We start from the raw sequence: 72,089 nt of genomic DNA, 5'->3' as shown, positions 1-72,089 counted from the left end.
TGTATGAAGTAAGGTGTCAAGCATGCCATCCTCCTTCACATGTTTTATATTTGGTACCTTGAAATGCTCTATTGCTCAATGCTTTTCCCGCACATCTGTAAGCTGGTGAGCTGGTCATGTGACTTTTGAAACCCCTGCAGATACAGGACTAATGGAGAAGAGAAATATTTATCTGAATGGTTCAATGATAGATTTTTCAAAGACATAGACAAGGGAGCAACAAGACACGCAAGGATATAAACGGCGAGGAAAGGTTTGAAACACTAATCATTTATTATCCCTTTGTTTCCCAGCACTGGCTCTGACTTATAACACAGGACATTTGGTTGAAAGACAGCAGTTATACAGCTGCCTCCCTTCAATATATATATAAGAGGCTGTAAGAAGATTGTGATTTTTGGGATTTTTTTATCAAGAAGTTGCAACCACTGAGTATTAAAATTGCGGTTTCGGTGCGGTCATAAATATAAACAGTTTGCACGTATATATATATATATATATATATATATATATATATATATATATATATATATATATATATATATATATATTATACGTGCTTTCAAGATGGATTTTAGTCAAAATGTAACATTAAGTAAGTACAATACTTGCATCACGGCCCACAGTCTTCTTTCCCGTTGCTAACCATAGCAACGGGAAAGAAGATCACTGATTGGCTAGAGAGGATGACAAGGCATACCAATCCCCCACTAGCAAAAGACAATGTGAGAGTGACGCTTCCTTTTCTGTTTCAGTTTATTTTTCAGCATTATTTTGCAACAAAATTACATATAAATAATAGAAACAATGTAGTCATATGCAGCAACTATAAAAAGTTGTGGTCTGTGTTAAAAGTGGTTTCCGTAACAAATTCACGGCCCACTATTTTCTTACAGCCTTGTATATATATATATATATATATATATATATATATATATATATATATATATATATATACAATATTTGTACTGTATATTGAAAGAAAGCAGTCTCTATAGGATTTTAAATGGTTGGTCGCAAATGCATCTTTACATCATCAAAATGTACCCGTCATGATTTAAAAATGCCTTCTTATAAAGCAGTGGGAGTTCTTCACACATTTCACAGGTCTGCAGGGAGTCATGGCACGTGCTAGTGTAGAGTTCATCATAAAAATCACCAGCACTAATTGGCAATCCTTGTTCCTCATCGACAAGGACAGAGTGTGAAAAATGTAAGTCTGAAGTTATTTTAATGCACACGGATCACAGTGGAAGGTTATATGAGATATTTGAAAAGGAGAGTGACATTTATTTATTTATTTATTTGTCTTAGCTGACATTTTTCTGACCCTAGAGGAGCACACTCATCAAATAAATACGAGAAAAAAAGTACAAATAAAAGATCAAAATGTACATCCTTGCGTGGAAAACTGAAATGTCCTGCTCACTTCCACTTAATTTCTTAATAAAACATATTTAAAACTGTAACTGCATAACAAAAGTAATGTATGCAATAATGCATGCTAACACGTACACACTAAAACAATATGTATTTGATTTCCAAAAGGAAAGGCCACAAAACAACCTACCCTGGTCCCAAACATAAAGTAAGATACTGCTCAAAACATCTTCCTTCAAGATGAACAACATTGGCTTATGGGTGTCCTCTTGCTCTATCAATATGAAACTTTATGCATACAAAAATCAATTACTCTAACATGGCAGTAGTGAATCAACACTTTCCTCCTCTGGGATAGAACAGTGGTAGATACTTCCTGTTCTCTGACTAGGGCTTATCTTGCCCTTAACTGACCAGTACATGAGACCATGTCTTTTCTCTGCTTTGCAGGAAGAAAATCCATTCAGTGCCCTTGCAAAGAAAGCTCTTGACAAGCCCCAGCAGACTATCCAAAGAGTTCCTCCAAGCACAAAACTTGCCTGATCTGTCTGGCTTGCTTCTGTACATATCCTATAGTGCTACAACCTTCAGGTTCTTTACTTGTACCACTTGTTCTGCTTGCTGCTGTTGCATTAGTCTTGGAGAATATAGATTGATTGGAGTTAGTTGTATCATTACTTAAATTTCTTTTTCATAAGGGTTTGCACATGTTTGTGATGAGTGGTCTACACCAAAGGTTCTCTATTTAGAGGATAATTTCCAATGCCATCTCATAAACTTGTTGACCTATTCATAAATGCCTGACTAGCCTTATTTACCTTTAGAGGGAATACACACCAGGAACTTGCTTGTAACTAGTTTAGCTATGTCACAACAGCCTTTACAACAGCAAGATAACGAATGCATCAGGTTACGGGTGTATTTTTATTCACAACAATTTGTACCAGTTCTTTGATTTAGGTTGAGTTGTAAAAGCTGTGCTAAATATACATGCAAAACACCCCTGATGAAAAACAGGCATTTAATAGGTTTTTAATATCACCATGTCATGCATTAAAGATGTCACTTCTTTTGCATACATTATCATGTAATTTGCATGGAGAGATACATATCCTAACAAACCCGAATTGCTACAAAAGCATAATTTTACATAATTAGGATTTCTAATGTTCCATGTTATTTAATATATATATATATATATATATATATATATATATATATATATATATATATATATTATTTCACTAATTATTTGGTGTATAAAATTAACCATTTTAGAGGTGTGCTTATTTAGTTTGTTTTAGGGCAATTCTCACACAAAGTATGTGGCATATGCACTTAAGCAAATGCTTTTAGAATTAAAATAAATACATACATAAATATCTGTATTACTATTACTAAAATATACATAAGTGGTGGTGTGGAAGGATATAACTTCCAGCTCTGGTGATAAGATTTAAAGAGTTCCAGGGAGAGTGGACTGTTTTTTCAGTTTGTAAGTTTACGATCATTGACACATCCAGTCATTTTTTATAGTGAGTGTTGTGTCGTAAAGGTGTAATTATTAAGGTTTTAAAATGTATTTCTATACCATTAACAATCACTCTTTCACTATGGCTGCTTTTTTATTGTTTAGCTTTTATTTTTGTTTTTGTTTTACTATGATATTTTCTGTTAAGGTGCTTTTACATGGTATGCTTTACACCTTAAATACAGGCTAGATTGGCCAAAGTGACTTTATAGTTGTAATAGCCATCACCAGGTACCAAGGATCAATGGGTACCAGAGTATTTGCTTTAGAAAACATTGTAAAAATTGATTGTAAAAATATATTTAAAAAATGCAAACAAATGAAAATGTAAATTTAAATCTGCTTAGTGTTTGAACTGGACAATAAAGCATAGTGCAGTAGAGTGCTACTTTGTTCTATAATAAGCATCTCAAAGTGAAGGATTATACTAGAAATTAAAGAATGGCACGATTTTTTTTTTTCCCAGACATCCCCCTTATCCAGGGCAACTTACAATTATTGCAATATATCACATTATTTTTATATACAATTGCCCATTTATACAGCTGGGTTTTTACTGGAGCAATCTAGGTAAAGTACCTTGCTCAACGGTACAGCAGCAGTGTGTCCCCTACCTGGGATTGAACCCACAACCCTCTGGTCAAGAGTCCAGAGTCCTAACCACTACTCCACACTGCAATGTTAAAATTAAAGCTAGTCAAATGACTGATTATTACATTGTCTGCTCTTTGTCCTATATAGGTCAGTTATTGTGACTGTACAAATATTTACCTTTAACTGGTTTTCTAAGTTCCCTGCTAGAACAACAGTATACCAACATGATATGCCCAAAATAAAACATGTGGACACAATCACCCGAATCCAGGTAAGACCTTTTATTAACTCAGTATTTCTTTCCTTCTAGAATCAATTTTTTGTAGCCCTATTTATACAATACAGTATTTACCATTGCGACCCAGGGGCAGCAGAGACAAGGATGATCTTTATCCACCATGCTTAACTATGAGCACCCTTTGTATCAAGTGTGCTGTTTTGCTCCACACTATTTCATGTAAACTTATACAACCCTGTGCTGTGATGAGAAATGTGATATCAGCTTGTGACGCAGGATTTCTCAGGAATAGGAGCTGGGCTGAGGACCCTAACTCTTTTACTTTCTCCAGGAAGAGTAATCTAATTACAATAAATATCTGTAACAATGCCTATACAGTCTTGAACGTTTTAGAGACAATATTGGCATTCCTCCATGCTCCTCATCAAAATGGTTATAAACCTATATATACCTCCTTCAAATGAGATATATGTTGTCCAAATATATGTAGCTTTTATTGCTATTAAGACCAGGGCTTAAATTTCATTTTTGTGTGCTGGGGTATGCTGCAGCCAATGGGGCGGATTCCAAAATGTTGAAGTTTTTGCATGCAGCAGAAGAAAAAGGTGCTTTTCTTTTTAACCAGCACTCCATTTCTTTTTTTAACTCTTTACACTCAGCCCTATTTCCACCTGTTTTTCACTTGTTTTCATTTATGTATGTTTAACTACTGGATAGTTTGTACTGCATGCATGTAACATATCAAATGAAAGGCCACAAAATGTCCTTTCATATTATGTAAATTGCAACAGGATCAGGCATACTATATGTGGTAGAGATGAGAATATATGTAAAAAAAAAAAAAAAGCACACTTTTCCAAAAAAATCATGCTTGGTCACTGCTATATATATTGTAATCATAGATGGCTAAAAAAAAACACTGCACCGTTGAACCTCAATATCAAATGAACATGGGGGAGCTGAGCTTCTAAGCTTTCCAAAGATACTGTCCCTTTCATTATAGCTGCTACAATGACAGAGCAATAGACCAAAAACAAAACCAAAGCTGTGAACTCTGTCACACGATGAGAGGCTTAACTTCAGGCGATTGTAGTTCTGGCTAGGAGTATCGCGTACACACACTGATACATACATACGTCTTTGGAAAGAGTCTGTACTTTTAAACAAGTCACCGCTTGCAAAACAACACCTAGCTAGACTTAATATGTTTTTTTTTTCAAAACTGTTTACTTACTGCAGTGTACTGAGTTTCTATAATGCTTAAAGATAGCGGCCGAGAATCGCGTATGAGAGAATAAAGTCTCGCGGCACTTAAAATATCCAGCATTACTTTTATTTATTTATTTATTTCATAGTGGTTTCGTCACTGACACCCACTTCCTTAGAGATTGTTATAGCGTTTCAGGCATTCTAAAATACAGTAACTTGGAAAATGCGCGATTCCCGCGATCCTGTGCTGAAATTCAAGCCCTGATGCTGTACTTGTATTATGCATGTAGTGTATGGAAAAGGGTGAATGATTTATATGTTCAGATGATTTTAAACTGCGTCTACCTTTAATTTTAGTTTCTAAATACATACTTAAAAATGACAAGACTCGTCCAAAGCTAGATATAGTGAAAGTTCATGGTAACCATGTCGATTGAATACATTAATAGCTTAATCACAAAGACAAACTTCAACAAAACACTCACTCATGCGCATATCTCAAAGTAGTGAAAAATTCAGCATGGAGCAAAATTCGGCACGACAGTGGCAGAATAGTACTCTCCGGCTTAGGGAACAAGGGAAGCAAGCAAAGTGTTCTCTAAGATGGAGTTAGCCACCAGCCACAATATGAATCAATAAATGAATAAATAAATATGTATTACTTGTCATGATGCACATGCATCAACATATACAATTAACTGAAGTCAAAGCAAAACAATAGGTAAGTGTTAATAAACTATAATAATAAAGTAACAAGCAAACTAACGGTAATAAAATTAAAGCAAAACAACATGGTCAAAAAGCTTAAATTGCTATGTACTATGAAATTAGCTGGCGGGCGTGTTTCGGGCTGTCACAATGGCAGGGGCAAAAATAATGGGTGTTACTTAGGGTTAACTTAATATTAATAAGCTGTCAAACTAAATTAACACAGCGCCCTTACACATGTTACAAAATGCAGCAGCAATATACAAGACATGCACTTATTTAACAGAATGGTGAAGAAACCAGAACGGGAAACACCAAATTGCTCAGCGACTTATTTTCTTTCTTTTTCTTTCAAGAGCTTGAACAATTTCTAACTTTGTGTAGCAAGAGAAACAGCGGCACATTTTGCTGTTTGTTTACCTGTTATTTTGTAGCGATGAGGTGCGCTCGTGGAAATCAGAATAACAATTCAATGATATGACGGCAGTTCCTGAAAGATTTAATAAGCAAATTGTTGTCCCTCAAGACACTCTTGCAATGACAAGTTGCTTTTTTACTAAACAGTACTGTATCCGTTGTGAACGAATCGCTATTGGTGCCAAGAAGGTGTTCTTTTAAGTGAAGTTCCTGCTCCTTTAGCCAGAGAACTTACAATGGGAAAAATCAGTTTCACCACATGGATGTTCCCTTAGGCTAAGTGTTCTCTTAGGAGGCGTTCCTATACGTGGAGACCACTGTATTTGAATTGCAGATTACTTATTTTAGGGGAGCAGATGCGCTTCAATTTCAGAATTTTTATATCTGGTCCTTTTTTTCCCCCTGACAATCTACAAGAGGCAGGTTTCTTCGGCTTGAGAAAACAACACAACACAGCAAGAAACGTAAAATTGTTCATAATGAAAAAATAATGTATACACAACACTAGGGAGTTTTTATCACAATACTGATTTTATAATAAGATAGGATATACCCAGGTGAACAATAGGAAATCAAATGAGTTGGATGGAAAACATATCTAATGTCTACAGCTTTCAAAAGTAAGACTTAGATATTTTTCTGTAGCTATTTGATTAATATGGCTGTCATGTATGAACTGATTTTAGTATTAAAAATATGTTCCTATATGCCTTATTGGCAATTTTACAATAAGGACCCAAGGGGCTCCTGACAGCAAATCAGGCAGATGTCTACTAGTGGAGATCAGAGATTCTATAAGAGTCATATGACATTCCTTTGTTTGCGTACCTTCGCCCAGGTCATACTCAGTCAGGCTCTGTTCCAGCTGCATAAAATACATTTAAAGTTATTGCATTAAGCACCAAAGCTCTAACTTATCAATGATGTTTCAATGAAGAACTTGATGAAAAATTTTAAATTATCTTTGCAAAAGTTCAGTATTCAACATAGATATTTTTTCTTTTTACTATGCAGAGGCTTCTTAAAAAAAAAAAAAAAAAAAAAAAAAACATTACATTTACTGTAATTAACATATATGTAAATATGGATCATGGCAATGAATAACAATTTCCAAAGCTATTATAACTCAGAATAATAAGCGTTTTTTGCACAAAAAATGAAAAATAAATACGACTGACATCAATTGCTTGAATATCTGTGCTCAGTGACTCATGTTCTTGTAAATCAGTATTTGCAACAAAATGGTTACAGCACATGTGCGCATTTCCGTATTCAAAATATGAACACAAAATACTATAGGTACACTAAATCTGAAAGTATTTATGTGTGGAATGCAGATCATCTATTTCAAGTTGGCAACATGTTTAAGAATCAGAATGCCTTAGTACTGATGTGTATGCCTTTAGTTAGAGAGGAAGTGTGTTGCACAATTAAGAGTTAGTCCTTGTATTGTGTCCTTCATGTCTGTTCTTGATGTATTTTTTAATGTGGAAGATACTTTTTGTTTGTTAATTGATGGTATGAATACTGTCTTCACCAAGCCTCTGTTCTTATTTAAAAACCTTCATACTGGTGATACTAGTTGAGGAAATGCAGTTAATTATGTGCTGTATAGCAGTATATAAACAAAAACAAAACTAGAACACAACCTGTTAAGGCTTTATATTTCTTATGTCTTGCTTTCCCTAATGGTATGTGGTTTTGATCTATAAAAATTATATCAACTTATTTGATAGTATTTTATTTATTTTTTTTGCTTTGGATGAAAAAAATATAATACATTTTTGGACAGTTTGCCAAAATTGATTTTTTTTTTTTTGTGAATTGGAAATACACATTTTAAATGCTTTTCAAAGAGTTTACTCCCGTATTTTAATTAACTCCTATTTTTTTAAGAAAAGGATAAAAAAGCTGATGATTTTACAAAACTGGAACCAAGCAACTTAAGTACTGCTACACATGGCCCTTTAAGCTCTCTAAAGCTGCCTGGTTTTTAGTTTTGTATAATTTACATGGAATTTTCTTTTTTCAATACATAGGAGTTAATAAAGACTGTAGATGCCCTTCCTACTCTTGTGAAAACATTTTTAAAAGGTGTAGAAAATGTATACTATATCACAAATTACCATCAACCAGTTGTTTTGAAGCAAGAGGTCATTCAATATGTTTTAATTTTGTAATATATTCGAAATACTACTTCTATAAGTAGCCTAAATATGTGTTTAAAATACATTAAATTGTATATATGTGTATTTTGCAGGCACATTGTGATGCTTAATACATATATTTTCATTGGTACTCAAACTACAAGCAATAGTAGAATAAATACCTTCCTGTATCCCAACTAAATCTTACATCTAAATTTAGAAAATGATTCACATTCTGTACATTAAACCATTAAGTCAACTTCCCAAAGTCATATTAGCAACTTACGGTGTTAATATATATTTCTTTGCCCTACTGTATATAGAGATTGATGCATATTTTGCAGTACCTCAATTTTGAACCAAATATCCAAAAGACACATTGACACTAATGAACATTTTCTGTAGTGTTCTTCACCTTATCAACAGCTCCTGAAGTGATAAAGGCCTAAGCATAGAGTGCAGAAAGGTGCTGATAACACTAAGTCCTCAAACAAGAAGATCATCATTTTTTGTCATTACTGAGAGAGACAGCAGCTACTGTAAACCAGACAGGATTGCTAACAAATTACCATGCCAGTCTATATGCCCTGCAAAACAGACCGTTATGGCATGGGAATCGGAAGCTGCAGTACATAGGACAGAGTCTTGCTTGGGCAAAAAATGAACATTCAACTTTTGATATAAATTGCTCCTACCAGTACACCAAATCATCCAGTGAATCCTGCACAATGGACTTATGCAATTGACATAAACATGAACAGTTATTTTTAATATGTGGTTTGGTGGACACTGGTACTGAAAAGCCCTGGGCATCATCAGCTCAGCACAGCTTTAAAAAGAAACATAATAGGTGGGTTTGCTGGATACCTATAGCTAGCTGCTGTTTTCAATTAATGAAGATGTAATTGTGTCCTAAGTCCCAGGGGAAATTGATTAAATATGACTATAAGGCCCAACAAACTGCGAGTTTCCAAACAACAGTGTGGGCTCCATTTTTTATTCTAGGCATGTCTTTTTATTTTTTTTCCTCTCCTCAGAATGCATTACTTATGCAGTGATTTGTCAGCATGGAACATTATTAGCGCTCGATAGATAAAACTTTAAGTGTTGCTCCCAATTAGCACAACAGTGGCCATGTACTGTGTTCTCTGCCTAATGCCTGCTCCTGGAGAGGAGCTAGTTACGAAGGTCTGAGAGAGGAAAGGAAAAAAAGTGAAATGGCTTAAGCATTCATTTTGAGTGGAGAGACAGCTCCTATTAACATTTAACAGCATTTGTGCAACTTGGTGCGGAGGTTAGGATGCAAATGAGGAAGAATTAAAAGTGGCCAGGGGTTTGTCATTGATGGATTGCAGTCTGGCTGTATTCACACTTTTGCTGTGTCCATCAGGAGTGATTACTGTGTAATTAAACCTTATTTCTGGACTCTCCAGTGCATAATTACTTTGTGAATGTAACTATCATCTAAAAGCTACCAAAATGCTTTAGCATTTAGTCCAGCAGTCATTTCCTGGGCTTGTGTCAGATATAGCCATCATACAGTGCAAAGGAACTGTCACTTTTAATAAGTGGCAAAAAATTAAATGAAACAGTATGCTTATTACAGAAAAATTAGGCTTTCAAGTGGTGAAGTCCTTTCTGTTATTTGCATAATTTATTCTTTTTTTCTCCTGCCACAAGCTTTAGACAATTTTCCTCACATTTAAATAGATCGCACATTTAAGGCTACTTAAGGAAAATTATCACTTTGCATATTTTAATTGTTGTGAAGAAAGTGAATAGAAAAAGGTTCGTGGCTCAGACTCTCAAGCCGGTCAGACACACAACTGTCTGATTCTGCAGCTCATCGCTGCACCACTAGAGATAACCCCATAGTTCACAGCCATCCACTTGAATTTCATCAGAATGCAAATGGAGCTCCAAGCTCTGGAACAAGTGGATCTTTGATATTTACAAAATAGCCGCTAATAACTTGAATGTAATTTGTTTGACATAACTTTAGATTCCCTTATCTTACAGAAAACTTTCCATATAGCCTGGCTTACAAAAAAAGATCTACATTAAAACACATGCAGATGCATATGGATTATGTACATTTATGTGTGTGTATTGGATGTACTGTACTATTATTCAGCTGCATGACTTATTTATTTTTACTATTAAAGACTTTGCCTTTTCACTTTTTACATTTTTCAAATGAATGGTCGTTTGTGTTTGTTACTTTATTTACCTATATATTTATTGAATCGCTCAGGGTATATTCTTTTTTTTTTTTTTTTAAATAGACATAACTGGTGTGAATTGATGTTGTTTAAAACATAATTATAATGCGCTATGCTACTTCTTTCAGTTACAGGTAATGATATTGTTATCTACTTTGTTAGGTTGTATTTATTTATTTATTTATTTATTTATTTATTTATTTATTATTATTATTTTTTTTTTTTTTTACAGTAGAAAGACTACTTATTTACCAGAATCAAATACTCAAGGTAAAAATAGTCGATTAGTTGCTGCTTTAAAAAAAAAAAAAAATATCATATATTTCATAGTGTCTAGTTCTCTATTTGTGTACAGTTTTGTAACAATTTCTTGTTTTGTCATTTTATAATTAATGTCATTCAATGTCATTTATTTGTAAATGATTGAAACAGCAACTGCACATCCGTCTGAAAGTGCACAATTATGCTCCGTTTAATTCAAATCGCTGAATACAATTGAAATATCGACATTGCTGGTTCACTGCTAGCATACACTTGAACCACACAAACGCATTACGGTGTTGTTGTTGCTGCTTTGAAATGGAACTGTGCGATTAGTGGAGTCTCTGAGCTCGACTGTCACTTTTCCAGTCGACTCGTCAGTGCTACTCCTAACGGCAGCAACAAACATTCTACCTGATACATCTAAAGAAGACTCATTTAAAGAGCTGGCCTCCTGGAAGAAAATGAAGTCATTTTACTGTACCAGCACCAAAATGTTATGGTGCACATTGTGAAGGGGATGTTTCAAATAAAAGATGAGGATCTGCAGGATTTTGCAGGCTGTGAGCTCTGAGAGTCAGTGGAAAGGGACATGCAAATTTAAAAGATACCAGAGAAAGTAGCGAGGCACCTCCAGTTGCCCATATTAGAAGAGTGCGTGTCAGCAAAATTCTTTCTCTGTTGACATTAGAATATGTTGGTTCTGTGTTAAACGATATCTTGGCCAGTATTGCTGTACAATCATATATACAAGTTTACTTTTATACCATGAATGACAACCCAAGGTTGACTTTTTTTAGGCAATTGCAATTTTAATTAAACAGTAGAACTTGCTTTAAGGATGGTTGTAATACCTACTTATAAATACATGTTCATCAGTACTAAACACAAGTAGTTTTCCTAGTTTTGAATTAAATCACAAATCCAGGATTGTACTCAAATTCAGATTTGTTGTAAAAAGGGGGTGTTAGACTGCTGCACACAGTAGAAGACCACCTTGGCTGTATGGACTGCTACATTTATACAATTCATGGCGACTGGCAACCTTGGTTGGCACCTGTTACCAATATAGTGTGTTTTTGTATTTTGAAAATTATATTTTTTACATAAATAATACCCTGTTTTTTAATTAAAAACATTAAAGAGGATGTGTAACTGCAATTCTGTTTGTTTCCATGCATTCCTCATCAAATTTACAACATATAAATTGCAGGTGCCTTATTCAAAGAATGTAAAAAGTACTAGAAACACAGCTCTGACAGAATGACTTCTACTCCCTGACTTTAGCATGTATGTATATTATGTACTGTATGTCAAATTTAAACACCTGATTATACAGTAGTCTCTGTGTATAGGAACACTTGCTAAGAGAACATCCTTGTGGTGAAACTGATTTTCCCCACTGTAAAAGCTCCGGCTAAAGGAACAGGAACTTCACTTAAAAGAATACCACCTTGGCATGGATAGCTATTCGTTCACAACTGATACAGTATATACTACTGTATATACAATATGTCCTGTAGAATCAGTAAAGAGAGATTTGAATTGGGTGAATTACAGTTGTAATATTTCATCTTTAATCAGTCACATCTTCACAAAGTACTGTTGAAATCCTCTCAAATAATTCCACAATGTAAACAGATGAAGGGTAGATATTGATGGTATGTTTACAAATGGCCAATAGATGACAATAATAGTATGTTAAGTAATATTAGTAAGTAAATTATAAATAAATCAAGAATTGTACTGATTACATGCTTCCCCCCCCCCAAATCTCACCCCTGATACACTAAATGTGTTAATTGCAAAGACAAAATACATTTAACCATATGCATTATTTTGTGATTAGAGGCTGGAAAATGCATCAATAGGTGCAAGTGTCTGTGAAGAGTTTTGTGTTGGTGTAGCAACCATGACTCATGAAGGCTGACAAGTGAAGGAAAACTGCAGGCAACATCCCATCATTAATTAATTGCATTTTAATGAACCCTAAATCAGTCACTGCAAGAGCATTCAGAAGTTTATATGAAAAGGGAGTAATTGCCTGGTGTTAAATCAAACTGGTTTAAGCGCCATAAAGCTGAAAACACAGGATTACAAATTGACATCCTGCCTCACACCCATGTTTTAAAAAGCATGCAGCTATTAAAGCAAAACTATGCGTAGTCCTAAATGAAATACAATATATTGTAAACCATTACATGCATTGTATATTCTAGGAAAGCCATGACATTTTTGTTTTATTTCAGAATGTTTATTTGAGGTACGCTTGTTCTTTTTCTTCCTCCATGTTTAGTAGCATTGCCATATACAACAAATCTTAACACAGAAAACTTGTCATAAAAAATATCACCATTTATCCACATTTTGTTTTAATGGTTGCTGCTTAGACCAGGTATTATTTCTGATGATTCACTCAAATAAATTTCCCCATGGTAACAAGTAGTCAAGAAAAGAAAAAAAAAAAAATCTATGTTAACATATCATAATGTTTGCATGGATTTCTCTCTTTTTTTTTTTTTTTTTAAACATTACAGTGCCTACATCCAAGAAAATGAGATGCAACAAATTACAATTGAAACTGCATTGAGGACAAAATGCATTGCAACATGTTCAGATCTCCAAGTTAATTGTACAGCAGCTTCCTACGCACAGACGATCAACCATATAATGATACCATCAAAATAATGAAGAAAAAAAGCTAAGCAGAAATGTCTCATTTCCATTAATACTGTCCACAAATTATGTTAATTCATTATGCAAGTGATGGATAATTTAAGCTTTCATCATTTTACGTTTGTCTTTTTTCTGAGAGATATGGATTGTTACATTTTTAATAACAACACATTTAGTTTCAGCAAATGTAAAATAAATGTACAACAAAAATGAATTTGTAATTGCAAAATACACAGCCATATAAGATAAAGGAAATATGCATGTGCACTGTATAGGTCTTTTAGAAATAATTCTTAATAAATAGGTCTCGTTAACTTTTGTTTAGAATTAGTATGATCTTTAAAAACAATATCAAAATAGTCAATGATGTTAGACTGACAATTCCGTCTAGTAGTATTTGAGTGTTTCTTGCCTAGCCTTATCAAAAGAGTAAAGGGTTACATTTTGTATATGCACTCACAATGGGAATGATAGCTAAAGGAAAGATATTTATTGTGTGCTTTGTATAGAATAGACTATGTGTAGATACAAAATGAGTGCACAAAATGAAGGTTTTAAAAAAACAAAAACATCTTTAATTAATGTTTTGTATCTCAGTATACAAGCAAATACATTTAAATTGACTTGAAGAATAGCGCAATAGACACACACAACAATTCTCAAAGGATGAAGCCAACATGCATTATGAATTTGCATTAAGAAAGACCTTGGAAAAGACCTATACAGTCCACCATTGCACTGATGTAGTGAGTATAATTATGTCAGTCAATACCCCAAGTAATTGTGTGCATTATCTACACTGATCTCTGTTGTTAATACTGTTCAGTACTGAGGTAGACTGTTAGAGTTTTTTTTTTTTTTTTTTTTACAAATGCATGACATTCAAAAACAGACATAAAATAAATACTACATGTACAATATGTAGCAATGAGGTAGAATGGTTATAAAGAACAATGCTTGATTATAAAACATACATAATAATAATAATAATAATAATAATAATTATAATAATAACAACAACAACAACAATCCTTACTTTTATACAAAATGAAAACACAAATATTTTTAGGTTTGGAAATAAATTCAAGTGATTTTGAAGTGTCAACAAAATGAGAAGGAATGAATGTGCTTACAACCTTAGTGTACTATATATATTTTTTCTATAAATATTAACATTCTATAAGCTGAATTCTAGTCTCTCGCAGCTCTGCGGCAATGTTGACCCTGGGCTGTCCGTATTATCCATGTCTCAGAGACAACAAAGTGATCTTCTCCTTGGTCTATTTTCTCATCTGACATTTTCAGTATCTAGCTCTGTACTGTTTTATATTTAAAAATCTGGTGGGAGATATTGTCCAAGCAACTAACAATTGACCTAACGTAGGCTACATTCCTTGTTTGCCTGCATGGTTATTTGGCCTCAGTGCAGAGTGAAACATTCAACCCTATCACTTTACATTTGAGAGGACTGTGAACTGCCAAAATAGGTAAACAGTCTGTTTAAGAAGTACATCTCCTTTATGTAAACTGCCTTCACATTCCATTAAGCAGTCGAGTTCAGTTAGCTTTTCCATTAGTATAGTTAACGTTTTAAATATTTCAAATATTTGGCAGCAAAGCATTTAATGTGGATGAATAGTTTTTGTGTTAGCTTTAATTTAGAACACAAACTACTTGGGTTCATTTTGCATTCAGTAAAACAAGACAATTAGATGTGTATGTGCAATTCCACTTAATACTGGACCAGCAACATTGTAATAAATGTACAGATGGCCAAGAGGCTGATTGATATGAAAATTGAAATCAGATAAGCCAGGTTTTAGCTGGCATTCAGGAAATTGTTCATTAACAGATAACTTGCTGCAGGAGATTGTGTTATAGTAATGTGAAGGTGATCACGACAATACACATAAAGCTTAATGTGATGTGATTAAAACACACACACACATACACAAAGTATGCACTAAAAACAAAATATGCTTAGGGTGCACTTTGTTACATAAGAAGTTGTTCTGTAGTTTTAGTGGCTTTGTTTATCTGTGTAGTTTACACTTTTTTTTAATTAAGCACAGCATATAATGGCAGATGATGTTAATGGCTAAATAAACAGCAACTAATGGGCCAGCACATTGCAACAATAAAGTTATCAGACAACAGATTACACTTTAGATAATAGGGATGTCACAATTTTGATTATTTTGTTTACACCTTTGTTGAAACGTGTATTCATCTACTTCGAATAATATTGAATTGGTCGAGCCAATTGTTGCTAAATGCTACGGTAGTTTAATTCCAGTAATGTTTGCTTACAGAGACCAATAAAAATGAGACATGACATAAGTAAAGGAAAGAAAAAATAGCAATAAAGCAATACTATGACACCTCTATTAACTAGTTGGAAAGAAATATCTTGGAGGGATAAAAACAAACTCTTTCTCAATGCACATATTATGCTCTTTATATTTTTCAGAACACTCTCATACCACAATACTAGTGCTTAGGAACAGTTATGATACTGTTTTAAAAATAATAAAAACAACAAAAATACATTCAAAAGCAAGACTTTTCTTCTCATGCAGTTGCAGACTGTGACTGCTGTGGCATATAATGCCCCTGTTCAGAGACATTGCCAAACATCAATCAACTGTCATGAAAAGACCTGCACATTTTAAAAGATAAAAAGACTATGAGGGAGGTGAGGAAAATGCCACACATGCCAGCTAACGGCCTTTCCAGAAGGAAGACTCCACAGAATGTGTGTCAGTGAAATACAGTATAAGAGAGTGTGAGGGGCCTAAAACTTACTCCATGGTAAAATACAGTTTAAAAGAAAACAGTTCTGCAAGTTAGCATACCAAAGAGTATTTGATGTTTAGCAATCCTCAAATAATCTGCTTTCAGAGAGAACTGTAATAAACTGAGGTAGAAAAGAAAGCAGGGATCATATACCATCCTTCGGCATCATTATATTTATGACAAATGACAGCAGCAGAATGGAATCACATAGTTTAAAAACAGCAAGAGCATTTCTGTACCCTCTTCAAGAAGATACTGTACTTGTAACTGGCTACTGAAAGTGTCTGCCTTTGTTTTTATTCCCACGTTTGACCTCTAGACATCCCTCTTCACTTCCCTAAATCAAGTGACCTAGAAGCTACAACAGTAACCACCAACATTAAAATGATCAACAAGTACATTCTGTTTTAATGTGCCTTCATAGATTTTGTTTGGTCATTTTTTTCACTTCTCATAACTTGACCTAAATTATTTTTTACCCTCCATGTACTGTGGATAAAGGCAATCACAGAACATTGCTTTAAGTACTGTTACATAATGAAGAGAAAAAAAGGGCTTCGGAAATTGATTTACACACTATATTGATACATTTGTCAGTTAACACTAGCAAAAAACAAAACAAATATATAACTGACTCTGTCCCATCACTTCAGAATACATCTTCATACATTCATAGTCATCTCCTTGTCATTTTTCAGTTGTTGAGGTAAACATACATTTATAGAAAGTAAAACAGAAGCCTAGCTTAGCCTAGCCTAGAACTCTCAGCAGTACATAGTGCTTTCAACACATTCCTTTGAGGTACTGTACAAATCACAATCACTTTCCTGAGTTTTTGCAGACAGAACATTAAAATAAATGAACTATGGAAATTAAGGTCCAGATTACCAATACCCTATTTTTTCATTATCGTTATTTTTATTTATTTTATTTTTCTCAGCTGATACTGCAGAACAGGCATGATTGAGGAATACTGTTGCTCTCATAATGACAAAAATCCTGACTTACTGTCCCCTATTAAAACAGCTTACCTCTCTCATTTAGTCCCATAATGTTTGAAGTTAAAGCTCTTTATATTAGCACATGCCACCAATGTAGATTGTGAGGCAAACAAAAAATAAAGCACCACTTCAGGCACTTGATAGCAACTAAATCTCAAGAACAGCAGAATGATATAAACACACACAGGGTTTGTGTCCCCTTGAAGTCAACCCACTTGCACCTCTGTAAGCGATGCCTGGCTTCAACAGAATCAAGCATCAACATAAGCTTTCCAAACATGTTGCTTACAGATCAACAGCTCTTGTTTAATGCTTCTCCTTGCAGTCTATTCTGACACATTAAGGTGCCAGGGTCACCATTGTCCTTCCAGCCCCTTTCCAGCTGGAAAACCTCTGTGGCAGGTTTGTTTGGCCAGATTTGCTTGATCGCTTCATTGGCTACAACCAAACATTTTGTTCCACTCAATGTACATGTCAAGTTCTTTCTGTGATGTGCTAGGCTGAATCTTGCAAAAAACATTTTCAAAGTCTTGGTAAGTTACTGGCCTCAACTGGTTAGGCATAATGGCTGAAAGGTCAGTGCCCTGCATGGCATGGAGAGGGCCTACCACTGCATCGTGACACAACCGAGCAACATCAAGTCCAGAGAGGCCCTCTGTTCGCTGAACAAGCAGTGCAACCTCTTTGTCGTTGAGGCAATAGTTGTGCTGTGAGAGCAGCTGAATGATTATCTGGTGCCTTGCTGTGCTGTCTGGTAATGGGATGAGAAGTCGTTTCATGAAATATCTTCTCACCGATTCATCTATTTCCTCTGGTTTACTTGTGGAGCAGATGATCACAATTTGGTCCTCAGAAGAGGTCAAAACACGGTCTAACTGCATGAGGAACTCAGTTTTAATTCTGTTCACTGGGTTTTCCTCACTCAATTGTGACGAAAGCAGCATGTCAATTTCACTGATGAAAATCACAGAAGGCTGACGACATCGTGCTACAAGAAAAGAGGCATGAACAATCTTCTCACCTTCTCCTAACCATTTTGTTACCAGGGCTGAGCCACTGATTCGAAAAAAAGCAGCACCCAACTGACTGGCTATGCATCTGCCTAATAACGTTTTGCCCGTTCCCTGAGGTCCGAATAAAAGAATGCTCCGAGGTAAAGCACTAAAAACATCAGGCCCCAGCATAGGCCACAAAACCTCCTCCTTTACAATGGCCTTGGGCAGATCAAGTCCAGCAATGTCATTCCAGTCCACAGGAGGTCCCTGGTTGATGATCTCATTGGTCACAAGTTCAACGAGGTGTGGGTCGGTGTTCTTCAGTTGCTCGTCTGCAGAGCGGGTGGATGAGGTAGCTGTGCGGATTCCCGGTCCTTGCATTGGGTGGGAAAGATGTTGTCTGTGCTCATCGCTATGCTCACTCATTGATGCAAATTTTCCAAACTGCTCACTCGACCGTGACCCTCCCAAGGAGTTTTTCGCAGAACTATAGGATGGAGGGGTTAGGGCCCTACTAGACTGGCTGCTAAATTTCCGTTGCTGATCTGAGGACATCAGCTGCTTCGCAGGCTTAAATGCTAAAGATGACGTGTCAGCACTTCTGTCAAATCCATTCCCCCTGCTTGTGTTTGAAATGCTGTTGTCAGGCATTCTGTACAGAGGGCTTTGAGCTGAGCGTTGTTGGCTGTAGCTGAAGTTTCCATAACTGGAGTCCATTTCTCCTTGCGCTGTCATATAAAAAGCTTTTCTTTTCAGAGAATTGGCTGAACTGCTGTTTAGAGGTGTCGGTGCAATTGGCCCAAGGCTGTGGGTCTGATAGGTGTAACCTGGAACGGTGGGAGGAGGAAGGGGAGTTGGGGCAGGGATACCCGATGGCAGGTAAGCAGAAGGTGGAGGGGCCCCTCCAGGGCTATAACCAGGGCCAACAGAGGTCTGTGGAGGGTAGCCAGCAGAAGTGTAATTGTAGCTGGAGAGGTTAGGGGAGCCAGTATTGTAGCCTGGCACCAGGGTTGGAGGAGGGGGAGGAGGTGGTGGCTGCAAAAGTCCAGAGCTGTGCAAAGGTGATGGAAGTGTAGGTGCTGTCTGGCCACTGTAGCTTGAATGTAGGTAAGAGCCGTTATAACCTGCAGCATATTCCTGAGGCGGCAATCCAGAATGAAGACTGGCTACAGTGTGGCTTCCGCAGGTGCTGCTGGAATAGCTGGGCTCAGTCAGGTTGCTGGCTACCCCAGGAGAGCTGCCAATGCTGGCAGATACATCTGCTGGAGGCAGGGTGGTTGTCACTCCCGTTTTACTTGCAGTAATAACGTCAGGAACACAGTTCATAGAATAAACCCCTTCTGAGTTTAAAGGCGACTGCCAGGAGTCATTATCATTCTTCCTTCCATTTACAAGTCCTGGAGCTACCTCAGAATAAGTACTCAGTATGACCCTTTCATTCGGACCTTCTAAGATTCCAGAGTACTTCTCTGCATATTTTTTCAAAAGGTTTGAAGCAGTCAGTGCAGAAATGTCATCATTGGCCCAGGCATATTGATAGGTACGCTGTAAGTGGCCTCTATATCCCTCTGCTTTGTGTGCTGGAGAGCGGGTGGTTGAGGTGATGTCAAAGTGCTGTTCTGCCCACTGTGCATGCTCCTGGGTCCACTGCATCTTTAAGCCTGCAATTTCAGTGAAAAAAAGACAAAAATAATAATTACACTTTGTGGGAAAAAAATAAAATAAAAATAAATATATATTATTATATTATATATCTATATATCTATATACATTTGATAATACATATATACCCACACACATGTTTAAGAGCTAACATATCTGTAATAAACATTAACATTAATAACATTATATATAGGCAATAATATATATATATATATATATTACTGTCCATCACAAGACAGAGTAGTCCATGGCAGGATTACTAGGTTTATATATATATATTTTTTTAATTTTAAATTTTTTTTTTGTAACTAAAATATTTTTGTATAATCTCAACACATGTAAATTGAAACACAAACAAAACATAAAAATGTGCAGAAGATAAGAACATGGAAATGATTACTGTTTTTGTTATTTTTCTTAAGCCAAGACCTCTTAATTTCTACATGACAGTTTTACCCCACCCCATATATATAAAAATATGAGACACAGCTGACAGATCACATCTAGGATACCTCTCTGATTTGGAACCCAACACCTAGTTAGCACAGTATAATGCACCCTGCACAGAACAATATGACACAGACATTGCAGGTCACTCTATAATCCAACTCTCATCTAAAGCGGTCCGAGACAGTTTCAAATCTGCTTCGTGGAGTGCAGCAAAGCAATCTCCCAGGCAGCGCTCTGTCGCTTTCATCACAGAAAACCTACATCTCGGCATGAATTACAACAGGCTCCTTTTTGCCTGCTAGTCCTGTTGTTGAGGCTCTGAAAAACAAGCAGTATTTGTCTTTCAGACTTTTTTTTTTTGTAGTCTCCAGGGTACAAAAGGGACAATCCAGTTTAATCCCAAACTCTCTCTACAAATACTGGTAGCTACATATACTGTCATCTAAATCTCTTCACGTGATTATCAGAGTTACACTCCATCATAACGTGGTTGTGAACTAATGACAGACTGTTATTTTTCTTTAAGCCACAAACACACAATGAGAGACCATGTAAAGCTTAAGCTTTATCTTGCCACCTCATACCTGTACATGGCGCACACATTACTGCTGTTGGTGCAGCTGTATCAACAGTCCCACTTAATCTCTGTCATATTACCAAAAGTGATTTTTCACAAGCAGGCACAGGCTTTCTTCTGTATTACTGCTGCCCCTGCTGCCCCCCCCATTTTAGTATCTTACAACCCAGCCTGAAAATCAAGTGCGGCTGCCGTAATGCTTGCTAGGCTAAACAACGGCAACATACTGTTTGTTTGGTAACAGAGCGGCATGTCGATTCCCATCTGACACCCTCCCCACCGTTTGCAAAACTGCTGCACCAGACACTGGAAGCTAATTAGCAGGATGATGCTGTGCTAATTGTGTTAATTTACAAGGTTTTAGTCAAAGAAAATCATGCTAGGGCTGGCACTCCTGTCAAGCTTCCAAGTTAATGATTAAGAAATGCAGAACAGGAAAATGTCACTATAAATAATATGCCAGCCACATCACAAAAGCCAATCAATTAAGTTATAATACAACATAAGTTTTTGAAGACATATCACAGCATAAAATTAGCTGCAATAATGACAATTATCAAAAAAAAAAAAAAAAAAAATAATAATAATAATAATAATAATAATAATAATAATTGCATATCCTGATTTTTCAGATTTCTTGTTAGTCATTCAATAATTGAAACTCAAAGTTTTTTTGGTTTTTTTTGAGGGGGAAGCTGGTTAATTTTTTCATATGCAATATTTTGAACAATAAATCCTTGTAGACTAAATGCTGGTAATGGCAGTTATGCGGTTTAATAAAGAATTGAATTTTAAATGGGTATTCTAAAAATATAGCTATTTTGTGTTGGATACAATGGCAAGCATATTTCACAGACACAAGTAAATAGCCATTATTGGCACTAATATTTGGCACTTGGTTCGATAGAACTAGTTTTCATAAATATTTTCATAATAGACTTTTACTGTTATGTAGTTAATCAAATAATGACATTTCGATGAAACGGTTAAATAAAACAATTATCAAATCAAAGAGTAAATGTACTACTTCATTTACATAATATGGTAGGTATTAAGACAACATATGGTAGATTGAGAGAGTACACAACACATTGTTGAGAACAAATTGATGCATTGAAAACCTGTTCAATACAACCTTAAAATAACAACTTTAACTAATAATCCCATAGTCCCTTACGGAGGTTTTAGCTTTTTGACGGCCCCAGTTACAGAATGGTATTCAGCTTATGCAAACTGCATATGGTTTCGCCATAATATTATCAAAGACAAAAGGTGCAATTTATTTTCTTAAACTGGTATGGTATTTTTAAAAAGATTAAAAATAAAATCAGCATTGGTCTGGTTAAAGGTGACTCAGTCCTGGATACATCCTAATTATTTAATTTAAACACTGCCAAATGATTATTCCTTTTAAATCACACTTTCACATCTCGCATCTGCAAATTACAATACATTTGCAGCAAATGTCTATTTTTTATTCCATCTCATCTGCATAAAGTGCCACTTTGAACAATCACAGAGGCGCTTCTGGCTAAGTGTACTTTAACAGGTACAGTTCAGATCCCTGAACATGAAATGCTTAATGAAATGGAAACAAAAGAAAAAATTTAAATAAAGCACAAGTGAATCAAAATTATTCAGCTATGGAGAGAACTGTAGCTGAAGAGATCTGTCCCAAGATGGGACATTTCAAACAGAAAGATGGCAGATGAAGAGTGATACTTCTACAATATAATAGACTGATGGGTAGAAAAGGGCTTTCTGGGTATATCAAATGTTTATACAGTAGCAGTTTCAAATAATTTAAAAGATCGAGCTGATCTTAGAAAAAAAATAAAAAATAAAACAATAATAAAAAATGACCTATTAGTTTTGTTTGCATAAATTCTTTAAGGCACAACTTCCACTGCTTTAAAAATTATCTTCATGTAATATTTAGTTCATTACATTGGTGGACAAATGTACATGGATTTGTGTGAACTCTAAAAAATTATTTCTTCACTGTAAACCCCTGCAGCCCTGTGAAATGCAATGCATCATCTGCTGAAACAGAACTCCCTGCTTGTGTAAAAGAATCCACAAACTAACTCCTCATGTTGTGCTGGTCCTGCTCATGGGAGCAAAGTTCAGCTTTGAGCAGTGAGAGAGAGAGAGAGCGAGAGCGAGAGAGAGAGAGCACGAGAGAGAGCGAGAGAGAGAGAGAGAGAAGCAGGGATACAAGTGGGGGTTGGGGCAGCCGTGGAAAAAAAAAAAACGCATTCAGAGAAGCTGTCACCTCCCTCTATACCAGTCAGCAGCAAGTTTTTTTTTTTTTTTTTTTTTAAAGCCACAGTCCAAATGAACTAGGCTAAATCGCATCCTAGCAGGTCATGCCAAATAACACTACTATGACTAATAACAATAATTCTACTACTGCGACTACTACTAAAAAAGAGTGTTCAACATTACAATGCAATGCAATAAACCATTTTATGCACTTCTTTATTTATCTCAATTTCTTTTTAGCTGAGATTACTCCCATTCCCATCTGGAATGACTGAATGCCCCATTAGTTCAATATTTCCCCCCCATTTGGCTGCAGGGCATTAGCTCAAATTCCAGCGATTAGCACCTCAAAAGCCACAGAAAAGAAGCTGTTTGCGTAAAATTCAATGTTTGCCTGTCAAGCATATACACAATGCTTAAAACCTACAACAATTTACTTACCATTCTAGTATCTTTTGTCAATGTCAGTCCTTACCCACACAAGCTTTGACAATAAATGGTATTTGCTGCAATAAAATACAATAAAATAAAATAAAAAAGCTAAAATTGCCTCTTCCCATCATATAAAAATGGTAAACTATAATGCTTTTGGTTCAATGCAATAATATAAATGTTGGTTAGTTAATTTGTTCTTGTTTGTGTCATTTTTAACCACTGTCATAGATGACATGTTTAAACATAGGGTAGGTACAGCAATCAGTACTTCACAAGTAAAGCAAAATGAACATATTTAATTCAGCTGTCACAGATAATTATTTCCAGTTTAAAAGAACAAGATATTCTATTTCACTGCCACTGATGTACTTTTAGAAAACGTATTCTCACTATCAAAAGCATACATTTTTTTCCCCTCCAAGTTGTTCAAGTCATCACACCTGTCCAATATAAAAAAGATAAAGGACTTTTTTTAAGCATTGCAATGAAAAGAAATGCAAAAGCAGCACTGCTTATTTCATTTTAAGTACGACAGTAGCTGTCATGTTCTATGAGCAACTTATCTGGATAACAGTTAAAACACAGCGATTTCATTAACAAGCTCACTGCTCTATTCTGATAATGTATTTAATTGGAGCCAAGGTTTTGTTTATGTTGACTGTTGCTTACACAGATTAAGAGCTTCATATATTGAATTTTAATGTGATTAAAATATGTATCAATCTATTAGTCATAATGAAAATAATAAATGTGCAAGCATACATACATCCAACAACACTCTCTTACAAAAGAGAAGTCTTATTGTAAAATGATTTGAAAAATATATCTATTTTTATCAAACACAATGCAATTCAATGAAATGCTGTATTCCATTTAATAAATTGCTTCACATTGTGTTAATTAACAAGAATTTAAACCAAGAAAGTTGTAGTCTGGTTGCTGTGTCAAGACACGGCAACATGTGACTCCGGACGTAAAAAAAAAAAAGTCTCACTCGATGCTAAGTCAATTCTGACAGCAATAATTTGAAGAACTTAAGCTTTACCAAGTAAGAGTTCACTATCAAAAGCACTGTATTAATTTGTATTTCATTTAATTTCTGTTACTGCAATCATCACCAAAGAAGAAAGAAACACAGAGCTGACCTTTTTGGGAACTATTAATCTCGGTAGCCTTTGCTGTTTTTAAGCAAACATGACTGTGCCTCCGCTCTGTCCATCCAATTTCCCAGTGCGTAAATTGGACTGCCGCTTGCACAATTCTCTATTCATTACTGGGTTGCTGAAAGGAAGCACAGAGGTGGTTGTGTTTTTTTTTTTTTCTGTGTGTGCAATGCCTTCGAGCAGGACTCCCAAGCATCAAGGCAAAGATTTTTTTTTTTTTTTTAACAAGTTCAGCTGTCGTAATTTAAATGTGCTCTAATCAGACTCATTACTGTTTTCAGCAATTTGCCTACCAAAGATGCTTATTAGGTACTGTAACTGTGTTTAATAAACCACGCTTTAGAAAAATAACTGTAATGAGCTCTTAACAGTCTATCTTCAGCATGATTACAATGTGAAAGTGTGTCTGTGCAGACTGCTACATTTAGTAATGTAATAATTAAGACCCAAGACTCTGAAGACTGTTTTTACCTCATAAATACCAATCAAAATATATTATATCAAATAAAAAAGAAAAATATGTTTAATTCCCATGCAACTATTTAAGCACCATATATATATATATATATATATATATATATATACACACACACACATTATATATATATATATATATATACACACACACACACACATTATATATATATATATATATATATATATATATATATATATATATATATATATATATATATATATATATATATATATATACATATATATATATATATATATATATATATATATATATATTATGACACACATGTTCGGATATTCGCTGATAATTTAAATATTCGTTCGTTTTTCAAAAAGTAATAAAAGCCATTATATTGCTCTGTACGCAGGCAGAAACAGCATCGCAGCAGGTGCAGGGGGTGTGGCTGTGGCCCTGGTGTGTGCGTCTTTATATTACTGCAATACAATATGTAACACGTTCAAATAGATAAATATCCCAGGAGTAAAGAATAAAGTTGTGTAGGGCTTCCTTTACCCCAGTGAATTAACTACAACACAAAAGATGCCAAATAGCAGTTCAAGCTAAATGTTGTTTTGTTATTCCTGAAATAAATAGTACACAAAGTTGACAACACATTTTATTTATTTTTTCTTTGTTATTCCATTCCTAGCCATTGCCGTTTCTTCACAGTAAACAGTGGCCATCAACACGTTTTCATAAAGTAATAACATGAGGTTTACTTATGCCTTTTTGCAGCGGAACAAACTTTAACACTTCAAATAAAACAAACTGGAAAATGGCGTTGTAAAGTGAGTGGGGAAACAAACTCACCGTTTTGGTTCTGTTTATTACATTCCACGTAAGAGTCACTATATAAAAAATTATTTAAAAAATAAAACACCTACCTACTGTTTTAGATGGACTGAATAACCCAAATAATCACATAGTAGGCCTATATTTAAAATCAGAAAGTATTTATTTAAACCACCTTGTGCTCAGCTAAGTAATGGAACTAATGCAATTCCTTGTCTAAATGTATTTTGTTTTATCCTGAAGTTCTACAAGAATGCAACCATATCTGTAATCTAAGCAATTGGTATTCCATTAGTACTGTTAACCAGGTTATGTTTCATCGGTGCAAATTAAGTGTCTTCAGTTGTTGACTGAGATTTCGGTAACTAACAAATCATACACCTATAAAAGACAGCAATTATATTTAAAAAAATTAAATAAAAAAAAAGTAATGTGTGCCACAATAACTTTGAATCCTGCATTGTATGACCTTATAAATGATAACTATAAGGTTACAACCACAACTGAGCTGTTTTGATTCATTCAATGTTTTATAATAAGTGGTTTGTTCATAAATATGTATGCTCGCACCCTGTTTTCTCACTGCATTTTTAAATGCTGTACAATTTTGAAGAAATTAACTAAAGTATATAACACGTGTGTGTTGTATTACATTTTGTGTTAAAGCACATGTTTCACTAGTTAAACAGGAGACGTAGGCAAGGTAGTGATTATGTATTGGAAAAAGAAAACAGATAGATAAATTAATGCACCTCAAGATTGTATTTCTCTATTATTTGTACTGATAAAACAAGGAAGCTGTTACTTGGATCATGATAACGTTATAGCTAGCTATTTGTTCCTGTTTTTTTTTTTTTTTTATAGTAGTCAGAATTGATAAAGTAATAATTATCTACCTATTATGTGTTCATTTTTAGCGTGAGTGAAGCCAGGGTTAACATTATAACAAAATAATCTCTATGACAGATTAAATTAGCATTTTATAGACACTGAATAAACTTGACTGAACACTTCAACCGCCGGATTTTCAAACTACCTAGAACCGCCACGTGGGTCACTTTGACTCATACATTGCAATTTTCCGTATGATATTGAGAACACAAAATGTATAGTGCTGGTAGACACTCAATTATCTTTTAAACATATTTGTATTGGCATTTTATTCTCGAACACCTTTTAAAGGGGTTGTATCCCATATGGGTTTTAAAAAGTTTTTCATTAAGAAGTTTGCTATCTAATAAGTGTGTGTTGAAAGTATCAACTGTAGGTGTTTTTCAAATCTTATCATAACAGAAGCACCATGTGTTAATTTCAGTTTAATTAGCTAGAACAGCTTGAAGATGTCACTTATAGGGGTTCAACCCTTGATAAATATTACTTGTGTTCTGCCCTTATCAAATATTCACGTCAAACTTTGTTGTTTATACACATGTTAAGGCTCTTTTTTCATTTTCAAAATGCATGCAGTCTTTTCTATATACACATTGTTGTAGTAGTTTCTTCTGGTCAGTTACAAAGATTTTAAATATGTAAAAGTTTAAAATTATAATCAAAATTCAAACATTTAAGAAATTAAACAGAATGATAAAAACCTCCTACTACTGCAAGGAGTTGCTTACATAAATTATGTTGTGGTAAGCTGGTTTCAAAAGGGGAAAAAGCGTTCAATTATTCTACAGGGATTTATTCATTCTGAAATGCTTCCTGATAAAGAAAGCTGTGACTTGGAACACTGGACACAACCTTTGAAAGGGAGTGTATCTGTCATTCATGAAAACTTAAGTTAAGCCTAGTGAAAGACAACCACTTGGCAAGTGTGAAACCCCGAGACAGCATCAGGATTATTCCAGATCAAAATAAGTGTCCCTGCAAATTGAACACTTTTACTGGATGTATTTCCATATTTAAAAATTCACCAAGAGAATCACAGAATACAGCTGTGAACTGATTTTGAAAGCAATGTCTAAAACGTTGCTGTTAGTATGTGGGAATGTAAAAGCAACATAACAGGACATTTGGCAGTCACATTATGTCAGTATTGTCACAAATTGATCCAAATGTTTGATTTATATTTCAATGTTTCTGATGCTAACATCACAAGCAATAAAAGTGTTTTATTATCCATTATAGATTAAGCATAATAATCAGTCAAAAAAAATAAAATAAATTCCCTTGTTTTTTAATGTTGAATTGCCCCCAATAGCCTCTTGGCACCAAGGTAGAGAATTACTTTAGACTATGATTACCTCCAGTGACCAAGAGCCGAAGGTTTTCAGAGTGCTCAATGGTGCTTCAATCTCACCTGGAAAAGTGTTTGATTCCCAGTTCCAACCTTTAAAAGGGCATACATGTGAAAAAGAAGAGACAATCCAGCGTGATGCTACAGTAATGAAGCCTTAAAATGATCCAACTAAGAATCAATTGAACAGAAGATGTATTGTATCTCCCGATCTTAACGTACAATCTATTTACAGTATGCCTGGTCCAAACTGACGGATAAGAACGCAACATAATATCCAAACTGCATTTCTTTACATTTTTTTTTTAGGCAGTAGCCTGAATTGATCATATTTTGGCACTTACTGTACATGTAGATGCATTGTTAGAGGAGTTCATGGTTGATTAAACAGATTGCCCAAGGCCTTCTGGTGCTAAATTAATGCCACTTGAGACAACAATTTCTAATTAATATTTAGTGACCCTTGTCAATAAAATGTCCAATGGTTATTTTTCTATATATGAATTCCTCCACATGCCCTTAGGCTAAAACCAGGTCAAACTGGTAAGTTGGAGACCTGTTGAAAAAACAGACCTGTCATGAAGTGCAATTGATAAACTAGATAGGTGAAGTACTGGCCAATACTGGTGCAATCATGTTGTATTGTATACTGGAAGGGCAAGAGTTATACTAGTATAAAAAATCAACACAAAATGTGCAGAAACCAGGTCTTCTGACTATTGATATTTTCACAAATAGCTCAATTATAGTATTGATTTACACAGATCATCACAGAGCACAATTTAATGTGAACCAATGTAAAAACAAACAAAAGAAAACTGTTTATTTCACTGTGAACTTCCTCCCACTGAAAGCCTGGTGTTACATTGCCATTGATATAAACTGCATTACCTGTATGTATAAAAACAACCATTACATTATATATACAACATCTGGACATACTGTAATGTAAATGTGGAGGGAAAACAGTGTGCATGAAACAGACTGTAGTTATGTTGAATTCAGTCAGGTCAGTCATGCAGTAAGTCAGTTTCTCTATGACAAGACTGCATTTTCTAATCACAATGATATTCATGCTGCTCTTTTCAGAAAAAAAGACACTGTACAGCCTGCTGTGACAGAGGTATAATCATTTCAAATCTTGTTAACGCCTATTATGTATTACAAAACAGCTGCATCTTTGAATGATGCGATGCCCCTTTTCTTCCTTCAAAGCACAGTAGTTTTCACAGAATCCCAGTAGGAAATGATAAATAGAGAATGTGCTTTTGAACAAAGGTTCTTCAAACATACCAATGGTCAAATTAATAGAAGATTTTTCTCCTCCTGTTTTTATATTTCTTGATGATAAACTGTGCTGCCCCAGCTGGTTTAAAATATGTTTTTAGGAAAAGGGGGAGGAGGGGGGCAGTTGGGAATTCAAGGCAAGTCTCTTAACGGGAAAGTCAGTTTAAAATGCTTCCAGTGTTCAGTTTAACAAATGACGTATATGCCACCAACTCCCAAAAATAAACACAATATCCCTAACTTAGCTATACAGAATTCAGTAGGAGACTGCTTACATTTTACAGAAAATACTGGCAGAGCTGATTTTTCAACATTGCATTATAGGGTAAGGCACACTGCTTCTTTAAGTGAAGAATACCCTCCACTCACCAAATAAATCCCTCACGTGCATAAAATGAGAGAATTATTGAGTGAACCACCAGGACATTGCATCTACATTTTGTACATTTTATTGTGGTAATTATAAATCATTATAAACATAGTACTTTCTGTTATTAAGTGCTTCAGTACATGCGTCATATATCAAGGGCTGGCAATATAAAACGAGCATAGACAGCAAGGTGAATAATGACTGGCCATTATCTTATACTGCCTGCAATAATAATTTTCAAGTGTCTCGTTTCAGGAAGTACCATCAATTAGATGCTCCCAACAAAGACATATATGTAGAATAATCTAAATTACAATTTAAAGATTATTACCAAAGATGAGTTCATGTTGAGCATGAGACTGGGCATGGCCTTTAGTTTTTTGTTGTGATTTTAAAACTTTATTGCTTGCAATGTTATCATTTGTGTATGTGGAAAATACAAAAAAGATAAAATTATTAAAAGATACTCCCATGTTATTTTGATATATACAACTACTAGACATAAAACAATCCTGAAAATACAAGGGCAATGATTAAATCAGGAGTCCTTATTCAGTGGCAGTGCATGCAAAATGTACTGTCAATCCAGTCTAACCGTAAATTAACCTCAGTCATGAATACTGAATTGTGAAACGAGAGGGAGCATGGTATATCCAACTCATAAATGGCTTTACAATGTACAGCACACAGGTGTACTGTCAGCTTTTAAAATTGACATATGCCTTACATGATAGTTCAAATGCAACACTATAACTGTACCAATGTTACCCACGTACATTTACAAAGGATATTTATTTATTTTTTTATTTTTGATGGCATTAGACCTATTATTCAATGGAAATACGCAACTGAAGAACTGTCTGACCTGAGAAATGGCTTGGTTATTTAGCCAAGAGTACCCTGCCCTTCTATAAAAGAGCATTATAAAAAACACATTTCACAGAACATTAGGTGTTAAATAAACACATGACAGAAAAAGACAGCCATTGTCTCTAAAGATAACAATTTCCCCAACACTTTTGTTGCTTGGGTTGTACTTTTTCTACCTGTGGTTAATACCATTTTCGACGTGCATTAACGGTAGATGTAGAGGAAAACTATTCACAGTGAACATTGCACTCCAGTCTCTTAAATTGTAATAAATGTTGATATCAATGAGCTGTTTCCCTATCTGTCAGGTGGATGCGTCACATTCATTGCTCACTGCTGTGTCTGCTCTGTAGATGGCAGATGATTAGGATGACACTATCTCTCTGAACATTAAATTGTTAAACTGCATTGACATACTGAATGGTATTATAAATAGTTAATGCATCAGTTCACATGTTAAGAGTAGTGTTACCACTAATGATTGCCATTGTACTAAATGGCTCATTCTCTGAAAATTAAGTCAGTCAGGGTAAAGTAGGTCAACAAAGATACCCTTAATTGATGTTGTTTTAAAAAAAAAAAAAAATAATGAATAAAAACCATAAGCAGGTTACTTATCAATTAAAATATTGTTTGTATTTGAGCAATTCTGGGGGAAAGGAATAGATTCCACATTTCCAGGTAAAACCCATTGTTTAGTTTCTGTTACGAGAATACCTTCAATTACAATGTAACACACGATACCAGATTTGACACTTTACAATATTATTAAGATGAAATAAATGTAATTTCAACTTAAACTAGGCGATTCCCTATAGAAGAGGGAGTTAATTGGTTAATTGGTTTTAGCATATAAAAATCGCAATGAAGACACTAAAAAATATATTTTGTTGAGACGTTTTTCTACTTGACTTACTTGGCCCCCATTTTTAAGCTAATTATATATTGTAACAATTGTTTTATTCTTTCCAGAAAATTTGTCTTATAGTTTTACCTTACTCTAGTTCATGCCAGTCTGTTATCTCTCTTAGAATGCAGTCCCTAAAGATCATTAGCATATTGAGAATTGTTTAAAAGGGCACGCACAATGGCATTATCCACAGTGGAACAGACTTTGTACTGCTCTCAAAGCCACGTTGCATGGAGCAATTCATTGATTTTTAAAAATTATATTTATTGACAGGGCTTTATCAGAGTGGTTTACACATTTAAATTATCGTAGTGAGATCAACATCAATAGGGTACATTTCAATAATGAAACAATAAGGCAAATGCCTTTCTTTGTTATTAACTGACATAAAGGATTCACTGAATGTCAATCATTTACCTTTTTTTTTTTTTTAAATTGTGTATCTAAAGTGCTAACCCTGAAGGATGTTACACACACTTGTGCTGTATTCTGCCAAACCAATACACACAACAGTTTGCCTACAGCATGACTCACGTAATAATGTGTAATTTATTAAGGATTTAAGGTTAGAGATTCATAGCAGACTAACATTTCTCATCGCTTGTATTTATTTGCAGTGTGAAAAAGGTGTAGTGCTCTAAAATGTGCCCTCCGTCCTGCCCACATACTAACGTGAGGGAATAACTTATTTATTTCTTAAAATTAGACCCTGCTTTCAAGCAAAAACACACTATTACAATTATTTATACACACACTCCAAGCAATATCGGACAGTATAGCAAGTTTCTTCGCCGATTTGATTATGTGCCCTATCTACAGCAACACGCTGCCCAATAATACCATGAATTGTACCTTCCTACAGTACAACATACACTATGTGTATTAGTAAATATGAAGCAACAGCTTACTGGGAGGATTACAACCCATTCATTCACTGAAGAGATTTAAAACAGTAACTTGCTATTTTTGGTCTAACCAATTGCTTCTTTTCACACAGCTAACTAAAACAACTTGGTAAGACCAGTATTCAAACCAGCTTTCTCTTGATTGCTTGACTCCCCCTGTACTTCACTGTGGACCGTTGCTCAACTCTTAATGTTTCCTGCTTTTTGACATTGCATTTTGTCAGTTGGTTAAAAAAAAAAAAAAAGCAGTACCTTCCCATTTTGAAAAAAAAAAAAATACAATCATGTTGCATTTGTTAAATATGCTTATTTTGTTTCACATGCTTCACACTGCATGGAAGGGATTTTTGTTCCCCGTTTAGAATTATTTTATAAATACAGTAAGACAGCTCGAGTCCCACAGCACTGTGTTTGTTGTTATTGCTATTTTACTTCCAACCACATAACCACATCTGTCTGTCTGGAACTTTGTCACCAAGATACTACTGTACACAGAACTGCTCTTTAACTAGGTAACAACATTGCTTGTTGTATTCACCTACAAAAATGCTAGGTACATTCATTGAATATTTTGTTGAGAAACAAAATTGATATTACAAAATTAAGTTGTAATAAATTCTGTCAATGCTGTGTATATTGTACACTGTCTCAACATAACCACTATTTGCCGTTATACTAAAAAAAGTGTGTTTCTAAATATACTAAATAATAAATTAGTATATTGCAATAACAACAAGTGTTTGTTAATTACTAGTGTTGCCAACGGAGGAGGGCTTTTTTTCCCCTCTAAAAACCCGAATTCAATTCACTCCAGAGGCAAAGAGATTGCCTCAACAATACCAAAAATAATGACATACAATTATAAACCAGATAACTAATTGCAAAACGTCTACATTATATTTTAGTGCTTATTAGAAATCCTTAATATGCTCCTGAAACAAACGGCTGCATCTTCTACCAAACCATACATTTCTTGTTGTATGAAGAGCTGCTTGGATACAATTCTATGCAGCCCATTAAAAACACACACAACACCTAATTGCAGTACTAAAAAAAAAGTTTAAGCATAAATCATTTACTCATTAAATGAATTAGTATTGCCTATTAGACAGCACATTTGGTGGCATTAGCATTGAAATGAGTGAGTGACACCCTAATATGTATTTAATTTACAAACTTAAAATAAAAAAGCCTCAGATTAACATCTTGTTGTCAAGGCAAAGAGTTATTGAAATGTAACAGTTTACATATACCACCCAATAATCAAAAACACTGAGAGAAGTAGAAACTATAAGGCATCACATGATATCTTAATAAATGTAATGCAATAATATACTTACAAATATGTTGTATTGCATATAAAATGCAGATCAGTGTAGTGCTGTATGGATGCACGTACTGATAGAGGTCCCACAGAGAAAGCTAAGGAGGCTCAGCCCTTTTCAAATCCGTTTGTCTAAAATGACTTTGCAAGCCCAGCAGCATATGCCTGCCTAGCTCTCATCATTCTGGTTTACCTCAGTTCATTCAAAAAGATAAGCAGCTACATTACATTAATTGCAACAATTATTTAGTAAGAGTGGTAGTGGCCTTTTATTTCCTTTGTAATTCAGAACACTGCAAGAATAAAATTGGATGTATTAGAGGAGGCAGCAAAGTAAACTCCTGATAGGATGCACAGGATTAAGAGTCACCATAAACATCTGTTTTACAGTTTCCTGACACTATTTAGTACAACAAAAGAAGCACCAACAAAGTCAGAATAAATAGGAAAAATGTTTATGAAACTGTACCCATGTTGTAGGAGCATGCATGTTACCACAATATTACATGAAGTAGCTTGTTTAACATAACTTGACCCATTCAAGCTTGACACTCTTCTAGTGACTTCTGTTTTAAAAAGTTACACACCATCTCCCTCGCTTAACTGTGCAAATGATTTTCATGTTCCAACTTTTGAAAAGGCAAAGTATGTGATGTCATTTTTGTTCTTTGTTAAAATAAATCTAACTGGCTTTTGTTTAACAGTCAACTTGTAAGTTGGCTAAATATTTCATTACAACAATTTTGTATTGAGTAGATAGCAAAAGGAATGAACATGACTGACAATACAGATATTTCTTGTCAAAAGGTACTGTATTACAACAGTCAATTAACCACGGATTGTATAAATCATTGTACACAAAAGCAGCTGCAAAGAAACACTTTTTTTTTAGTTCTAGTTCATATTACTGATACCATTCATCCGTTACCTTAATTCCAGAGGTAAGTAACATTTATTAATTTGAATACAAGCTAGTAGTAGAAGTAGATGTGTATGTAATTAAACTACATTGTTATCAAATGGTTTAAGATATGTTTTATTTTTTTCTTTCTAACTTTACACATTTAATTTTGAAGAACAATCTATTTACCGTGCTAAATTAAGCCAGTGTACTTTAATATTTATACTGTTATCTAAGTAAAAGTACAAAATAAAATCTGCATATCATTTCAAATGATTTCATCAAATTAAAGCCATTTCATAACCACAAAAATAGACTCCTCACACATTATTATTTCGGTCAAATTGTTAAAGAGAATTGCAGCTAAAATGCACTTTACACCGCTAGTAATCCAGTGACCCTGGTGCTACATGCTTTTGTGGTAAACTTTACACAACAGAAAGGCTGTTAATCAGACGGCAGGATCAAACTGATGCCCTTTATATAATCGGCCCTGACCATTCTTTTTAATTACCTAGTATTAAATAGCAATTAAGAGTCTGCTTTAAAGATTAATTAAAAAATTAAGTGGATGTTACAGCCATTAAATAGAGACTTTGTCTATGGCTGTAAATAGCATTCTTTGTCTCAAACCCCGAGGATGCAGCGATTTACTATTGACTGCTGTTCAAGTATAGGGTCACTTCACAAGCACTGTAGGACAAAGGTGAAACTAGGCAACTGAAGCAATCTGTGGTCAATAAGAAATAAGAAATATCTGAGCCATAGTGTAATAAAGTTACTGAGCTGAAGTGCCAGAACTATAAAGGGAACTTTCACAAGGAGAATGTTGTGTTGAAAATTGGTACGCCCACGACAGTATAAATCCCTAGCACCACGCTGTTCAGCAAGTACTACATGTTAATAGACAATCACACCAGTTCCATTTTACAAAATGAGGCACTTTCCTTTTTTTTTAAACTATGTTCTTTATCATCTAACATTTTAAGGTTCAAATGTGAAAGAAGGAGATATACTAACATTCATATAAAATATTAAGGAAATACAGTACATGAGAATGTGACACCATTTAACTGGGACAGTTAAGAAAACTGAAATACCCCTGTGAACAGAAACAGGATATATGAAGGATGTTCACCTTGCTTAGGGGAGGGAAATCAAACTTTAAATAGGTACCGTAGCTATGGAAAGAAGTTACTCGCATAAACCAAAAAGCCTTAAATGCAGTAGTGAGCACCAGACAAACATGGACCTCATTCTACAAAGCTAAAGATTGGCGGGCAAGAAAGAATTGATCTGGCACGAAAACAAAAGATATATCAACTCAGCATTAATACAATTGTGAAGTCAAATGTTCAGGAAACCAAAAAAACACAGGAAGAGAAACCAATTTAAAAAAGTGGGAAAGGGAGGAAATGTTGACCAAATGCCATCTATAGAAGCTTTGAGTCTATGTCATCTTTTTCTGGGGAGATCAATGGAAACCAGGTTATAAAAGTCTGATAACTTGAGAGCTGTCTTTTCAAGGCTGCACATGTTCAATGGCTTGTCAGCTTTAATGCCTTTCAGCCAGGTGTGCAATCCATCAACACTGTATATTAACCAATTGAACAACAGATACAGAAGGCAACATCTTAAAATAAAAATATAGACAGCAGGCTAGGCTAGGCTAACCAACTCTCATAAATGTGTCAAATAATATGAATTCATTTTGCATATAATCAACATAATCATTTGAGTGATATGTCCTGGGTAATCCATTTAGGTTCAAGAGGCTTTTTAGTAGGTTGTGGCAAAATGCCCACCCCCTCCGTATATAGTATATGTGCGCTGTTAGTATTTACTTGGGGGTAATTTATTAATATATGATCATTGTTTTCATTTGTATTTATTATTGTATATTGTATTTGCATGCGGACGGACGAAAGCCATCCAACGTCATTGTTTATTATTTGTGGTCGGCGAAAAACCTGGCATCATTATTATTTGACAGGGATGGGGTTACTTTTCCATCCTTAAATAAACATGTGAGAATCTGGCTGGAGCCTTAATAAGGTAATTGTTTGATCAATGGGTAGTTAAGGCTCCAGCCACAGGATATAAAAGAGACCGCCCTGGCTCATTAAAGTGTTGTTGATGTTGAGAGTTAAAGAGACCACGAGCGAATGCCACCAGCCAGCGAACAAGGTACTCGTTTTTGTGAAGGAAATACACTTTGTGTTTGTTTTATTTGGCCATTGTGCCCTTTCTTTTTGTGTTTTCTGTTTAACTGTTTTGTTATTTAATTTAATAAATAAATACGGCTGCAGCCGTTTCAGCCCTGTAACTTTGTTTTGACTACTGCTTCCTGAACCTGACGTCACCACCCACACACCACACAAAGCCATTTGCGACATAGGTTTATGTATGTTTTAAGTCATTTAAATTTAAAAAATAAAAATAAAAAAATAAATAATATCTGGACACCTTTTGTCCATATCCTCCCCATCTAGAAATGGAAAAAAGTCTTCAGGTTTGGTGGGTACAAAAATGTGTAATTTCATTCCTTGCTGGACAGTAACTTGGACCATGCCAAATCATCAGTGCTGTCAAACACGTGGCTGTTTTTACATTGCTATAAGGAATATCCAATAATAAAACTACAGTAAAGTTGTTGAAACACTGAATATGCAGAGTGAGTCCTTCCCAGCTGAAACAAGTCAGCAATGTCCTCAGTGATGTTTGTCATTACTCTTGTCCCTCTCAGTACAATGCTGTGTGCAGGGCATGCACATATCTGGTCAGCCCCTTTAATAGCATACAGGGATGAATATGTAAAATGTATTACAATGATTCCAATAAGAGATGCGAGTAGTGAGTCCTATTCACCATTGCTATGAAAATCAATGTGACATCTTTCAAGCTTTTAGCTACAGTAGTCTCATAGTAAACCATACATCTTCTTGAACACTGTTTTAATTGATACATATATTGAATTCTTAAGTATTCTTGAGTGTTCAACTTGTTTTTAGACATTTAAAAATCCCATGTGTATGGTGTGTTATGAAGATGTACATTTTGTAAACCCATGAGCAGAGAATTACACAAGCACTCAGTGCATTTCATAACCCTGTTGCTGCACTTGCAGCTCCTGGATCTGCCACAGACCACTTGATTGGAGCTTTGCCAGCAGCTGCCATCTTTGTCACCTATGAAGCCAGGTCTTCTGCACACAGGAAGGACTAATATACCGGGCTTGATTTTTTCTGTTTAAATCACTCTCCTTTTAGACAAATGTTTCTTCCTTTAAAACAATATGGAAACTGGTCATTGTTACACTTTTGAGAGGGTTCGCCAATTAACGTGATAACTTAAAACAATACTTAACGTGCTTAACAAAAGCAAGTTGAAATCCATGTTCAGGGAATGGTTTTAAATCATACTGATATCTGTTACACCAGCCCAGGGTTACATTTAAACATCTTTGTATGTCATTAGGTCACAATAAGGTTCTTCCAAGGAAGCAACATTTTTCATGTGTGGCAAGTACACAGGGGTGGCCAATTTCTAAAAAAAACTTGTTGTCCAAGGGACAAAACGCTAGAAAAATCTACTTGTCCTTCTTAAAAATCTACTTGTCCTTCTTAAAAATACTTGCCCCCTCCCTGTCGCACAAAACATACACAAAAAAAGTAGACTATAACTTGTAGGACTTGGGTTTAAATTTAACAGTGAACACAATCAATCAATTAGTGATGAACAGGGGCGGGTCTAGCCTTGTAGCTTGACTTGACGTTTCCCTGTGGCCCGACCTCACCTCAACAAACGTATAACATACTTTAAGGAAATGTTCCTTGCAGTGCAGCTTGGAACACATTTGCTAGTACATTTTAAGTAGCATACTAAGAGTACAACTATAATAAGCAATGCATGGAAGTTATTCAAATATAAAAATAGCTTCTGCTTGTTTTTTCCACTCTTCTTTATAAGCTGAATTCAACTTCTGATGTACAGGTGTTTTAGTTTGTTGCATCACAGACACTAATTCATTGCCAACTATTACTGCTGCTTTGTGGAATTCTGATTTTCTTACGTTCTTTCAGTTTTGTAACTGCTGAACCCCAGATTTATAAAGAACGCATGTTTTTCTACCAAAATGCACGCACTATTTACAGTAGGCTCCATCAAATACTGCAGACATAAAATATGTTTTTTTTTTCTTTTGTTTATTTCTATGATATATTTATTAGTTTATTTCTATGATATATTTATTTTACTTAATAGTACTATACTTCTAATTATAAAAGTACAGATTGTTAGAATGCTGCATGCTGATTGATCCATCAGTGTTCCAAGCCGTTACAATATCAAGCACAATGTCACAATTAGGAACTACTTAGGAACAAAGGCAAATCACTGTACCTGTGCTAACCATGTAGCACTGTGTCACCAAAATCAAAGAAAACATCTGTCAAAATACCTGCTGTCATGGAAGATACTGAAGATATCAAGGTGTCTTGTCATATCTTTCAGTTTATATTAATTTGCACTACAAACCTGTTTGCTATTTTAAACAAGACGGTGTTTTGATAGTTTATTTGTAGTACATATCAGTCATTTTCTGTAACTTTGGTCGGATCCAGTTGTCAGATATTCAGTTTTATTTTACTCTGTTTAGTATCAGCCGTCGTTTTGTTTAACTGACTTCATTCATTTTTAACTGTGGATATTTTAATATTTTAATATTTTTTGACAGTGTTTACATTACTACACGTGATGTTTCACAAATCGATGGATTGTACATACATAACTAATATAGTAATATATTTATTTAATATAGCGTTTAAATATATAAAATTATAAATACAATATATATGGTAAATAGCAAACTAGGTTTTTTCGAAAGAAAAAAAAACATTTAATTTTTTGCCAGGGAAAGTTTGTCTTAATGCTTCTAAACAGTAAACCTTACGTTTTTTTTGTTTTTTTTTTAAACATATTCCCAACAAGTACACGCTTGACCACGAAGTGTTATAAATTACACAACACAATTTTTTCAAATCTGCTAACCTTAGCGACTATGGTGGTGTTTTTTTTTGTTTTTTTTTGGTAACTTTACTAGATTGCTGCATTTAAATGTCAGGTTCATGTATTAAGAAAGCAGTATGACTTATTTGCTCATTTACAAAAAACGTAAACAATACCTTAAGTTTAAAAGGTTAGCGTTGTGTCTTGACAGAGACCCACACTCTCAGGCAGCCATTTCTGGGTTTCTTTATAACCAACAGAAGATCAGCTTCTTCCACAGCTAGCCAATCAGAAGTAATAGGGGTGGGACGTAAACACTTTAAATGTTTGTGTATGTGCTAGACTTCTGCAATTCAGTTTTCAGAAACTTGTGTGGCTCTCTACAAATATTTCCAGAGTGCCTTTCTAGCAACAGAGAGAACATAGGAACAATAAATAAATAAAAACTACTTGTCCGATGGGCAAAGTATAACGGTAAAACTTATCGTCCGTCCTACAAATCTTGTTGTCCTGGGCGTCGGGCGATACGAATTGGCCACCCCTGGTACATGTTTCAAAAAGGTGTCAAAGATTTATTATACTTAACAGACCTGCTGACCACCTCCCACATTGGAGTTATAAGGGTTATTTATATGAATATTACTATTTGGGTTTTCTTAGTTTCTTTATACGTACTACAGTACAACCAGGAATGGACACTGTCACTTGGAATGACCCATAGCCATTTGAAAATGGCAGGCCTGTCATATGTCCAAGAAGTAATGAAATCAAGTTGAACACCAACCCAAGATTATCCACTGCTGATCTTTGCTATTCCAAAGCTTTAACTAAGAGGGTATTCAGCTTTAATGGGTGTTCTCAATATATAAAGCAGTCATGCTGTGCTTCTGAATTCCTACAGGCAGCCAGTTGATTAACCTACTATTTTCCAAAGAAGATCCCAAGGTAAATGCTTGTGATCTCTTAATCACAGTCAGTTAGATGTATAAAGGGAGTACATATTGAATCTAAGCATTTACTGTAGATCTTACAAACTAAGAGACATTTAATATTATTTAAACTATTTCTGTATCAAGAATACAAATCAATATTAGTTGAAGCCAGCTGCAGGATGTGACACTGCTGTGTCTCAGATTACTTCATTAGCAAAAATGGAAACTCTTCTATTACAGGTACCAAGGAACTTTTGATGAGGACCTTGAAGCAGATGCAAATCACAAGGTCTAGTACAAGACAACCCCAACACGCATGCTCACAGGTCAAGCAAATTGAGGGAAATGATGCAAGGAGGTCACTGGAAATGAAAATGCTCCAGAAGAATCCTTCACACTTTGTGAAATGTGGAAAGAAATTTAATTCCGAAGCAGGAAGACATTTGTCAGAAGCACAGGCCTATAGTATTATTACTAGCATTTTATTTATACAGTTATTTATGCAGTAAAATAATGATTAAATTAGAAACCTGAATTTGCATGTTCTACTTTTGCCCAATTAAAAGCTAATGAATTAGACACAATTCTATTAAGAAACAAATTCCACTCACCAATATACACAACCTGAGGTCACCCATTGCTTAAATGTGAATTGGTATTAAACAGCATGCTAACCTCAAAAAGAAACATATATTACAGCTTTAAAATACAACTTTGAATGTTTTTATATTCAGTATCACCTGATAATCATATTCTTAGGTACGGTGAATTTACTCGTAACCTTTGAAAGAGGTACCTGGTTGGGAGAGCCCTTACCATTTTGGCCTAGATGTGTGCTGACACAACTCGAAACCACACAACCACCACAAAGCCTTTATTTTAAACAGTTACTAATTGACACCAATAATTGCAGCATTTAAAACTGACCAATGTTAACCTCTCATGCAATAAACTTGTGTTGGGACAAACAAGGGTTATATTAAAATCTCTGTAGAAGTATAACCATATTGGATGAAATGATTAATATCATATAAAAGAAAACACTTGCAGTCATAAAATATTGATTTTGGATGGGGAAAAAAAAATCCGAAACCTGTAACTGCTAGGAGAGTCCATTTCAAAAACAGCACTTTCCAATTCCACACACTTCCGATTATTTATATATCAAATGATATTGTAAGAACGACCATTTCTAAAATGGGTTTAATGCATACATAAGCAGTGCAATTTTTTATTTAATAAATCACCTTTAATAAGACAACGTCACAAAATTTACAAAATCCTGTTTTTTGCATTTTATCCAATTGTGAGAAGAGAATTTTCTATTTCAGTAGGCAATGCCCAAGCAGATGTTTTGTTATTTACCTCTAAGACTGCTACTTATTATGTTTCATCTGCTTTTATATTTTAATATCGAAATTCAGCATCATGCAAGCTACAGTAAACATGATGACTACAAATAATACATTAAACATAAATAACATTAATGCAAGATATGTATTATCTGGAACAAATCCCTTAAACACCATATTTCTCCAATTCAAGTGGAAGAGAAATATTGTAACAGTCCAATTACCCTGCCCATTTACCACTGACATACCCCTTTTACACACATAGAGGTTTTATTTATGTATTTATATATTTAATATATTCTCTGGACACACACATCATGTCAGTTTGAAATCATCTGCCATTGCCCTTCAACGTATATAGGAGAACATATTTTGCTATGCGGCAAGCCGATGTCACTATAAAGCCTGAAGTTGAAATCCACTGGGGAAGACTGGGGAAGACTGGGTATGCCTGCCCCCACCCCCCCCTCTCCCCAATCCCATATCACCAGGAAAGGGCACTCACATTCCCAATGACAGCCTTGACAGTCATGCTAAGGCTATAGAACATGCAGTTCATTCCATCTCCTAAAACTCTGTTTCTGAGACTTACGGTTCACAGTTCTGCAGAGGTTTACTGAATGTTTCCATTTGCATTTCACTCTAATCAAATGGTATGTAAATATACAGTAAAAAGGGCCACAGGTTACAAAGATGAGGCAGTGAAATGGTTCATTTGTACTGGACAGCACCAGTAATTAACTCAGAGAGTCATAGTATAGAGCTGTGTACCAAATATCAAGACAATAACAATAACAGGTGCAGTGTCGCATTAGGTCTACATCTGAATCCCTGTAAATACAAAGTTGCTTTCCCAAATGATCTCTGACAGTAAAATATGGAATTACGGCACACAGTATTATGTTAAAGTCAAGGGTATGGTTAGATTTTTTTTCTGAGGAGTTTCCATAGCACTGAAAATATAAAAGCTGCCATCTGAAAAGGTTTGAGATATGAGCAGTTGATGTGATGGTTGTTTTACTAAAACATAAACGCTCCCCTACAGGTGATGGTTATTATATTAGAACTGAACATGCAAAAAACAGGGACTTTTGAAAACCAACTTGATTTATTCAAGCAGGATTCTTTCCCCCCCCCCCCCACCAGAATCACAGAGGAGACACACACATACTGAAAAACCTAAAGAAAGCTTTTCTTAACTGTAGTAAATTAAAACTCACCCAGCCATGTGGGGGCACAAATCCTAGCCCTATTTCCCTCCCACCGACAGGTGGAAAACATAGAAGACCAATGGTTTCTATATGTTCTAGTAAAGAACAATATTAAAACATAAAAAATTAGACATTTTTAAATTTCTTTTAATTTGTAACCAGTGAAATCATAAATAAATAACTAAATAGATACTAGTAGAGTACGGCTCCTCCACTTTACCGAGCACAGAATTCTAATTGCGCTTTACTCAGCTTCATGTTGCAGTAAAGTATCTAATCAATACCATTTGTCCAGCCCACAAGAGAAATGAAATCTATAAACCGCTTTTATTGAGTAATTAAACACCCATTATTGTCCCAAGCAGCAAAACAATAAATTTGATAAAAGAAATCTTTGCACAAGAAATACTGTAGTGACTAATACTCCAGTGTGTATTAAATAAAACCCAAGCTGCCACTGTGTAGAAGCGGTCTGAAAAACAGAATGGAAGGAGGAAGTAAGTAACCAACGCTCTACAATAACAATTTAACCTTGAAATGAAACTCATTTCCACAAGAAATTTAAATGGAAAGCGGAACTTTAAATCTTCTTATTTGTGTTCTCAGAAATATATCATTTTTCTTATTAGTGTAAAGCATTGGTTTTTTACCAATGTTTTACACACACACACACACACACACACACACATACACACACACACATACACACATATATATATGATTTTAAATGAAAAAGTGTATCAAAATATTTTATGGGAAAGTGACCTGTTGGCTATTTCTGAACATGCAATGTTCCTGATTAGATTTAATAATGTATACAGTGCCAAAGCGTCAACCCCCAGGAGTCCTTGACATCTGCAGAACAATGCTGTTAAAAACAGTCAAGACAAGCTTATCAATTTTCATATTTCAGTGTTTTGGCTTTATCTAGTGCTGGGAAATAAACAATGGTGCATTTGAAATGAAACCATGTTTCTTTTAACATTGTAGTGTTCCCTCCTGCAAACAATTATGGTGCTCCCACTGAAATGACTGGCTTATTGTGGCAGCATGTATTCCTCCATGCCGTATAATACAAATATTGAAACAATAAGGATTACGTTTTAAAAGTAATGCAATGTTTCTTGCAAAAATGTATCTCTCAATCACTGCGAAGTAAAAAAAAATGAATAAGAATTTTCTAGAGAACAAATACAGTGGGATTGCTTAATGACAGAAATATTCTCAACATTTACAAAAGTCCACACTTAAAAAACACAGACATAAATCCTTCCGTAGCTACATTCACAAGAACTCCTAAGCTTAAATGCATTCATCTTGTTTAAACAATGCACCATCTCACAAAATGTTCTATAAAGAAATACTTGAATGAGATAATGTGAATGAGTTCTATTGCCCACACACTCACTTTTTTTCTTAACAACAATACCATCCAGCATGACTTTCTTGGCAGAAGTCTCACACATGTAACAAAAGGGAGAAAGAAAATCAGTTCTACAATTTAAAAGATTTTAAAAAGGTAATATAAGCTTTAGTTTTAAGTATTAAAGCCCCACAATTGCCTGAACTTGGAGGAGAAAATAAAAAAAAACAATTAACAATGAAATGATGGATTTAACAGTTTTTTTCCCCAGCAATGTGTCTGTACAGAAGCTGCACTAACACCTGTACTTATTTTTAAGAGAATCACAGAATTGGTCAAAGTGTTGTTGGCAATCATTTAGCATACATTCTTGGAGTGTCAGATTTGACTGAGCAATAGGGAAGGCTGTCTATTCACAACTGTTTGCACAGATTTGGTAACATTTTGTAACAAGACGTTGTCCCACATATTGTGGATGCAACGATTAGTAACCAACTTATTAAGTCACGGAAGACTGTTACTTTGGAACAAATTGTCTTAATGTAGGCATTTGATACAAGACATTACAAATACAATGAGGGTTCACATACTTTCTCACAGAGCTTTCAAAGGCTAGATCTTTGTAAGCACTTGTCTGGCTTTGATAAAATTAGACATCAACAGGGAGATTCTGTATTCTGGTGACCTACTGTATTATGATAATGTCACTGTTCGATGTGTTAATTTACCCATTGAGGGGTATTGTAATATACAGTGCTACCCCGTTATAACGCGACATGTTATAGTGTGGAATCAGTTATAACACGGTAAGGTCGTGGCTCTCATTTCCCCCATAATGCAATTTGACTCGCAAAAGTTGGGTGAACATTCCAGATACTTTAAGTGATCCTGGTGATGTTATCGTGAATTATGCTCGGATAAATTGTAATAGAAACTAAAAAAACATTACTGTATTTATTTAAACGCATTTAAGTGAATTTGCAGAGTTAGTCATAACTTGCTACTTATATTCTACAGCGCATTACTGTTTTTTTTTTAAAAAAACTAAATAAAAGAACAAAACAACCTTCAGCTGCATTATATAACTCAGTCAACTACCTGAGACAGTTCATTACATGTCTAAAAGGAAACAGTTATAGTAAAGTGTATATGTATATGAAGAACAGGCCAATGTGGTATTCTGTTGGGTTAGTCAATATAATTATAAACTCATCTCAGCCAAGTAGCAGGCCTAGTTGTTATCCTACGGTAGATGTTCTCTAAAACTTTTAGGAGTTTAGAACCTTGAAACTCGCTTTGAAATCAGCAATATAAAAAACGAATTTAAAATGTAATACACAAAACATCTTATTTTTTTTTGTTGTTAATAAAGTTTATAACCTCCGTATCATTCATTTCATGCAGTTAACTGACCTTGTCTCTTCTTAAGTGCCTTCGGAACACCTGACTGTCATTGCAGTCAATTATCTAGCAGGTAATGACTACTGTGCTGAACATTAATGCTTCAGTATAACCAAGGCATTAGAAACATTTTTTTACCTATAATAAGCATTTCAGCATTCTGAATTGGTGTTATAATTGTACTTGATTTTCATATGATACATTTAGAGCCCTACACTTTCTGCAACTCAGGAATTGAAAACCACGTATTTCCATTTTGTTGTGACGGATAAATAGGCTTCACCCAAGTAAAAAGTGAAATTAAAGTCTAAAGATCAATCACAATTTTAAGCTTTGGTAAATAAAAGTAGACATACTACAATGCTGGCAGAATATGAATTCATACCTTCCACTCATATAAGTTTTGGTTGTTAATGCAAATTAGCTTAAAGTTAAGCAAGTCTACAACCGAACCAAAAGTCTGCAAATATTCAGTAAATCACACTGTTCTATCTCATGGATTTATAGCCAGTTACCCCCACCCACTATCAAACACCTGATGCAGTCTACTGTTTTGTAAAGCTGTCCAATTAATTCCAAAGTGAGAACAAAATAACCAGAATTGAAATACAATGTGCCACTAAAAAGAAAAAAAAGTGCCTCACTAGATCTGTTTGATATCTGCTGTAACAAAAACATAAAAAAATAAATCATCTTTTCACTTAGAACACTGGATTATGTAGGTAAGGCTACACTCCAGAAAAATCTGGGTCTGCTTCAAGTGTAGGATCTTCAAATATGGGGTATCTTGGGTTACTGCTTTAGAGCTTAGAAGTGATTCCCAACACAACACATAATGATTCACATAGCATTTTAATAAGCATAATATTAATATTTTGCAGTTGGAATTAACATCAGTAAGAAGGGCTTCCATGTTTCAATCTTTTTTCTGGTAGACAAAAAATATATATTTTTCTGTGCGACAATAAGACAAAAAAAAAATTCAAAAAATGTAACCGCCACAAAATAATAAAATGTTATTTTGTTAGAGGGCACTGTACTGTATGTCATGCTTATGAATTTCATGTCTAACAAGGATACTTTTATATAATGATAAATTAAATATTGATGAACTATGTCTACAACTTGACGATGCTACTAGAAAAGTACAATCTTCAACTTGTTTTGCTCAAAGCAAGATACAATAACCATGTTACAATACCATCACTAGCACTGGCAGCCATCTTTTTCCTACAACAAACCAGCTGATTGCTAATGCAGTAGTGAACACGGGCACTTCCCACCTCGTCTCTGCAGATCCACCAGGCAGCTGCTTCCCTTACAGAGCGGCGCAAGCTCCAGTTTAAATCTGATTACATGGCCCTCTTATTGTAGCAGCCCTAAACCTTCACGGCAGTTTACCAAAAAAAAACAATAACAACAACAACAACAATAATAATAATAATAATAATAATAATAATAATAATAATAATAATAATAATAATAATAATAATAATAATAATAATGACTTTTTTTTTTTATAGACCAGAAGACTGATAAGCTCTCTGGTAGCCAAGGTTCTTGTAGTCGATCTCTGGCAAGCAGCCAACACCGCTAACCAACTGTGTCTCAAGCTAGGATGAATGAAACATGCAGAAATAAGCAAACAGTAAAAACGTTAAACATTTTACAGACGGTCCCAATTAAAATCGATTGTAAACGATTACACTGCTGGTCCTACATTTTGAAAAGGATTTTAAAAGAAATAAACCCCAAAGTTATATCTAGCCTGAAGTTGTCTCATTCAGGTAAGCTAACTATTTTTCATGTCATGTTAAAAGTCTTATTAAGGTCAAGCAATTTATAGTATTTTAATAGTCTATAAGTCTAATTTGCCGTGAGTACTTAAACAGTATTACCTTCTATTGTGGTCTTTACAGGAGTAATAAGGCAGCATTTTTTACTCCTTAAGTCTGCTTTAATAGGTCTTCTGAGCATTTAACCTTTTCCTTCTCATGAACTATGGAATTCTTATAAAAAGCAGAAAATCATAACATCATTTCATGAAAAATGAGTTCACATGAACTGTCATCTTTAGATGTGTGCTCTCAGTCTTACATTTAAAATTTACAATCTGAAAAAAATGATGAAAAGTTTTGATTAAAAAAGCTGAACCTGAATTTTTTTTTATTTTTTTTTTTACTTCAAACAGTTTAAGTTTCAAAGTCCTTGAAAGTAAGATTAACTGTCCAAAGGTAATTAAAAGGATTATGTAAGGCTTGTATCAGGCTCAGTGTAGAATAGAGGTTGTGGAGTGAGTTCCAGAGAAGAAGGGTCTGTGAAAGCCCCCAGTAATGCAGGTGGAGGAAGAGGATTCCTTTGATATTGCTGGCAAATAACAGATGTGCACCAGGGCTCTGCTGCAGCCTCAGAAGAGGTGCTGTACAGGCTCACTGTTACTTTGAGCAACACCTGCACTCATTATATAATAAGCCATGGCTGATTTACTGGAATTTCAAGCCTTTAAGGAAAACATCTTCCTTTTCCTTTGGCTGAGGAAGACCTTGAGATAACATCATTTTTCAAATCTGATTAAATTAATAAGCAAGTATTTATTTCTGTTTTTGATTTAAATATAAAACACCAGCTTGCATGATAACTCACTCACAGCAAAAGGGTTTGCATTATCAGCATTGTGTAATTATCTATTTCAATAATACTTCAAAGTAAGGCATCAAGTATATTATTTTAATTTAAATCATTACCAAGCTGCATACAAAATACAGGTACCCCCCCCCCCCCCCCCCTGCCATTTACTCACATAACAATGAAAGTCAGTTTAAAAAATGTAAAAGTAATAATCTTCACACCAGGGCTCTTTCTATTTTAATTGCCACATACCTTCAATTCAAAAGGTCACTAAATAACAAGTGTGTACTGTTTTTTTTCAATTCTATATAATTTGTCTTATCTACTTCTAGATTAATTTAACAAAACGAAACCAAAAATAAAAAGTAACCATCTCTTTGGTATCAAATACAAAAAAAAAAGCTTTTAATTTATGACTGATTATTAGGGCTGCAACGAAGGGTACATTTTGACCTTCAAAGGTTCGGAACACATTACCGAAGGAAGGTTCGAACCTTCGATGGCACTAATTTGCATAATTTACTGGTGACGTCACCATAGCTATTAGTTTATAGTTTATTGAAAATCCTATTATTTTACAGGTAATCCATGTAAATGGAATAAAACATTCACATGTATTTAAAAAATATGTTATATAGAACAATAGTCCTGTTTTTATAATTTAAATAAAAATACACATTGTTTTATGTACAAGTACTTGGTGCTGCTTGTGATATATACAGTAAGCTTGCATTGCACCAGCACCAACTGCAGCGGACTTGGAAAAAACAAAGCTTTATTTAACTGTCTTATTTAACTGCTTTATTTAACTGTTATCGGTCACAGTCACATTTTATTACTACTAGAAATATTAATAATAATACTACTAATAATATGAACTTGATCCCAGAGATGGTTATGCCTCCATGATACGAGTCACTTGCACAGTTTGCATTCAACTTTTTTTTGGTCATCTGGGCATTTAACAAAAAAATCATAAACAGCAGAGGGGTTTCGAGACATTTCTTTCAATACAGAAATTAAAGGTTTGGCTCTGGATAACACAAGCTGGGGGGGGGGGGGGGGACGGTGCTCAGTTTTCGAAATTAAAATGATTAGTGTTAGTGTACATTGTGTGTGTTTCAAACATATTCTACCATATCACTTCTCTTACACTGTCTTGTACACTAGATATTCAGTACATATTTTACTGAAGCACTACAACCACTACAGGTACCGCCCCAGTGCTTTGGATACTATACCCTGCTCCATACACGGCAGCGGTGCCATACAGAGTTGCTACCGCACGTATAACGATTTGGTACACTGGTAGTGGATTTTAATACAACAATTTTAGCTTACGTAATATGCATTATAAAAATCAAATGTCAGTGACATTTAATGTGTGATTAACACGTTGTCAAAAGGTTTCTGTTAACAGAAAAACAAAAAAAACAAAAAAACACCACGTCCGTCAAGTTGCGTGAATGCAACTTGACGAACCTTCGAAGGTTTAAAACTACCTTCGAATTCCTGGCTAGCGAACGAACCTTCGAACACAGACCTACTGTATGTATGTATGTGTATATATATATATATATATATATATATATATATATATATATATATATATTATATATATATATAAAAAATAAATATATATATATATAAATATATATATATATATATATATATATATATATATATATATATATATATATATATATATATATATATATATATATATACACACACACGTACGTACAAGACGTATTCTTCATCTGACTTGAAAGCAAAATATCCAATAATAATGGTCACTAAGAATCAATACTTTAGTGTATCTAATTAAAATGTAAACAGTGTAATGAAGACATTCGTTTTTTAGGCAAAACGCCTCTCCCAGTGCCACTTGGGGTATGATAATTACTGAAGCAAATATATGATTTCAGATTAAAAGCATTACCGCTAAACCTTTTCTTTTTACACAAGGGGATTGTCTGTTCTGCCCAATCGGCCTGTACTTGCTTCTCCTTTAATAGTAAAAAATAAGCAAGTGAAAAAAAAAAAAAAAAACATGGAATGATGTAAATAGATGAGAGGTATCTAAATGCAGTGTTTAACACCAACCATCCTTTAAATGCATGATATGTTATGAGGGCATTAAACTACCTAACATTTCAAAAAAGTGTTTTTAATAGCTTACCAACTGAATCATTCGTCAAGTTACAATGAAATAAAGGCAAAAGTTGTATCTAACATTACTCTTTTAAATATATTTGGTCATTATAATTTAAAATTAACTGTACAGTAGTTTGCATTGTGCAAATATTCAATTAATAAAGTAGTGCAACACAAAGCTGGTTTATAAGGGCATATATCTTTATTTCATAATTGCTGTGAAGAACCAACTAATAATCCCCCAAAATGATTTGTTACTTTCCAAAAAAGGTTGGCAACTGCAAATCTGAAATACAGATGGCGGCACTTGAAAAAATACAGAAGCCGTAGTAACTTAAAATATGTGCAAAACCATACTGTACTTTAGTTCAGAAAACAGGACAGTAAGCACAGACATGTGAAGGGTACAGTATACAGGAATCTTACACAGGCATGGATAATGGACACATATACACACACACACATATATATATATTATATATATATATATATATATATATATATATATATATATATATATATATATATATATATAAATAAATAAATAAATAAAAAGTGTCTATGCCATATCCTGTCAGTCAGAACAAAAAACAGTCTAAGGAGACAGTGCCTGCGTCTAAATGAGATGGTAGGAAGAAAAGCAAGGGGGTGGGGGGGGGGGGGGGGTGTCAAGGATTCATGGTCCTTCATCTTTGCAGTAGAGCAAACACATCTCTCAGTATAGCAACAGACAGCTGCTTCCACTTTCTAATGCACCCTAACTTAGATCACTGAAAGAATTGTCAGCGCACAGAAAAACATACAAAGATAACATAGCCAGCTGCCATCAGAGAAGAGAGCGAGGAAAACAGGACTCACAGAAGAAATGGGATTTGCATGAGTCTGGCTCCCTTGGGTCCTCCTTGCTTTCAAATGGAAGGCACAAAAGACAACACTTAACATATTTTCTTAAAGATGACAACCTTGTGTTGATTTCATTTGAGCCCAGCTTTGTCAAGACTGGAGATATGAGAATGTATAATATCTGTAACAGAGACTGACAAATGTATCCATCAGTGCAGTTGAATGATTCATCTGCTTAAACAGATCCCTGCTCTCCCAGGGGTGTTCTCCAATGAGTAACTTTAGTTGGTTGGACGGTCTCTCTAATGCACAGCATTACAATATATAAAATTCCCACAGGATTTTTCTTTTTTTTTTTTTTTTTTTTTAAATATGCAATCTGCAAATGCATATATTCTTTTTAAGTGTCACTTAGAAAATGAGGTGTAGTTAAATGACTACGCGTTCAGAAAGAGCTATCAAAATTAGTGTGTCGGTTTGTCAAAACAAAAGTCACAACCTAAAAAACATAATGGAGAATTTCTTCAATGATTATAATTACCTTCTTCATTATCCCTTCGTCAGGAACTATTAAAACATGAAGCTGGATTAAATAAAATGACACATTATGTACATTAGGGATAACATTACCAGCAATGCCAATTAGGCAAACAAAAAATCTTTGAAGTGAAGATACAGCACAGACACTGATGAAAATATCTTACTACATAATTATAATCCCAGTAGACAGGTAGAAGACAAATGTCTTCCTTGCTTGATTTTATTTTAACATCTTATAAGACACTACTGTATACAGTATATGGCACAGAATTAATATAGACGTACAACTAGAAGCCATTTAAAATGTGTTGGCAGTTTAAAACTCAAATTATGCTATGATCTGTCATATAAAAAATTCAAAAAAAAAAAATAACTATCAATATTGAGTCATACAGCACAATAAACAGCTTTATTTACCAAATTTATCATCAGATTAGATATTTCAGAAATGGGGACAATCAAACATTTCCATTACTAATGCAAAACAGCAGTTCCCTACCACTGTAAAACTAAACGATAAGCCTAATTGCAGTCCTGCTCAGTTTCCAGAGTTCATGTACTCACATGCTAGCCCAATGACAGACCAGTGATTGTCATGGTTACTCTCAACATGGGTAGCCAGCACATTCTGTCACTTGTTTTACAAATTAAATAATGTATTAAAAAGATTATTATTATTTTGTTTCAGTTACATATATTTATTAAAATGACTAATGATTTGATTGGGAGTACTCGAGTACATCAGCTTAATCCTATTTGTCATGAACTTTAAGTGCAGGCAGGTTCACTAAAAATTATTAGAAAGAAAGGGGCTTATAAAATGGCAAATTAATCTGAAAAAATAAGAGATCAAACAGTTAAAATGATTCAGATTATGCTAAACAGTCGCACCACGCAGTTTGTGTGAAATGTCTTCTTAACAGTTTTTATTTTAATAAGACTTTTAACACTGACTGTTTTGTGTAATTGTCATCACGCTTCATACAGTTAGGGAGCCCATAGAATAAAAAAAAAGTAACATTCCAATAAGTCAATTAAAAGGTATGGTATGTAAAAACCATAAGCAGTTTAAAATGAATCTCTGTTATACAGAATTTAGTTAGTCGTACATATAATTATAACCAACATATTTAATCTAACAAGAATATTTATTCAGATTAAAGATGAAAACGAAAAATAGTATCAAAACACAAGAAATGTTAAGATTATGAACACTATAGTATTTGGACATTACCATGCCACTTGTCTCTACTGTACTACTCCAGTTACCTTCTCATCTAGCCATCTGACTAAATGTCCCTCTCCGTGTGTCAACACAAAAGACATCAAGTGTGCAGAGTGGTGAAAGGGGGTGGGGTCAGCAACTGTCATCTCAGGTACCACAAAAACCTGTCTGTCAACCTGGAAGCTCAAATTGCTTTCGTAAGTGTTACACTATTAAGGATAAACTGAGCTGTCAACTCATTTTACATGCTTACTGGAAGAGCTGTGCATGAAACCGAGACAAAAAGATTGTAATGGTTTATTATGGGATAAAAATCTTCCAGTAAAATCTTCACAGGTAATATTTTATGGGCCATATTCAAAAAGCATTGCTGCAATGCTAATTTCACACCCATTTCTAAAAAGAAAACTAACCATTATTGTTTTAAAGCTTCAAATAAATAACACAGAAGGTTAATTAAATAACGCATAACATGCACCTCAAAATGCTAGACTTGAGCACCAAGATAGAAAAGGGTAACAGCTTTACAGTTACATATGCTTCACAGTTTCCTTTTATAATACTACACTAGATTTCCTATTCAAAAAAATTATTTTTTCTATATGGAAGCTATCTTATTCCTTGGAAATGTCATACTCGTTCATTTCAAATTAATTCAACGTACCTACATTTACTAACTAGATATAATTCTTATATTAGCTCAAAGCAAATAGTTTAATAATCAATGTATAAAGATTCAGCAGATTCTGTCAAGACAATACACTTGTCCACAAAGCATATGACTGTAGTTTTAAGTCATAAATAACAACATAATAGCACATGTAACACTGTACTTTTTTTTTTTTTTTTTTTAGCAGACTGAAATTTTTCTGGATGGCAAACACTTTGAAAACCCATGAAACCAAACTACGACTAATATAGTGCTGTTTAAGCACATCTAGTTAAGATGTATTAGTGGTACATATTTCTTCGGGTCGCTATTTTTCCCCCTGTCTATTGTCTGCTACTTTTGCACAGATCATTAAATGCATTTGTTCTAACATTTCAAATGCCACTCTGCTGTTATAGCTCTGTAAAGGTAAATTACACACTTCTCTAATAGCTGTTGAGGCATTTATGACAGGTCTGTTTTGACAGCTCTAAAAAATGTTTTTGAACAAGACACTATAGAAAGTAAAGGCCTTTGTTTTTAGAGAAAGCTGCCAAAATAAGCATGTTGATGACTGTACTGCGAAGAAGCAGAGTATATTTCATTTAAGGTAACACATGGACAACGATACACCTGACAGCAATATTCTAGATCAGCTCAATTATTTATGAAACTATCCAGTCATTCTTGTTGTAAAACATGCACATGAACTTAGACAATCAAGCAAGTTATGTAGAAAAATGACATTATCATTCTCAGTGAGGTGGGATCGGGGAGTTGTTTGATCATTAAGCAGAAGAAGAAAATAAAAACAATATAAAGCAACAAAACAATTATTTTGAGCTTCAGTTGTATATCAATTGCAGCATTGCAATAGTTCAAAATTACCAAGAATCACCATTTTATGGCAAATAGATTGTATCAATGCATACTTCTGGGAAGCTGATCTTGTGGTATACCTATAACTGCTGTATGTTACAAGGTATATCATAAAGCTGAAAGTCGGTAGTGTGTCAGTAACCTCTCTGGGTATTTATGTTCTCATATATAAACTTATATTTACATCCCCTTATTCATATTTTATTATCTAATCCCACCATACAATCTGACATTTTGGTCACAAGTACCGCAACTATAATCCCACTGTACCCCAAAATGACACCAAAACAGTAACCCAAACCCCCATCAAAACATAATCAGAGACATTCACATAGAAGCTAATTTTGTATAAGTGATCTTTCCTTTCAAAACAGGAGAACATGTTATTGCATACTGGGTGAAAATAAATAGTTTTAAAACAATTGCATGTAGTTAACAAGTGTGTTGGTGAACACATTGGAGCTGAAAGTATTCCCTGTAAAATGTTACAGTACAAAATAAATCCAGTAGAAAAAAGGCTTTCTGAGTTTTAACAGAATTCATAAAATGGTTCTGCTGCAGCAGAAAAAAACTGTTTTGTCTTCTAGATAGAAAAAGTGTCGATCTGTATTTTAAGGGGTGTAGAAGATTGTGCCCCAGTAAATTTAAACATGGTGGAATGTAAACAGTATCACAAGTGCACATAATGCAATGAAAATGCATTAAAGGATCACAGTGAACAACTGAAAATGACTGTGGGGCTCTGCAATGCTAATTAAAAATGATACCACTAAACAAAAGATGCATCACATACCTCTCCAGCTGAAGTACACTTTGTACTAAAATTAAAGTGACCATTTGAAATGAAAAGAAATGAATAAACTAATGGACTAAAAAAATATGCATATTAAGATTCTAATATAGTCTAGACAAAACCTCGCAATTTAATGTAGATTTTAGAGGTTTTCACTTGAAGTGTGAGGAGTTCCATGCACACATTTAATATAATGTAGCGACCTTAGCATACAATAAGTACAGAAAGAAGTAAATAAATAACCTTTCCTTGAAGTAGATATTTGTAATTTCAATAAATCGGCAGCAACTGATACACGTTTCTATGATAAACAATGTAGCGCGTCTTTTTATTAGTATTATTATTTATAAAAATAAAAAGCAACCCGTTTTATTTATTTTAATTGTAAATTTTTCAAAACAGATCTTTGCAAAAACACTCAACAGTGCCTATTATGATATTGAATGTTTGTTATCCATAACGGCACGATCTTTATGATATAAAATCAAACAGCACGCGTCCACCTAATCCTATCACCTTCATCTTCCAGAATCGCACTATTAATGAGCAGCAGATCACAGCAAAACATTTTCTCCATCAAATATCTCAGCTCTTAGCACTCTTTCCTGCCCCCGATTTAAAGTGTACAAATGCAATATCCGCCTCATCAGATGCATGCAGCCCAATCTGCTCTGAATATATATTAGAGCTTTAACATGAGACCAGGGAAATCTCCCATCTGGTAAGCACATTCCCCGGAACAGCATAGCGAAAGGGCGCTGCTCTCATTCCTAAAACATTTCTCCCTGCAAATGATGTGCATCTAAAACAAACATCTACTACGCCAAGGGTCCAATTGACTCCAACCAATTCAAATGCAAAAAAACAGAACAAACAGTTATTTATTATTTGCTATGTGCAGGATGGGAAAGTGGATTTGCGACTATATTAGAAAACAACTACTGTAGCATGATTGTTTTTATAACCTACAACTATGTTAGATGCATACCAAAAACACTACCATGTTTGTAATGCACAGCACAAAATACTGAACACGGAAAAGTACCTGGCTGAAGCGTTAATCTTTCCAAAAAAAAAGTTCCAAATTCGAAACTAGTTTCTCATACCACTAGGTTTAGCATTCCAATTTAAAATGGTAAATGTCTAGATATATAATGAACTTGTGTGTGTTTACATGCAAATAAAACACAACAATGCTTTTCATTATAAGCAGATATGATCCATTATATATTTTTTTGGTTAAATATTGTTTTGGATCAAACTGTTCAGTGTTAAATAAACACTAACCGGTGAATTAAACTGTTCTATTTTAATGTTTTGTAAAGAAAACTTAGTCCCACGATAAATGCAAAGAGTAACAAACAAACAATTAAATTAGTTAGATATCCGCTGTTTCTTAAACTGCTAAGTACCCCGTGTAAAAGTATAACAAAACAGATAAGTCAATAATATACATGCACAAAAAGCGAAAACATAAAACTGCATGAAGGAAAAAAAAAGAATAATAATTAAAACGTACCATAAACAGTGGTCATATTTGATGGCATACACACAAACAAGCACAATCCCAAAGGCACACCATGCTATTTATTGTTTTTTTTAATTCGCTGTAAATGAAGTAGATCCCAAAATTGACATACCATAAACACTGGTGCTACTGATCATGTCTTGCTGCAATAACAAACAAAAAAAGCTGAATCGGAATTTTCACAAGCAGGAATTCCAAAGGTTGCTTTTCATTAAAGCCACTTTTCCTCTCAGCTATCAAATTTCACTGCTTGAACGTGGGCCCTTTTCGTCAGGTATTCATTTAACCAACATGCATAGAATTAAGGGGAAAGCAACATCAACAAGACCAGCGATGTTTGATAGCAAGTGACGAAAGAAAGAAAAAAAAAATACAAGCGCATGACCAAGAATGCAAATCCATGTCAATTTCACTCGCTCCCGTTGAAAATACCAATAGCTCTAGGGATGGTAGTAATAGGATCACAGGATTGTACATGCCATTAAAAAATATACCTTTTCTTTCGCTTTCCGAGACGGCGATACACCCACCACGCTGCACCCCCCTCCCCTAGCCACTTTAAAAATAGATGATGCGGTTAGTTTTCTCACTCCGCAAGACCAATGACATTTTTATGTACCGGTTCACACTGCTGTAATGACTACATACAACTTTAAAAAATAAAAACAACAATCACTTATTTCAACTTCCCTTTCACCAAGAAGTTACTTTGTAGCCATCAAACCCCACCCTACTCTCACTTTCTTATTTTAAAACAAACAACTGGCATCCTAAAGGAAATTCGCATGGGGTATTTTTCAACATAGCCAACTCCTAATCCTCGGCATACTTTACTATCGTAAAGTGTTTATTTTCCACTCTCTACTTTAAAAAAAATTAGCATGGGTGTTATTTGATGCATAGGGACGTTTTGAGGAGGTACATACACACACACACACACACACACACACACACACACACACACACACACACACACACACACACACACACACACACACACACACACACACACACACACACACACACACACACACATATATATATATAAAATACATAACGCGGTTGATCTGCCATAGCATAGCTCCTGCATTACTAAAAATTGCCTAGATCACAGATACCCATGTAAACTCTTACCTGGGTGTGTGGCAGTGCAGCCTCAGAGGTTAGAGTAACATCGATCCGATGTGTTTGCTGATGAATGGGTGCTCGGGTTAAGTGAGGATGCCTACGATTTTAAATCATTCCAAGTTTCTGAAGGAAAGACTGACTACAGCCTCTGCCATGTTGGAATTTCAAACCCAAAACAGCTGCTCCTCAGAAGCCAGCATGCCACTGCAGGACGCATGCGTTAGCCTGGAGGAGCCAAATTCAAATTACTTTTTATATCCAGAGCTGGGGTAATTCACGGCGTTATGTATGAGCTGTAGTGAATGTCTTGAGAACTGCACAATAACATGTTTTCACTAAAGATACAGTGTATGTAGCTTTAGAAAGCTTTTTTTTCCCCTAGTTCTGTAGAATGCATGCATCAGAGGTTATCCAACAAATCTATTTTAAATATATTACATTCTAGGTTTTAATTTAATTTCCCCAAAGAGTAAATCGTATCCAATGTTTTTTTTTTCTCCAATATTCGTTTATTTTGGGATATTATATATTTTTTTCCATAGCTTTCAGCAAACTGTTTTCCTCTTTCCACCTGATTTATAGAATTTTTGGAAATAGGGAATCAAAAACATCGGGCATCTAACATTATACTGAAGCACATAACTTGGCTGAAAGCCAGTTGGATGGAGCTATTGTAAAAACATTAAGAATTTCAAACATGAAGCAAATAAAATTGACCAAAACTAAAATGAAAATAAAAGAGGACTGGGGATATTATACCAATCAAATAACCATGAAGAGATACACATACCCATTCAGTTTTGGTAATGGTATTATACATGCTAACATTGCTAACAGTACTGTGCCCATGATTTGGAGCACATTATTTTCTAAAAGGTAACAAACCTCCTTGCAAGAATACACCTTGCACAAATGATCATAATTAATCATACACTTCATAAACACAGCTGCTTAGAACACCTGCATTGCATACACAGCCTGATTGCATTACTTTTCACACAAAATAGCTAAATGTAATATAAACTACATTTAAAAACAATTTACTTTCAAAGAATAACAGGGGAAAGAATAATGTGTCTTAAAATCATGCCATGCAATCATATTTAGTATCACCAATGAATTCTTCAAAAATGAAAAGACCAAATGGGTAAAGTGAATTTGCAAGGGGGGTGGTAATATCTGAATATTTCATCACTCCTGAGCAAAATAAATAAATACATACAAGCTATTCAAGCTTCTTTAAATATTCTGTATGCACTTAAAATGTTACAAATATCGTATAGATTAATGCACACTGAACAAATCTATACTTGGGATCTTATTGAAAAAAATAAAAAAACAACACAAAATAAAAATGAAAACCTTGATGCATCAAGTCATTGTACTATATGTGACACACATCACTGGAAACGTTACCCGGGTAGCATGGTTCCAACAATCTAAACTGATGGATCTTAGTATCGCCACCCTTTAAATATATTAATCCAAAAGGGGTGATTTATTGACCCCCTTATTAACATCACTGCATACAATATCAAGAGAGAGATCCATGAAGGAGACAATTTAAATGTTTTAGAGCAGTGTAAGATCTGTCTGTAGTTCAAACCTTATCCTGCTCAAAGGGTCTTACTAAAAACAGACCTCCTATCTATGAGCAGTGAGGAAGATGAGATCACATCTCACATTGACAATCTATTCCCAGAAATGGGATCTTCTGTGGGCATGGCAGTCAGACCAATCAGCAACTCTGTGTGGAATATACTCTGGGAGAAGTATTAAGCTGTTTAGCATAAGCCTAGAGGAGTAGAAAGAACACTAAAAAGACAGCTCTGCATTAAATACATATTTGATTACTTCTTATATTACCATTTTTGTAGCTGTTTGAAAAATACTAAGCGTCAGTAAGATAGAACCTCAGACGTGTTTTCTCTCGCTATAGTGTTACATTCTTTAAAAAAAGTTGAATCACCCCTAGTATGTATACTTCACAATTGACTTAATAGATTTATTCCAAACAAGTGTTTCATTCTGTATAACATATGCCTAGTTTATTGCTGCATGCTTTACCATAAATTTGTTTTCCTGATTATGCAGTATTTTATACATTAAGTGAGATTTGCTCCATAGTATAGTCCTATCCAGTCGTGTAATTAAATGGAAAAATGAACTATATGCGGCATCAACAGCAGAGCAAACACTCAACATAATGTTGCAATGTATAAACAATTTTTTGATATTTTCAAATCTTAGATTTCTGTTTTTAATAATACAATCACGCGTGTTTTCATGTTAATATGCAGGATGGATAGTTTACAATGAGACAAGATGGCATTGATACATCCTTCCCAATGATAATTATAGAACAGACATTGAATTAGTAATTTCAGCCCTAATTAGTGCCTGAATGGCCTAGATAGCACATTATTAGTGGACCATCATGAAACACGAATTGAAGACATCAATGCTGATGAAAAAAGAATATCAGATACAGTTCATTGATGTTATAAACATAACACCAATTTACAGCTATTCAAACAATTATGATTTCCATGTAATAGATTGATCTGCAATCACAAAAGCATTTTTTTAGGGAGCAATTTAATCTTATTCCCTACAGTGCATCCGTGTGTCATACTAAGTGCAGTATATACTCTAGTTTTTTGGGGGTCCGAGAGTGTGGCAGGGTAAAAGGGCATTTATATCTGGTGTAAGTGAAAATGAATGCTTCAAAATAAAGCTTCTTGCCAATTATTAGCATTAGCAAGATGATCACTGGGGCCTAGTATAAAAACAAATCAAAGACATTATGAAATATAACTATACCACCACTGTATGTATCTTCTTCTATTGTTTTTTTTCTTTATATTGTTGATTTCATGCATCATACTGTAGTTCAAAACATTTATATCTATTTCTTCCTGGTACCACATGAGTTCCTGTGCTAAAAGTCAATATCCATGGTCTGGTAGAAATATAGTAATATAGTATCATAGAGAGCAGTTTCAAACGGTACATGAAAAATTTACATATCCTCAACAAAAGTAAAAAAAAAAAAAATGAGAAGAACAAACACACCAATGTTCTCTACCACTTATTGCTGCAATACTCAGTGCAACCAATGAATGAAAGAACCACTGTTTTATCTTAATAAAAGAAGTGGAAAACCAGAATAAAAGAAGTACCCAAAGCATAAGTGGGAAATATATCACAAAAGGAACATTAGAGCAACTGAAAGTTTTCAGGACAAATGAATCAAAGTATTATCTGTATAACACCCACAGTGCTGTGCTTGTGAAGAATGAACAGCCAGATGGCACTTCGTGTTGGATAGTATGTCCAGGGTATTTTGGTTGATAAGCAGATAAACACATTGTTAAAAATTATAACATAATTTATGTACTGTAATTGAAAAAAGTTGCCAATTTCTAAATCCTTATTTTATAGCCGATGAACGATGCAGAACGTTTTCAAGATCTAGAACTTTTGGATGAGACGTAAAAATGAGGTCCTATTGTAAGTGACTCTGCAGCAGCAATTGTGATGCATATTTCACCCCCAGGTCTCTGTAAGTCGCTTTGGATAAAAGCGTCTGCTAAATGACATAAAATTATTGGAACTATTATAATAGATGTAGGGCTATGAAGAACATATCATGCTGATTATTTTAATATTTAAAGCAAAGGCTGCGTGGAACTATCTAATTTTTAAATGCTCCTACAAGAGAGCTGTACAATTTTTATTATGTAAAACAAAATTAAATAAGTGCGCTAGCATATCTTTAAAAATATTAACATGAAAATGTTATATGCTTTTGGATGGACATCATAAGCTGTCTAAAAAAACTGTGAAATTAACATAATGATAGAATGCATTGTGATCACTGTTTTTTGTGAATTATTCAGATTTGTATACCAGTAATTTGAATCATGGTAATTTAGCATTGTTGTATAGTGAGAGAGAGCATGTGAAACCGAGGGAAAATGCTTAATGTCATAATAAAATGTCATAGAATAAAAGTACTGTTTTCTTCATGCTTCTGTCTGAGAAATATAAACTGCAATAGATTAGAATCCAGGCTTATGCTTTTGGACACAAATAGCTTTAGGAACTGTTGCATAGCTTAGTATCTCAGGATACATCTTGTTATGTTTTCATAACTTCATAACAAGTTGTGCCCACAATTCATTTCCAGTTATAAATATTTGATGGCTGTGTCTGTTTTGATTGAGTGTGGTCGAGTGAAGGGATTCACATTGTTACAATGAATAATCTGGCTTTGTTGTATTTTTCTGCCTCTGTGGTTTAGAAAAGATCTATATCTCAAATTATATATATATATATATATATATATATATATATATATATATATATATATTTCAGGTTAAAAGAAGACTGACATATTAAAAATTGGATGACATTAATAGAAACATATATATCCACATGGGCTTTGTAACAACAAAATTAGTTTAACCATTTTTATTAAACTAATTTGTATTTAATTTTTTTGAAATATTAAGTATATGTAACGAGCAGTGTTGTGTGATATACTGCCATTATGGATTATGTCCTGTTCTCACCCAGCCTCCACCCTGTTATGTACTGTATATACACACCCATCATTATAAATATTCGATTTGTAAGATGATTTCCAAATTCAGGGTTAGACCCATATTCTAGTCACAGATAAAACCAGTTTTCAGTTACTTTAGGAATCTAGCAGTCACTGCCACACAAGATTATTTTTTCTTATTTATCTATTTTATTTTGTGATCTACACTGCCTGGCCACTTTATTAGGACCGGTCTATCCAATTGGATATTAACACATGTGGAGACACCTACCAGCCCTGTGTGGTCTATGCAACTTTGCGTCAAGGCTGTGATCAGGGGAAATTATGGCCACACCGATTATACTGTAGATATAGGTCCAAATAAAGTGACCAGACAGTGTAAATCAGTATAAATACAACTCTTGATGAATGATATGTAATTTATTATTTGTAGAAGTTGTAGTTCATAGCAATGTCATACAATTACCACAAACATAAAATGATCATGTTATTATACATTTCTTGGTCAAAAGTGTTTTAATCAGTACAATACAGCAGTAGTTTGTTGGTTTTACTAAAACTTTGTTGAACCTTATTTTGTATAAGCAATAGATTAGCTTTGTAGCCCATTGCATTTCCATTCACTGATCGACACACTGAAGTAGGAACGTGCCATTTAGAAATTCATAACAAGTTTGCTTTGAGTTAACTGCAAATTTACTCTGAATAGATTTGAACTCTCTAACCATTTCAGAAGTAATGATCAGGACATAACTCTAAACAGTACTTCTTTCTAATCAATATTATTACTTTGCCTCACCTTGTAAGTCGTTAATAAGTCTTGGTTGTTTTGAAACCTTTTCGAACAACTGCTATGGTGGTGTGAACTGAGTGGTGTCGCTGTAGTTTGCAATGACAGTAAAAGACTTTGAAGAGCACAGAGACTGTAGATATCAGCGGGATTTGGGAATTAAGGCATGCATACAACGAGGGATGAAATGCATTTTATTTTGTGGCAAAGCATGTTAGAGAGCCTAAATAAACAGTGATTATGATTTTAACAGAGGCCCGTGCCTCGGTGCCTCATAGCAGCCTTGACATTTAACAAGCTTTCCTTGTAGTACTATATCTTAACTCTGAACTACTGGGGGAAATAACAATGTAAATAAGGTCATCTTAGAAAGCTTCAGTTCCACCAGGTAATGGTTAAATCAGCAGTGGAAGTTGTGGTTTATAATGGATAACATAAATGTTACAGCTACCCTTCGTGCAAACTAGCAATATACTGTAGCAGAAGACAGTAATATCTTTCAATTTCATCCCATTCCTAGTTCTAACTCTGATATTTACAATGAAGCAATATTTTCTGCTTCATTTTGCTTCAGTTATTTGAATAAAACAGGTGCAAAAGCAGCACTAGAGAACAGTAAATGTGTATCTTGCCCTTTGTATCTTAATGTAGTACAAGTACAAGTGCGACAAAATTACAACCAAAACAAATAGCCAGAGACCGTCAATGGAAACAAAAGCAATGTTATAAGTGATAAATCTGTTGAGGAAATCGAGAACTGTAATCAAATAAAGTAGACGTCTGCTTCTACAATGAAACTCAATGACTGTTGAGAAGTATAGGGTTTCAAAAATTGAAAAATAAAACGTTTGGCTTTTCTGCACTGTTTGATGATGTGTAGCCAAGTCCCTTTATGGACTGAGGCTAACATCCTAATGGGGACAAGCTTGAAGTGAATAGAGCCCACAGAGGATAAGCTACTAAATCTTGCAATAAAAGCAATGTGATTTACAGTAAATTCCAGAGGGCTGACAGCACCACAGCTGAGGGCATAAACACTTATTTCAATGCTAGGCCTTCAGTCAGTTCTATATGCTGTGAACTACAATAGCACACTGAGGCATGCTGCTTACCAGCAATGACTTTGATAAATAACTAGGAAGTCCCACTGTTGGCTTAAAACTAGAAGTTGTTCACTTGCAATTCTGCATTTGTCCTGCTTTAATAGGTATGGAAGTGGCTTTAGCAGTAATCTGTCAGTGATTGATTAGGCCTTACCAAATCCCTACTCTGCTCTGTTTTCAGCTCTTTGCTTTCCACAGCTGTGAATTTACAACAGAATAGCTATATTACTGTGTGCTGTATTTACCTGGAAGGTAAACACAGTTAATTCCACTCAAGTGATATCTGCACAGGAACATCCTAGGAGATTTTTAAACCAGATGTATATATGTATAAAAACAAGATATACTGTCAAAATGTTCTAGAAGAGTCCAGACCCATTCTGTAATGGTTTGAAGATGCTCAACCCATTCTACAGTATAATTGTGCATGAGGCTCGAACCCTTACAGAATGCATCAATCCATTTAGGTATCTCATTTGATGAAGAAATGAACGTTACATAAATACAAATTTCAAAAACGTTTTCGACCAATATCTGGGTAAATGCTCGTCAGATTAAAAAAATATCTTATATTAGTATTTAACCATTTTTGTCATAAACAAAATTCTTATAAATGGTGTTTCTTTCCTACTAATGCATTCATCACCAGGATGATCATGTTTCTGAAAATGCAAAATTCTATACCCCTTTAGAAAAGTTAAATTTAATCCAACCCCTTAATGTCAATGTAAGCTCTATTTGAAGAAGTAATAATTCTTGAATGACGAAGGTCATAGAATTACATTGTGTGTGTGATGTCAAATAAATGACTCGATGGAAAAATAAAAAATAAATGGAAAAGGAAAAATTGATCTAATGACTTGATGGAAAAATACCTTGAACCATCTATTGACATGTTATGACATCTTATTAGGTTATGTATGATGAACCCGAATGTCATATCAAGATCATTGTGTTTCACTGTGGGTCAGTAAAGTTCACATGTTGCATTTAGGAATTTGCTCATCCTTATTTTTTATTGTTCTTGTTGTTTATTTGTGTATTTATTTTATGAACAGAGTTGTTAAAAACAATGATAAAAAGAAAATTATAATGTCCTGGTACTACAGTTATGCCCCATACCAATTTACCTCATATACACTTCACGTTTTTATATACCATTTAAAAACCCTTAATTTGGTTAGCTACTCTTATCTTCAAACTACCTTTCAAAACAGCACTATTGCAGTCAATTGTTGCATTTACATGGTGGTGTTAAGTGTATAATGATGCTGTCAACCCAGTTTACACAATTTTGATAACAGCTGTCAGCATTTTCAGAAATATGAAAAATCATAAACAACAATAGCAGAATTTCATCAATACAATAATAATAATAATAATAATAATAATAATAATAATAATAATAATAATAATAATAATGAAAAAAACAGCACAGTGTTTTTGAAATTTAAACCCTTGACTTCTAACTAGGATGACCATATGTGTGCAGGTTCACAGGACAGGTCTGTTTTGTAACAGATCCTAATGCATTCAGGTGCATGTCTTTATACAGGACTACAAGTACCAGATTGCATTGAACGCATTGAGTTACAAACCCAAACTGTGCCAGACTATTCTGGTGAACCCGGAGCCATACAGCCACCCTTCTTCAAACACACCCATCATATCAGCTCACATAATTGGGTGCAGGTTGATATCAGTTTATGATGGCGGAAGTTTTGGAAAGCAAGTGATAATGGACATCAGGTGTTGAATACAATTAGTATAAGGTCTGCTTTAAGGTATAAGGTACTGTTTAAAATAGAAAATAAAACAATGTGTATGTTTATACTAATAGAATTATTTGAACAGGAATTATTTCTTTCTTTTGTGTGTGTTGAGAATCACATGACATAATATGTTGCAACAAGAAGACCATGGTCACTACATGGAATAATATTATATTAAGACTGTATCCATTGAACCCAGATTCCACACAGATACAGATTTCTTTAATCAAGTATTTGTAACAAAGCTTTGCAATAATGCAATTCATTTCACATTCAAAGAATATTTTAGTTATTTTTAAGCAAGAGGTCTAAGCATTAACATTCTTGTATGAATTTTAATGGAGACACTTAAATGGTAATTATTCCTCTCAGCTCAAATGCAGGTAACACATGGAATTCAATCAGTGTTCATGCATAATGACCATCATTAGGAGAAAAATAATAACGACATCCTATCTACATTAAACCTGCAGACACTTTACACAATGATCTCAATCCCATTATTGATCTCCATGGAGATAAGCAATTGTCACTTATTCTGCATAGAATGTGAATGTTAAATACGGCACATTTGTTTGCAACAACTATTTTAGTTCCATGTAATTAACTACTTGAAAGCTGGATACTTGTTCTTAGTAATTGAACATGGGAAACAGGAACGAGTCATTGACCAATTCACCATTTTTAACTTTTGGCATTTAGGACCTAAATCTATATAAGATGATACACATTTTTATAAGTGGATTCGACGAGTCCGAAGGTTAAAGGTTGATGTTACATGTTTTAGGGAACCAGGTCCTGATCTATGGTTGCAGACAATATCTACAGCATGTCTAATGTAATTCTTCAGAATAGAAGAACTTGTAGTGAAAGATCATTTGAAAAATATGTGTATTTTTCAAAATACTTTTGTCTCTGTAAATATATACTTTTATTACATAACCGTTACAACATGAAAAATAATATGCTAAATCACATAATGTATAATTAGGTTTATTCATTTTTTATATGAAAAATTATAATTGGCTATATTTATACAACAAAATACCATACTGTTATACTAATTTATATGTGTATACACACACTGTTCATATAGTTTTCAACTTAAGTACAGTAATACAATGGAAAATGAATTGGTTCCTATTTAAATAATAGGATCCACAACAAAATACTACAGATGAAAACCCACCCATTATTTTGTGTTTAGCTTCCATGTTATTTCTTGGTTAAGTTTTGAGATTTCTTTTGTGTCACAGAGCATAAATATTTAAATTTTATCTGCGGTACTAATGAGTAAAATCATTAATGACAAACGCTGTGAATGGAATTTCAGAGTAGACCTGCGGATTAAGTACTGTAGTGTATTCAAAATGCCTGTGAGTGGCAAACTTACAGTTAGATATTTGGTCTTATGCTATTGATCCAGTTTCTTAATCAATATCCATGTTCCTGGTTTATTGACAAAAAGTTATTAAATGTAATTTTAATTTCAGCTAATTTGCTAGATTGAATGTCAACTGAAAGTTATCTTCTTGGACAAAGGGGGATTTCATACTAATTCTGTTTTCCAAAATGTACACCATTTTATATCCCCTTGCCATGCTACCGTGAAGTGTTGCAGTAAAAGAGACAATTAAGCAATAGCCTAAAACACACAAATAATACAATGCAACATTTATCAGCTAAGGCGAATTGTAGATTTTTTTGATTATTTTTATTTTTTTATTTTTTGTCAAAGTTGTATGGTCAACTAAAATAAATACATTTTTCATTAAACCGAACTCAGATAACACAAATTTACTCTGAATGCAAATGTTTAACATTTGAGTGCTTGTCGTTTAATTACAGCACTCACTCAATTACAGCAGTTTCTGTGTTTATGTTCTCTGTGTAACAGGGTGCAGTCTGGGCGTGAACCGGCGACCTCGCATACCACTACCTAGCGTCTTAGCCCACTGTGCAAAATAGCCAATCTGCATTCGTGTTTATAGGGCTCTTAACCTTATCTCAATTCACAGACAGGGGACAGAATCCCTAATGGCTGTGCATCACATACATGCACATACACATTATTTATGTACACTACACATGTAGGTAACAATTCAGTGGATACAGTATGTGCAGTAATATCAATGTACAATACATTCTCAAGGTACAGTAGTTGGTTTGACTATTTGGCAGAGTTCTCATGGTAGTAGCAATTGCTAATAAAACAATTTTATTTTTTTTGGTCCTTTGAAAGTCATCTTATCGAGAACTGACTGTAACCCTGTGCTGTGGACATGTGCCTTTAGATTTGGGGGAATTACCTCAGTAGGCTGGGTACCTATTTTGAGGCTGAGAGGAATATTACCTGGCTGGACAAAATCCCTATGGTTTTTTTCCACTAGATTCAATAGCTCTCCAGCTGGATGGGCTCCATCAGATGGATAAGCTCACTGAAGCATGCTGTTCAGCCCAATACATACTGTAGATACACTGGTAAAGTATATATCACATAAGGATGGAGGGCACACTTCAGAGATAATAATAACACTACTACTACGACTACTACTACTACTACTACTACTACTACTACTACTACTACTAATAATAATAATAATAATAATAATAATAATAATAATAACCACCTGTACAGCACCCTCCAATATGAACCCTTTTTTGTTTAACTAACCTTGAATATATACACGTTAATATTTGTTTTTAGTAATTTTACTTTGAAGCAAGCTATATTTTCAATGTACGTGTCTATCTGAGAAAGGGGTGGGTGGGGAATACAGCTGGTTTAGGTATGTCTGCTAAATAAACAAATAATAGGTAGCTGACAGTTCTAAATAAAATAATAATAGTTAAAAAAATAACTTTAATAAACAATAGTTTACAGTGGAATAATAATTAATTAATTAAGTGAATGATGCATATCATAGCCTACTTCAACTCCTGTCCCAAGATGTATGTGTTTCTTTCCTCTCGCCATAACATATTCTATACCAAAAAAAATCCTTAAATCAAATAAATACTCCTAGTAACCTTTGTACCCTGAGAACTACCCTTAAAACCTGAACATTACAGATGTACTACAAACTGGCAGACTTGTTATTCTTATTTTATAGTGTCACACTGCTACACAGGTGGAATACACCATGTTTTCAATTTTTCACCACACACTACCTAACTGTTAAATATCTGTTATGCCAGACCTGCTGTCTGTAGTTATAATAATCATGTCTGTGAAAACTTGTATGGAGGATTTCTTAAGAAAACAGTGCAAGTATAGCACAACATGCAAGTGATGCTCATTGACACAAGACATTGGCTGGGTTTACATGCACATGAAAATCGACTCTACAGTCTTGACTCTGTGACGTTTTCACGCAAATCTTTGATGTTGTCACGCAAAACAGCAAAACAAGTCCTGGTCAGCAAGACTTTAAGGGCAGCATCAATCGCTTTCTCATGATAAAAATAGCTGTAAAAACCCATTTGGTAATAGGAAGGTTGGATTGCATTTACAATATACAATTGAATCTGACACAGAAGGAATTTCCTTGCAGTATTTCATTTTTTTTCCTCTTAGTCTACTTGTTTCAGATTCTGTTGATGTCAGAAATTGGCAGTGGCACTGTCCCTGGGACAAAACCCTTTGTTTTAAGGGGTACTGTTTTTTCTGTGTGCGTGGAATATACAAACAGTGTCAGGTATTTTCACTGAATGGGATTATAAAAACAGTACAGAAATGCTTAATTACTTTAATGATTTATTTACTGAACCATTTATCTGTTAACAATATACTGTTGATATAATTCATTCAAAACTAAATAATAAATACAGTAGCATATAATGTTATTTAAAAAAAAAAACAGAGAACCTTGGTCTTACTTTTAGGAATAAAGTGGAATTAAATGCAACCTACATATTTCCCTGTGTAGTATACTATAGTACTGTACTTACTTAACCTTGTAAATATACATTTAAAATAGAGTACTGTATTACTGGGTGTTGTTTGTGTAATAAACTGTTGACTTATTATCACATCTCTTTTAAAGTATTTTTTATTTTTTATATGAAATCTTGTGAAAGTAAAATTTTATTTAGAGATTTTTCTGAAATAGACTTCAAATTCCCAAATCACACAGTAGGACATCTACAACTACTGTTCAAGCAGTTCATTGCTCAAAAATGTACCACTGTTTGTCACTAGACTTGGTCTGTCATATCCCAAGTTTCAGTTAATACTGGGGCGAGATCGTCACTTGGAAGAGAAAAATAATCCCAGCAGAGCATTCAGTCATTTGATAACTTCTGCACCAGACTGGCTCCATCTGTTGAGGTAAAAAAATATTGTCAGAATCAAAACACTTGTGGATGCAAAAAATGATGAAGGAGAATTGTGTGGACTTTAGACAACAAAAACTAGACCATCAACCAGCCAGTCCGGGAAGATAAAATTAATAAACACCTGTTTGTCATTATTATGTAAGTGTCTGTTGATCAAAGTTGTATCACTGTAACAAATAAGAAATACATTTGACGTGTGTGTATAAGGAAAATATTTATTGACCGTTTTAAGATGCTAGGGCTAATTCTGACAATAGAGAGTGTTTCGAGATTTTGCCACTCCACCATCTTTAATTCTTTTGACTTTTCACTTGAGGTTATCTGGAGGTATTTAATGCCCAAATTCGTCAATAAGTAAATGAGCACAATGCAAGCAAACAGAAAATCTTACAACCTGCCAAATTAAATCATGACTACTGTACTGTAGGTTTCACCATCAAATTATGACTTCAAGCTCCACTAAAAACATACCAGCGTTCCATTCTAAAAATGTGTGGAAGACCACATTAGTATGACTAAAGTACCAAACTGTTGGGTGACAATACAGTCACCTCTTGTGACTGATCATTTTCACGCTTTCATTGTATAGAGGTGTGTGACAGAGAGCTAATGAATCTGAGTCAACAATCTCCCTGCCGACCTGTGAGGGCATGGTATAACATGAACTGTGTGCCCCTGACTGGATGGTTTGACAGTTCAATCCAGGGTCAGTCGGAAGTCAGCCATCCAAAAAGGGGGCGAAGCCACAATACTAGAAGTCAGCGCCGTAGGCGATGTGTCAGTCATGGATTGGAGGAGACATGATAGCACTCACTACCAAACTGGGTATGACTGAAGATATATCAGGGGATGTGGCCAAGCGATCTGTTCCTCTGTTATGGTTACGGAATGACCGAGAGGAGTAAAAGAAACCATGAGAGTTTAGTGTTGTATTGGCTGTCTCTTTAACTGTTGTTATTTGTCATTGTAGACGGCTAAATATCCGGGAGCTATCGCTGTTAAGCCAGCATCAAACCCGGATGGCACTGCACCACTGTTATCACTATTAATGTGTAATCACAACACCACTTGCACCTG

General features: G+C 34.5%; 1 protein-coding gene across 3 annotated transcripts; it reads right to left on the bottom strand.

The window, feature by feature from the left end:
* Positions 1 to 13,208: 13,208 nt before the first annotated feature.
* LOC117404168 (fidgetin-like) lies at positions 13,209 to 58,646 on the bottom strand. Of its 3 annotated transcripts, none has more exons than XM_034006949.3 (2): positions 58,446 to 58,646; positions 13,209 to 19,836 (listed from the first exon to the last, which is right to left on the bottom strand). In XM_034006949.3, the coding sequence occupies exon 2, from the start codon at positions 19,826 to 19,828 to the stop codon at positions 17,612 to 17,614; it is 2,217 nt and encodes a 738-aa protein (XP_033862840.1). In that variant the 5' UTR covers positions 19,829 to 19,836; positions 58,446 to 58,646; the 3' UTR covers positions 13,209 to 17,611. The 3 variants fall into 3 exon arrangements, with proteins under 3 accessions (XP_033862840.1, XP_058888287.1, XP_033862833.1); XM_059032304.1 differs by lacking the exon at positions 58,446 to 58,646 and adding an exon at positions 57,806 to 57,850; XM_034006942.3 differs by lacking the exon at positions 58,446 to 58,646 and adding an exon at positions 57,424 to 57,732.
* Positions 58,647 to 72,089: the final 13,443 nt, after the last annotated feature.

Source organism: Acipenser ruthenus, chromosome 10, assembly GCF_902713425.1.
Source record: "Acipenser ruthenus chromosome 10, fAciRut3.2 maternal haplotype, whole genome shotgun sequence".
NCBI classification, from domain to species: domain Eukaryota; kingdom Metazoa; phylum Chordata; class Actinopteri; order Acipenseriformes; family Acipenseridae; genus Acipenser; species Acipenser ruthenus.
The sequence above is the reverse complement of the archived record's forward strand: the minus strand, read 5'-3'. Positions and strand labels throughout refer to the sequence as shown.

Coding starts and splice junctions, on each gene's coding strand:
- LOC117404168 (XM_034006942.3), bottom strand. CDS start 57,448: ATGATCAGTAGCACCAGTGTTTATG. Junction 19,837..57,423: donor CAGTAGCACCAGTGTTTATG/GTATGTCAATTT, acceptor CTGAAATTGCAG/GCTTAAAGATGCAGTGGACC.